Source organism: Cibotium barometz, chromosome 18 (genome assembly GCF_041138505.1).
Source record: "Cibotium barometz isolate CiBa-2024 chromosome 18, ASM4113850v1, whole genome shotgun sequence".
NCBI lineage: Eukaryota > Viridiplantae > Streptophyta > Polypodiopsida > Cyatheales > Cibotiaceae > Cibotium > Cibotium barometz.
In genome coordinates, this window is record NC_141063.1 from 26,723,122 (window position 1) to 26,795,210 (window position 72,089).

Sequence of the window (72,089 nt, forward strand, 5' to 3'; positions counted from 1 at the left end):
CGCTAGGTCACCTGCGAAGGATCCTAGAGGGTGCTGACCATACGGTGCTCGGGCTCTGGGTCGCCCAGGATACCCACGCGTGCGTCGAGGAAGATATTGGAACAAGGAGTAAGAGTTGTTTTCTGGAACCGGGCATGGATCTGGTTGACTGACCTTGCTGGTCCTCAACGGATGAGTCCATGGCTCTTTTATATGGATCTGTTGGTTGATCTTGCTGATCTTCAACGAGAGTCCATCTTGATAAGTGATTATATTGTTGAGTATTATGGGCTAGGAACTATTGAAACGGCCCCTGTGTGGACAGGTGGTGAGCGTTCTAGTTGCCAATGATGCCATAGATACTCTGATGAAGGAATGATGGGAAATTATGAATCAACCAGATAAATTGGAAGATTGTGATCAGTGGTACTATGGTTTCATTAAAGGATTGTTTTAAAGTTAGCTGAAGCTAAGAAAAAGGCAATTTCATATTGGGTGTGTAAGTGGTGTGGCTAGTTTTATGTTTGCATGAACTTCCGGCTAGGGGGCCTTGGAACTCTTTTCCTTGGTACCCGGGACAAAACCTAACCAAATTTCAAATTGGATCCCATCACTACAGTGGTTGGGCGGTTGGCTAACCCATGGGATCGGATGGGGTTAGGCTGGACTGATGGATCCGTAAATCGAGATTTTAATTTCTGTTATTACGATAGATAAAGTAAATCCCGGATAGTAATTGTTCTATGGATAGGAATCAACGGCTGTGCCTCTTGATGGGGAAAAAAGCGTTGATCACAATGATCCAAGTGCAAGTTTCTTCCTTGATCCGACCGAGTATCTTTATAGGTGCAGTCGGATCAGCATGATCGGTAAGGATCTTGACTACGTTAGAGTACAAAGTTATCTGGTGGAATCGCCCGTGCTTTCCGGGGAAAGGGAGTTTTTCCGGTTTCGATTTTGGACAAACCGACGGATTAGTCTCTTATCCGGATATCCGTGGGCGAGGCCCCGAATGTGGGACCCCTGTCCCGTGCGAGAAGTGCTACTTCCGCTGCTAGTACCCGAATCCGTTGCTCGGTGGGAACAGGGGGATCTCACAGTTGGTATCAGAGCATTTGGTTAATAAAGATCAACTGAGAAACCAAATATGTCAAAAATTTATCAAGAAGCACAAAAAAAGGTTGTAATTGTGTGATATAATTCATACAATTTGATATTCAAACTGAAATTCATAATTTGATAATTGGGTCTTCAGATGGAAGTACCGCAATTATATAGAATCCTTGACTTGCTTGAGGCCTAGACATGATGGTATTTACCTTATAATTCCAAGGGCCGTGACTATCCGTATATACCGAGAGTATAACTGCAGCTCTTTACTGACAGTATATACGAGTAAATCTAAGACTTGAAATTATAAGCGTTAATGCTATCCAGATGATGAATTCGAATGTGGTTGATATGATTTTTAATTCTGTTTGGGAACTGATGAAATTGATTTGGATTCTGATTGAAAATGATGATTTCTGAAATTTGGTTGAAATGTAATAAACTGAACGAAACCACAATGAGGATGAATGGGACGAGTCCCTGTGATGATATTCATAACTGGAATGATGATAGTGATTTCACCAAATCACTATGAGATTAGTGGATTGTGCTGTCAAAGTGCTACTGTTAACACTTGACTCGGTATATCAAGTTAAGGGATGACAAATTGAAAACTTGCTTGACTGAAATTCCCGTGGAGGAATGTTCAGAAAAAGAAAAATTTTCGATCTGATGGACCATTATCGTGTTAAAGATATGAATGATATGATCTGAAATGAATTGTTATTTAATGATGAGTTCTATATAAGGGATACTTATCCCCGTATTCTGTTGGGTTGACCAGAATATAAGGAACCCTAGAATAAATTGGATCTTAAGAAAAAGAGTTATCCTCTACTTGGCGAGATGAGGACATCTCGCACTTTTTTAAGTGGGGTAGAATGTAAGATTCCTCCCCAGCCTTAGAGGTATACAGGAGTAAGAATCTCCCTTTCTGATCTTATAATTATTCTCTCTTTAAAATAAAAGAAAGATTCTATTTAAAAAAGGAAGAACCTTTTTCCTGAATACTTCTCAAGAGTCCCACCTGTTTTAAGGATTCAGAACAACGAGTTCAGAAGTGAGAATCGATGTTTTGGATATCAAGGTTTTGGTCTTCATTCGAGTACGGCACAAAAGAAGTTCTTTATCTATTGGGGAGTTTAAGAAGTTATCCCCCAGATATTGTGAGCCTTATCTGACTTCAAAGAAAGTAAGTGACTTAGCTTACGAGCTTCTTTTATCTCCTCATCTCAAAGTTCTTAATGCCCTCTATAGAAAATTGTGCCAAACCCAAATCATGGAAAGACGGTAAAACTTCAGTGGCAAGCTACCGTTGGCTTCTAAGTTACGCTAGCTCCTTCCTTTATATAAGTCGTAACTTTTACTTGTCGCTCACAGTAATCTTACTCCCATCGATCTCCTTTCTTCCTAATCTCCTTCATGGCTTGGCAACAAGAATTAGTTTTATCCATAATGATTCCTCACCTTCAAGACGCAAGTGAGTCTGTGAAGAAGGATTTTATAGAACAGTATGAGCGCTCACTTTTCCCTCACTTGGGAACTTCTGTAGCGCAGACAAAATGGCGGACCTATCAAGACATAACTAGGGTAACACCCTGGGGTCAGCAGCACTTTCGTAACAATGTCCGCTTGGCCATGGTTATTGAAGCTTTGGGTTTGGGTCCGCGATACTACTGCGTCATGAGATCAAGGCATCCTGGGTTTTCTGAGCGGGTCTTCTTACTGGCGTGTTTTCTTCCTCATGAGAAGATATGCCTTTACCCCGTTTTTGGCTTGCCTCTCAGAGGTCCTTTTGTTAGAACACCTCATACCACTGAGATAGGCGCAGCAATAACCCACAGAATCATTCCCATAGATGAGTTACCTTATACTTGTGCAGCTTGTGAGGACTGCTTTTGTGACCATATGATGGACCGGCTTATGGAAGTGTAAAGAGTTCCTCTATCTTTACTGTATAAGTTCCGAGAATGAATAAAGTTTAAATCTTGTTCGTATTTTGAATCTTGCTCTCTTTAAGACTTATCTTGGTGGTTAATCTTGATTAAAATTTTTCTCTAAGTCTCATATTCGTGAATCTTGCGAAATTATCACAAGTTGCGAGATGAGGACATCTCGCGTTTTTTTTAAGTGGGGTAGAATGTAAGATTCCTCCCCCAACCCCCTTTTTGATGTCTAGTATCTTCCCCTGTAATCAACCCTCTTCAGAAATATAAAGACCTTGTTTCTATCTGTTTTAGCCTAGAGAGAGAAAAATATTCTAGAGAGAGAATATTCAGATTTTGAATATTTTTGGATAGAAAAATATCTCTTATAATTCAGATGAGTTCCCCTGAAATAGAAATTCAAAAAGAATTTTCCAATGTGCAATTGGAATTAATTGGAAATAGATATAAAGAACCTTAGTCTAAGGGTCTAGATTTTCAGAAATCTTTAGACTATGGTCCAATTAAGGTTCCTATGGGCCAATAGCATCAATCCATGTGTAGGGAAGAGATAAATCCAAATTTGTAAAAAAGAAGATACCCAAAAATGAGTAAATGCTCACATAAGGTGAAGAGTTGAAAATGTACAAGGTTTATTAGTAAAAAACTATGAGCAATATTAAAAATATGAGATATTTTGGGTATCCAAAAATGAGTAAATGCTCACATAAGATGAAGAGTTGAAAATGTACAAGGTTTATTAGTAAAAAACTATGAGCAATATTAAAATGATGCCATTATGACACATATGTAAGGAAGGGGAATTCTTTAAAGGAGGTGCATATTTCACATAAGATGAAGAGTTGAAAATGTACAAGGTTTATTAGTAAAAAACTATGAGCAATATTAAAATGATTCCATTATGACACATATGTAAGGAAGGGGAATTCTTTAAAGGAGGTGCATATTTCACATAAGATGAAGAGTTGAAAATGTACAAGGTTTATTAGTAAAAAAAAAACTATGAGCAATATTAAAATGATTCCATTATGACACATATGTAAGGAAGGGGAGTTCTTTAAAGGAGGTGCATATTTCACATGCTTGAATGAGTTTTAAACTCATAAAAATTGAGATATTTCATCTCTCCTCTCTCCTCATTTAAGTCTAGTTCCAAAAAGTTAGCTTAACTGACCTAAAAATGGTCAAATATTGACCAAACTGATTTAGAAAATTCTAGAATCAGTTTGTTTGGTTAGGAGCTCAATTTTTCCTATAAATAGAAGCCTCCCCCTTGTTGAAAAATAGTTAGTGTTTATGCATCGTTACTCTACTCCACCTAAGCCAAGAACTGTGAATTCATTTAATAATTCACTAGTTTTTGGAGCTTCCCTCTTTCTTCAATCCCCATTAGTGGCTCCATCAACATACTTAACCAATTGATTGGTTGGGGGCCTCTACCGTGAACAAAGAATCAAGCAAGTTGTAAGGTAATTAGTGAATATTGATCTTTCTATAATTTCTCAATGTTTCTCTCTTCTCAACCCCTCTCAAGCTTGAGAAGTTTAATTGGTATGGTTTTTTTTAAATACTATTGAAGTTTGAATAGTAGTGAAGAGTTACATAAGTTAATAAATGCTATTGAAGTTAATTTTCATTTATGTTTAAATTCTAATGATTTTTATGTAAATTCTCTCTCTCACTCAAGAAATGGTCATACTCATGACCCGTTCTCAATCCAAATCAAGCTTTTCATAAAGCTTTTCCTTAACCCAAGATTAAGCTATGCTTGAGGCCAATTTAATGGCTTTTTTCTATGCTTTTAGTTTATACATATTGATGATTCAATCCACTATAGATTAATGATCCAATTAGAGATCATTTTAATTATTTCCTTAATGATAAGCTTTATCCCTTAGAAAAATTTGAGATTTATCAGTCATAGCAGCGGAGCTATGGCAAAATTTTTATAAAAATTATGCATAAAATAATTTCATTCAAAGCATAAAAAGAGGACTTCCTACCATATTCTAGGAATTATCATCCTAGATTAATTGAAAGAATTTCATTATAATCATGGAGAAATTGAATTTTAATATCATGCATAAAGGATAATTTTTTTATATCAAAAGTGTTACTTTTATCATTTTTAATTTTCATGCATAGAAGTATGCATAAAGGAAAAAATTTTATATCAAAAGTGTTACTTTTATCATTTTTTAATTTTTCATGCATAGAAGTATGCATAAAGAAAAAATTTTATATCAAAAGTGATACTTTTATCATTTTTAATTTTCATGCATAGAAGTATGCATAAAGGATAATTTTTTTATATTAAAAGTGTTATTTTTATCATTTTTAATTTTCATGCATAGAAGGATGCATAAAGGAAAATTTTTTATATCAAAAGTGTTACTTTTATCATTTTCATGCATAGAAGTATGCATAAAGGATAATTTTTTTATATCAAAAGTGTTACTTTTATCATATTGGATTTCATGCATAGAGGTATGCATAAAAGTTGAATATTTTATTATAAAAGTGTTACTTTTAGCATAATTGAATTTCATGCATAGAGGTATGCATAAAAGATATGGGAAGTGATAAGATATGATAAGATGCATGTGGATGTGGATGTGGATGTATGAATGTGGATGTACGGATGTGAATGTGGATGTGGATGTGAATGTGAATGTGGATGTGGATGTATGAATGTGGATGTATGGATGTGGATGTGGATGTATGAATGTGGATGTATGGATGTGAATGTGGATGTGGATGTGGATGTATGAATGTGGATGTATGGATGTATGAATGTGGATGTATGGATGTGAATGAGGATGTAGATGTGGATGCATGGATGTAAATGTGGATGTGGATGTGGATGTATGGATGTATGCATGTAGATGTGGATGCATGAATGTGGATGTATGGATGTGAATGAGGATATAGATGTGGATGTATGGATGTGAATGTGCATGTAGATATGGATGTATATATGTGAATGTGCATGTAGATATGGATGTATATATGTGAATGGAAATGTGGATGTGGATGTATGTATGCATGTGGATGTGGATATGGATGTGTATGTATGAATGTGGATATGGGATGTGGATGTATAAATGAGGATGTGAAAATGGAGATAAGCATGTAGATGTGGATGCATGAATGTGGATGTATGGATGTGAATGAGGATATAGATGTGGATGTATGGATGTGAATGTGCATGTAGATATGGATGTATATATGTGAATGGGAATGTGGATGTGGATGTATGTATGCATGTGGATGTGGATATGGATGTGTATGTATGAATGTGGATATGGGATGTGGATGTATAAATGAGGATGTGAAAATGGAGATAAGCATGTAGATGTGGATGTATGGATGTGAATGTGGATGTGGATGTGGATGTATGAATGTGGATGTATGGATGTGAATGAGGATGTGGATGTGGATGCATGGATGTAAATGTGGATGTGTATGTATGGATGTAGGCATGTAGATGTGGATGCATGAATGTGGATGTATGGATGTGAATGAGGATATAGATGTGGATGTATGGATGTGAATGTGCATGTAGATATGGATGTATAGATGTGAATGAGAATGTGGATGTGGATGTGGATGTATGTATGTATGTATGTGGATGTGGATGTATGAATGAGGACGTGATAATGAATGTATGCATGTGGATGTGGATATGGATGTGTATGTATGAATGCGGATATGGATGTGGATATGGATGAGTATGTATGAATGTGGATATGGGATGTGGATGTATAAATGAGGATGTGAAAATGGAGATAAGCATGTAGATGTGGATGTATGGATGTGAATGTGGATGTGGATGTGGATGTATGGATGTGGATATGGATGTGAATATATGATATGTGATGTGAAGGAATCTGAAGTGAAGAGATGGAAAATGATATGATTGGATGAGTACACATATAAATGAAATGTGGAATAAGTAATGTGGATTGCATGAGGGATAATGTGGAAAAATGAGAGTTAATATAGAAATTGTATTTGTAAACTGTTTGTAAATGCTGTTTGTAAATGGCTGTTTTATGTCAAGAATGCTGGGAAAGCATTTTGACCGTCTGTGATTAAGGTCGTGGAGACCTAACTGATAAAGTTGCAACTGCTGACGGAGAGTCAATGGAGGACGTCTCGCGTAGCAAGGTCGGCCGAGGTCTTGACCAGCCTCGGTTCGATTAAAATGGTGAGCTTCCGGTACGGTGGATGAGGGACCAAGGAAGCGGCCTATGAGTGAAGCGCTAGGTCACCTGCGAAGGATCCTAGAGGGTGCTGACCATACGGTGCTCGGGCTCTGGGTCGCCCAGGATACCCACGCGTGCGTCGAGGAAGATATTGGAACAAGGAGTAAGAGTTGTTTTCTGGAACCGGGCATGGATCTGGTTGACTGACCTTGCTGGTCCTCAACGGATGAGTCCATGGCTCTTTTATATGGATCTGTTGGTTGATCTTGCTGATCTTCAACGAGAGTCCATCTTGATAAGTGATTATATTGTTGAGTATTATGGGCTAGGAACTATTGAAACGGCCCCTGTGTGGACAGGTGGTGAGCGTTCTAGTTGCCAATGATGCCATAGATACTCTGATGAAGGAATGATGGGAAATTATGAATCAACCAGATAAATTGGAAGATTGTGATCAGTGGTACTATGGTTTCATTAAAGGATTGTTTTAAAGTTAGCTGAAGCTAAGAAAAAGGCAATTTCATATTGGGTGTGTAAGTGGTGTGGCTAGTTTTATGTTTGCATGAACTTCCGGCTAGGGGGCCTTGGAACTCTTTTCCTTGGTACCCGGGACAAAACCTAACCAAATTTCAAATTGGATCCCATCACTACAGTGGTTGGGCGGTTGGCTAACCCATGGGATCGGATGGGGTTAGGCTGGACTGATGGATCCGTAAATCGAGATTTTAATTTCTGTTATTACGATAGATAAAGTAAATCCCGGATAGTAATTGTTCTATGGATAGGAATCAACGGCTGTGCCTCTTGATGGGGAAAAAAGCGTTGATCACAATGATCCAAGTGCAAGTTTCTTCCTTGATCCGACCGAGTATCTTTATAGGTGCAGTCGGATCAGCATGATCGGTAAGGATCTTGACTACGTTAGAGTACAAAGTTATCTGGTGGAATCGCCCGTGCTTTCCGGGGAAAGGGAGTTTTTCCGGTTTCGATTTTGGACAAACCGACGGATTAGTCTCTTATCCGGATATCCGTGGGCGAGGCCCCGAATGTGGGACCCCTGTCCCGTGCGAGAAGTGCTACTTCCGCTGCTAGTACCCGAATCCGTTGCTCGGTGGGAACAGGGGGATCTCACAGTTGGTATCAGAGCATTTGGTTAATAAAGATCAACTGAGAAACCAAATATGTCAAAAATTTATCAAGAAGCACAAAAAAAGGTTGTAATTGTGTGATATAATTCATACAATTTGATATTCAAACTGAAATTCATAATTTGGTAATTGGGTCTTCAGATGGAAGTACCGCAATTATATAGAATCCTTGACTTGCTTGAGGCCTAGACATGATGGTATTTACCTTATAATTCCAAGGGCCGTGACTATCCGTATATACCGAGAGTATAACTGCAGCTCTTTACTGACAGTATATACGAGTAAATCTAAGACTTGAAATTATAAGCGTTAATGCTATCCAGATGATGAATTCGAATGTGGTTGATATGATTTTTAATTCTGTTTGGGAACTGATGAAATTGATTTGGATTCTGATTGAAAATGATGATTTCTGAAATTTGGTTGAAATGTAATAAACTGAACGAAACCACAATGAGGATGAATGGGACGAGTCCCTGTGATGATATTCATAACTGGAATGATGATAGTGATTTCACCAAATCACTATGAGATTAGTGGATTGTGCTGTCAAAGTGCTACTGTTAACACTTGACTCGGTATATCAAGTTAAGGGATGACAAATTGAAAACTTGCTTGACTGAAATTCCCGTGGAGGAATGTTCAGAAAAAGAAAAATTTTCGATCTGATGGACCATTATCGTGTTAAAGATATGAATGATATGATCTGAAATGAATTGTTATTTAATGATGAGTTCTATATAAGGGATACTTATCCCCGTATTCTGTTGGGTTGACCAGAATATAAGGAACCCTAGAATAAATTGGATCTTAAGAAAAAGAGTTATCCTCTACTTGGCGAGATGAGGACATCTCGCACTTTTTTAAGTGGGGTAGAATGTAAGATTCCTCCCCAGCCTTAGAGGTATACAGGAGTAAGAATCTCCCTTTCTGATCTTATAATTATTCTCTCTTTAAAATAAAAGAAAGATTCTATTTAAAAAAGGAAGAACCTTTTTCCTGAATACTTCTCAAGAGTCCCACCTGTTTTAAGGATTCAGAACAACGAGTTCAGAAGTGAGAATCGATGTTTTGGATATCAAGGTTTTGGTCTTCATTCGAGTACGGCACAAAAGAAGTTCTTTATCTATTGGGGAGTTTAAGAAGTTATCCCCCAGATATTGTGAGCCTTATCTGACTTCAAAGAAAGTAAGTGACTTAGCTTACGAGCTTCTTTTATCTCCTCATCTCAAAGTTCTTAATGCCCTCTATAGAAAATTGTGCCAAACCCAAATCATGGAAAGACGGTAAAACTTCAGTGGCAAGCTACCGTTGGCTTCTAAGTTACGCTAGCTCCTTCCTTTATATAAGTCGTAACTTTTACTTGTCGCTCACAGTAATCTTACTCCCATCGATCTCCTTTCTTCCTAATCTCCTTCATGGCTTGGCAACAAGAATTAGTTTTATCCATAATGATTCCTCACCTTCAAGACGCAAGTGAGTCTGTGAAGAAGGATTTTATAGAACAGTATGAGCGCTCACTTTTCCCTCACTTGGGAACTTCTGTAGCGCAGACAAAATGGCGGACCTATCAAGACATAACTAGGGTAACACCCTGGGGTCAGCAGCACTTTCGTAACAATGTCCGCTTGGCCATGGTTATTGAAGCTTTGGGTTTGGGTCCGCGATACTACTGCGTCATGAGATCAAGGCATCCTGGGTTTTCTGAGCGGGTCTTCTTACTGGCGTGTTTTCTTCCTCATGAGAAGATATGCCTTTACCCCGTTTTTGGCTTGCCTCTCAGAGGTCCTTTTGTTAGAACACCTCATACCACTGAGATAGGCGCAGCAATAACCCACAGAATCATTCCCATAGATGAGTTACCTTATACTTGTGCAGCTTGTGAGGACTGCTTTTGTGACCATATGATGGACCGGCTTATGGAAGTGTAAAGAGTTCCTCTATCTTTACTGTATAAGTTCCGAGAATGAATAAAGTTTAAATCTTGTTCGTATTTTGAATCTTGCTCTCTTTAAGACTTATCTTGGTGGTTAATCTTGATTAAAATTTTTCTCTAAGTCTCATATTCGTGAATCTTGCGAAATTATCACAAGTTGCGAGATGAGGACATCTCGCGTTTTTTTTAAGTGGGGTAGAATGTAAGATTCCTCCCCCAACCCCCTTTTTGATGTCTAGTATCTTCCCCTGTAATCAACCCTCTTCAGAAATATAAAGACCTTGTTTCTATCTGTTTTAGCCTAGAGAGAGAAAAATATTCTAGAGAGAGAATATTCAGATTTTGAATATTTTTGGATAGAAAAATATCTCTTATAATTCAGATGAGTTCCCCTGAAATAGAAATTCAAAAAGAATTTTCCAATGTGCAATTGGAATTAATTGGAAATAGATATAAAGAACCTTAGTCTAAGGGTCTAGATTTTCAGAAATCTTTAGACTATGGTCCAATTAAGGTTCCTATGGGCCAATAGCATCAATCCATGTGTAGGGAAGAGATAAATCCAAATTTGTAAAAAAGAAGATACCCAAAAATGAGTAAATGCTCACATAAGGTGAAGAGTTGAAAATGTACAAGGTTTATTAGTAAAAAACTATGAGCAATATTAAAAATATGAGATATTTTGGGTATCCAAAAATGAGTAAATGCTCACATAAGATGAAGAGTTGAAAATGTACAAGGTTTATTAGTAAAAAACTATGAGCAATATTAAAATGATGCCATTATGACACATATGTAAGGAAGGGGAATTCTTTAAAGGAGGTGCATATTTCACATAAGATGAAGAGTTGAAAATGTACAAGGTTTATTAGTAAAAAACTATGAGCAATATTAAAATGATTCCATTATGACACATATGTAAGGAAGGGGAATTCTTTAAAGGAGGTGCATATTTCACATAAGATGAAGAGTTGAAAATGTACAAGGTTTATTAGTAAAAAAAAAACTATGAGCAATATTAAAATGATTCCATTATGACACATATGTAAGGAAGGGGAGTTCTTTAAAGGAGGTGCATATTTCACATGCTTGAATGAGTTTTAAACTCATAAAAATTGAGATATTTCATCTCTCCTCTCTCCTCATTTAAGTCTAGTTCCAAAAAGTTAGCTTAACTGACCTAAAAATGGTCAAATATTGACCAAACTGATTTAGAAAATTCTAGAATCAGTTTGTTTGGTTAGGAGCTCAATTTTTCCTATAAATAGAAGCCTCCCCCTTGTTGAAAAATAGTTAGTGTTTATGCATCGTTACTCTACTCCACCTAAGCCAAGAACTGTGAATTCATTTAATAATTCACTAGTTTTTGGAGCTTCCCTCTTTCTTCAATCCCCATTAGTGGCTCCATCAACATACTTAACCAATTGATTGGTTGGGGGCCTCTACCGTGAACAAAGAATCAAGCAAGTTGTAAGGTAATTAGTGAATATTGATCTTTCTATAATTTCTCAATGTTTCTCTCTTCTCAACCCCTCTCAAGCTTGAGAAGTTTAATTGGTATGGTTTTTTTTAAATACTATTGAAGTTTGAATAGTAGTGAAGAGTTACATAAGTTAATAAATGCTATTGAAGTTAATTTTCATTTATGTTTAAATTCTAATGATTTTTATGTAAATTCTCTCTCTCACTCAAGAAATGGTCATACTCATGACCCGTTCTCAATCCAAATCAAGCTTTTCATAAAGCTTTTCCTTAACCCAAGATTAAGCTATGCTTGAGGCCAATTTAATGGCTTTTTTCTATGCTTTTAGTTTATACATATTGATGATTCAATCCACTATAGATTAATGATCCAATTAGAGATCATTTTAATTATTTCCTTAATGATAAGCTTTATCCCTTAGAAAAATTTGAGATTTATCAGTCATAGCAGCGGAGCTATGGCAAAATTTTTATAAAAATTATGCATAAAATAATTTCATTCAAAGCATAAAAAGAGGACTTCCTACCATATTCTAGGAATTATCATCCTAGATTAATTGAAAGAATTTCATTATAATCATGGAGAAATTGAATTTTAATATCATGCATAAAGGATAATTTTTTTATATCAAAAGTGTTACTTTTATCATTTTTAATTTTCATGCATAGAAGTATGCATAAAGGAAAAAATTTTATATCAAAAGTGTTACTTTTATCATTTTTTAATTTTTCATGCATAGAAGTATGCATAAAGAAAAAATTTTATATCAAAAGTGATACTTTTATCATTTTTAATTTTCATGCATAGAAGTATGCATAAAGGATAATTTTTTTATATTAAAAGTGTTATTTTTATCATTTTTAATTTTCATGCATAGAAGGATGCATAAAGGAATATTTTTTATATCAAAAGTGTTACTTTTATCATTTTCATGCATAGAAGTATGCATAAAGGATAATTTTTTTATATCAAAAGTGTTACTTTTATCATATTGGATTTCATGCATAGAGGTATGCAGAAAAGTTGAATATTTTATTATAAAAGTGTTACTTTTAGCATAATTGAATTTCATGCATAGAGGTATGCATAAAAGATATGGGAAGTGATAAGATATGATAAGATGCATGTGGATGTGGATGTGGATGTATGAATGTGGATGTACGGATGTGAATGTGGATGTGGATGTGAATGTGGATGTGGATGTGGATGTATGAATGTGGATGTATGGATGTGGATGTGGATGTATGAATGTGGATGTATGGATGTGAATGTGGATGTGGATGTGGATGTATGAATGTGGATGTATGGATGTATGAATGTGGATGTATGGATGTGAATGAGGATGTAGATGTGGATGCATGGATGTAAATGTGGATGTGGATGTGGATGTATGGATGTATGCATGTAGATGTGGATGCATGAATGTGGATGTATGGATGTGAATGAGGATATAGATGTGGATGTATGGATGTGAATGTGCATGTAGATATGGATGTATATATGTGAATGTGCATGTAGATATGGATGTATATATGTGAATGGGAATGTGGATGTGGATGTATGTATGCATGTGGATGTGGATATGGATGTGTATGTATGAATGTGGATATGGGATGTGGATGTATAAATGAGGATGTGAAAATGGAGATAAGCATGTAGATGTGGATGCATGAATGTGGATGTATGGATGTGAATGAGGATATAGATGTAGATGTATGGATGTGAATGTGCATGTAGATATGGATGTATATATGTGAATGGGAATGTGGATGTGGATGTATGTATGCATGTGGATGTGGATATGGATGTGTATGTATGAATGTGGATATGGGATGTGGATGTATAAATGAGGATGTGAAAATGGAGATAAGCATGTAGATGTGGATGTATGGATGTGAATGTGGATGTGGATGTGGATGTATGAATGTGGATGTATGGATGTGAATGAGGATGTGGATGTGGATGCATGGATGTAAATGTGGATGTGTATGTATGGATGTAGGCATGTAGATGTGGATGCATGAATGTGGATGTATGGATGTGAATGAGGATATAGATGTGGATGTATGGATGTGAATGTGCATGTAGATATGGATGTATAGATGTGAATGAGAATGTGGATGTGGATGTGGATGTATGTATGTATGTATGTGGATGTGGATGTATGAATGAGGACGTGATAATGAATGTATGCATGTGGATGTGGATATGGATGTGTATGTATGAATGCGGATATGGATGTGGATATGGATGAGTATGTATGAATGTGGATATGGGATGTGGATGTATAAATGAGGATGTGAAAATGGAGATAAGCATGTAGATGTGGATGTATGGATGTGAATGTGGATGTGGATGTGGATGTATGGATGTGGATATGGATGTGAATATATGATATGTGATGTGAAGGAATCTGAAGTGAAGAGATGGAAAATGATATGATTGGATGAGTACACATATAAATGAAATGTGGAATAAGTAATGTGGATTGCATGAGGGATAATGTGGAAAAATGAGAGTTAATATAGAAATTGTATTTGTAAACTGTTTGTAAATGCTGTTTGTAAATGGCTGTTTTATGTCAAGAATGCTGGGAAAGCATTTTGACCGTCTGTGATTAAGGTCGTGGAGACCTAACTGATAAAGTTGCAACTGCTGACGGAGAGTCAATGGAGGACGTCTCGCGTAGCAAGGTCGGCCGAGGTCTTGACCAGCCTCGGTTCGATTAAAATGGTGAGCTTCCGGTACGGTGGATGAGGGACCAAGGAAGCGGCCTATGAGTGAAGCGCTAGGTCACCTACGAAGGATCCTAGAGGGTGCTGACCATACGGTGCTCGGGCTCTGGGTCGCCCAGGATACCCACGCGTGCGTCGAGGAAGATATTGGAACAAGGAGTAAGAGTTGTTTTCTGGAACCGGGCATGGATCTGGTTGACTGACCTTGCTGGTCCTCAACGGATGAGTCCATGGCTCTTTTATATGGATCTGTTGGTTGATCTTGCTGATCTTCAACGAGAGTCCATCTTGATAAGTGATTATATTGTTGAGTATTATGGGCTAGGAACTATTGAAACGGCCCCTGTGTGGACAGGTGGTGAGCGTTCTAGTTGCCAATGATGCCATAGATACTCTGATGAAGGAATGATGGGAAATTATGAATCAACCAGATAAATTGGAAGATTGTGATCAGTGGTACTATGGTTTCATTAAAGGATTGTTTTAAAGTTAGCTGAAGCTAAGAAAAAGGCAATTTCATATTGGGTGTGTAAGTGGTGTGGCTAGTTTTATGTTTGCATGAACTTCCGGCTAGGGGGCCTTGGAACTCTTTTCCTTGGTACCCGGGACAAAACCTAACCAAATTTCAAATTGGATCCCATCACTACAGTGGTTGGGCGGTTGGCTAACCCATGGGATCGGATGGGGTTAGGCTGGACTGATGGATCCGTAAATCGAGATTTTAATTTCTGTTATTACGATAGATAAAGTAAATCCCGGATAGTAATTGTTCTATGGATAGGAATCAACGGCTGTGCCTCTTGATGGGGAAAAAAGCGTTGATCACAATGATCCAAGTGCAAGTTTCTTCCTTGATCCGACCGAGTATCTTTATAGGTGCAGTCGGATCAGCATGATCGGTAAGGATCTTGACTACGTTAGAGTACAAAGTTATCTGGTGGAATCGCCCGTGCTTTCCGGGGAAAGGGAGTTTTTCCGGTTTCGATTTTGGACAAACCGACGGATTAGTCTCTTATCCGGATATCCGTGGGCGAGGCCCCGAATGTGGGACCCCTGTCCCGTGCGAGAAGTGCTACTTCCGCTGCTAGTACCCGAATCCGTTGCTCGGTGGGAACAGGGGGATCTCACATAAAGTAACATAATAATCGCCAATACAAAATCTAAAAATCAGAGAGAGAATCACCAACCAAAAGATCTAGCCAATCTAGGGCTTTTCTCCAACGCCTATCCACACCCAACCTCCACACTGGATGTTGTGGCTATACCGAGTGTTCCTTGTCTAAGGATGACTGGCCCGAATCTCAAAATCTCTCTCTCTCTCTCTCTCTCTCTCTCTCTCTCTCTCTCTCTCTCTCTCTCTTCTCTCTCTCTCTCTCTCTCTCTCGCTATCCTACATAGAAATCACCTCAAGGTTCTAGAAGAAGCCAAAAACAACAACCCACGATCGAATTAGTAGATTATCATGCACGAAAACGATAAAGATAGAGATCCCTTCTAAAAATATGATCTTGAATCGAATGAGAGATGATACGGCCTTTAAAAAAAATAAAACACTAGAAAGCGGTGTTGGATTCATTTCGCAAATATCGACCACCCCATGTGGAATCTCTTATAACCCAAAAAGCTTGAAAAACATCCAAATATGATTGAACTAAAATAACAAAATCATCAAATAGTTATATAAATAGATCAATGTGTACATACGTTTGTACATACGTTATAATGACATATATTTAACTTGTACCATCATCAAATCCATCTTGCATTAAATCCATGCATGCCAATTTGTCTATCTCTAAATCCATCATTTTGATGGCTCCTATATCAATACAAAGTCATATTCCACTACTTGAATAAGATGTAGAGGTATTATGATCATGGTCCTCATGTGGTCATCATATTGATTGTTAGTTGCATCCTCCATGGATTATCCACCATGCATTTCTTCTTCAACATCTTGATCTTGAAATAAATGTTTAGATCTAGGAGAGAATTGTATTACATACCACCAATTAGGATCTCTTTGGTCTAGATGAAACACAACCTAAAATAAAGAACCATAAAATATTTACAAGAAAATATATACAATTCCTTCTATCTATATATACAATTCCTTCCTTCTATCTATAGATTCATCAAGTATAAACCTATTCACAATGTTGTGGTAGAACATATATGTCTCTTGAATCTTGCCATAATTTAGTTGAGTCAATTGCAAAAAATCGGCTTGGATTCTTCTTGACGGCTGCTTGAGTACCTCTATATACCACATTGAACCACTTAACATCAAAGATGAACACTCTCAAAATTCTAAATCCAATCTCCAAGATGTCTTGAATTGTTCCACAATATTCAAGTTTCTCTACTATACTATTATTATCTCTTCTACTAGTTTGACTTTTTTGGTCAAAACTTTCCACCATTACACCACAATCTCAGATCCATGGAGCAGAAGCAGGTGTTTACATCAAATCACCTACAATGTTGGTTGATGTGGATGACTACATCCACATCCACATCCACAAAGAGGAAGAGGAGGTTAAAGTTGGTGGCCTATGCTGGCAAGCTTCACTGACAAAGATGGTAGCACACTTGAGTGCCCATGGATGTGGATGACTACATCCACATCCACAAAGAGGAAGAGGAGGCTGAATTTGGTGGCATAGGCTAGCAGGCTTCACCGACAAAGATGGTAGCACACTTGAGTGCGCATGGATGAGATTCTCCATCGGCATACGCTTATGGATACTTCCATCTGATTTGTGGAAATCATCTTCCCACCATCTCCTTGGTCTACCATCAGTTTTATGGTTTTCTACATGATCATATTTTATGAATTGAGATGAATTGAGAAGCCAACAATTTAGTTGGTCAAACCTCAAAACCTAAAGGGCTCAAGTTATGCTTGTAGCCATCTATAACAAAACACTCCTCTTTTATACTCTGATGTTCTCCCACGATTAATATATTTCAAGTTTCATTTCGCCATTATCCCTCTACAATCCTCTTCCAAGTTTCAACATAGACATGGATACAAGAAGGAAACAACGCACAGATAGAATTATAGAAGAGACAACATTATTCATATATTCTAGAAAATATACATGTTTGTAGCTGTGTATATATATATACATGGGCTAATTTCAGGGGTGATGGTGGCAAGGTGTCTGTGATAAATGTGAACGAGAACGTGAATGTGTCTACAATTGGGTTGGCCTTATAAAAATACTCTCTTCTGCTCTTGACATTTCTTCCCATAGTCTTTCTTCTGCTTGCTTATCGGCCTCGTTTTTTTGTCTTCAAGCCTCCAGCTCAACCTATCTCCTGGATTCCACCCATTCATCCACCTATGTGTTGTAGCCCTAAATTTCTCTTGTTTGCCTTATCATTATATGAGAGCATTACATTGTTATTTCTGCGTTTTTAAATGGGTTGATACTCACTTTCAAGATCAATGTGGAGATGATACTTCCTCTTATTATCTTCTTGATTGAGCTCGTTTCCTGTAGAGTTGTTTAGAGTGTGACTCTCCATTCTTTACGTGTAGGGAAGCAAAAGCTTTTTTGGAGACTTTTGTCTATTGAATGCCAATTCAACCGCCATAATCATTTAAGAGCAATAACTTAGTGAAGAGGATTTCATAATCATGACCTTAAATAAACTTGCATCCTTTGCATAAATAATGGAATGGTACTTTTTGGAATAAAATATAGATTTTGATACTCGTTGTTTTTGTAGTTCTTTATATTTTTTAGTGAGAGAAATTAGCAAATAGTGAATTTCTTAGGATGCCCTCCAAATGACCACACCAAAATCATTGTCCTAATGGGAGCATGCATAGCTCTATGTTTTCTCATTAGAGGTGTTGATAGGTATAAACACCCCCTAGCATTACTAGCATTAGCTTAGGCTAATGAGTTGTGGGATTTGGTCATTAAAAGATGTCATATCAAGAAGTGGTTACAACATGGGGAGTTAGGATCTTGTGGAGGTTATGGAAGCCCAATAGTCATATGGGTATCCCAAAAATCACGTGGTTGAATGGCTATATAAAGCCCCTCTTGTATGCAAATTGGAGGGGAATATACTATCATGTTTTTCTTGTGTCTTTATCTTGTTCTTGATCCATGTTTCGTACTCCATGCTTATGTGTACACTCCATGTCTATGTGTGTTTTCTATCATGTTAGCAAGCCTATACTAACACTTTGGCATGCTCGGTGCTAGATTCCTAGACTCTGTTTCCCACACCTTGATCTTGCTTGTAGCTTTCCACTTTTACTCCCATAACTCTCATTCTAAGGAGAAATATGTAGAAAGAAGTAGTAGAGAAGATGCAATCCCAACCCATTCTTTCAAAAACTAGTAAATCTTGTAAGAGGCGTAACTCTTCATAGAAGCATCAGACCGATAACGTTAAGCTGAAAACTATGCCTCCATTTCTTGCTATTTTTGCTGCAAGCACAGTCAAAAGCACACAATTTTGTAAATTTTGGCAAATCTAGGCAGCATTGTAGAGGTCATAACTCTTCATAGAAGCATCAAATTACTATACTGTAAAAATAAAAGTTATAGATCTCAACCTAATCTAAAACTTCTCTTCAGCAATCAAGTTAAAATTATGCATATTTTTGTGCTACAGTCTCTATAAGTAACAAAGGTCATTATACAATGCAATTGTGTTTTTATTTATGAATTTTTCTAATGCTTTTTGATGGGCACTTTCTTCCCTCCCACTTGACCTCTCAAGATGATTCAAGTATTATATCTTCTCATTCATTCTATTTGTGGTGAAACTATTAGAACTTTAGAGCAAAAGTATGTTTTGTTTGATAACCTCATTCATTCTATTTGTGGTGAAACTATTAGAACTTTAGAGCAAAAGTATGTTTTGTTTGATAACCTTGTGCAGGACATTCCTCAATGTTATGAGGGCAATGAGGTTGCTTACTTGCAAGTTGAGGATCCTAATGATAAGGGTCTAAAATTGATTACATGTGATGGATTTGTATGTAATGTCATGCTTTTTATCAAGTTAATGCATGTCAAGGAGGTCTGTCATGTAGGATATATTCTTATGGTTACTTTATGATACACATGATGATGTGTTAATGGCATTGATGTACATGTTTTCTTGAGGTTATGCCACAATGAGATGATGTGGCTCATGTAGATTTTGTTACATACAAATGGTGCTTTCTAAAGGCTCCTAAGTTTTTCACATGCTTTCCTCACAACATTAAAATTAAAGTTTAAGTTAAAAGTGAAAGTTAAATGATAAAGTGAGGTTTGGAGCTAAGTTGCTTGTAAATCTAAGAAGGTATGGAGCTAGCTATCTATAAATCCATAAAGAGGAAGAGGAGGCTGAAGTTGGTAGAAAAGCCAAGGATAATCCTTGGATGCATCTAACCTTGTGTAGGACATTCCTCAATCTGAGAGGACGATAAGGTTGGTTACTTTGAGGTTGAGGATCCTAATGATAAGGGTCTAAAATTGATTACATGTGATGGATTTGTATGTAATGTCATGAATTTTATCAGGCTTATGCATTATTAAGAGACTAAGGTTATGTAGAAGGGGAAGAGAAGGGTGTGAGTGTGAATGGACTTAAGGTCCACTAGCTCACCTATTTAAAGGTGGAGCTATGAGGCATTTTGTATGGAGCAAGGCCTAGTTGTATTCATAAACAACTTAATAGCAAGAGTTTGTTCTTGTATTTTGTGTCTCTCCTCTCCACACACTTGATCTAGCATGAGCACCATGTTTTCTCAACATGGTATCTAGAGCTTGGTTGATTAGAACCACTTGCGGTGTAGAATAGGTCAAAAATCTTCACTTTTCCTTATCTCTTCTTGTGTGGAGCTCAACCCTCTCATGGTGGAGGACTTCCAGCAGCGTGTAGAGGTAATATCTCTCTGAGACTTCAACATGGAAGATGTAAAGGACACCCGGGCGCATCAATTCGTACAACAAATTGCTCCATCGCGACATTACTGACTGTGTGCGCCGCCTGCTACTGCGCTGGCCGTACAACCATACGACGGCTGTAGGCTATCATTAAGCATGGTGTTTGACGGCTTTAGTAGCCCATTGAATGAGGAGTCTACAGCTCTAATTTGAGCTTCAACAAGGCACCAACGCGTCGGCTAGAAGCAAAAGACCAAGCGCTTCTTTCACTTTCTTCTTCAAGCTTTCCATTAAAGCTTCAAAGTAATTTTTTCTTGCTCATATCATCACCTCCCTTGCTCTAATCAATCAAGTGGTGTAGTGAATGTTTGTTGCTGGTTTTTCTCTTGATTTTGAAGAGGTTCCATTCACATGAGGTATCCATAAACCTCATGCTCATCAAGCTTCAACATCAACATCAACTTTCAAGCTTTCAAAGTGTTCAAAGTGTGCTTTTAAGCACTAATTATGTTGTTTAATACTAATTAAGCTATTAATCCAACAAAGGGAGGTTATTATAAAGTGTTCTTAAACACTAATAGTGTTATTAAACACTAATGGTGAGTTAATCACCAAAATAAGTGTCACTTGACATTAAAAATGTACTTTTTAGCACTAATTGTGTTTTCTATACACTAATGGTGATATTAATCATCAACCAAAGTATTGCTTAACACTAAGGTGGTCTTAACCATCAAAGGAGGAGGTCATTTACATTAAGGAGGCTCTTCTTCATCAATATTAGAGGCCGGGCACACACCATAAGTGCCACATTACAAGTCTTCATCATCGTCAACCCATTTCTTCCAAGGAGAAATGGTGCAACCATGAACCAATTGTCTTCATCTCATGAGCCAAAGAGGTTGAAGATCTCTAGTTTTTTCATCAACAAACTCAATATTTGAGTGGTTTAAACTTGAACACATGTACACTAACTGTTCATCTTCAATGTTGTTGTGTATTATCCTTGAGGCCATTGTTTGTAAGAGGCATAGGCATGTCCTAAGCCATATGCTCTCATTTCCCAAGCCCAAGGCATGTTATTCTGCTATATATTCAACATTTTCATCATTTAAGATGAGTTGTAAGGTTGAGCATAGCAACCCTAAGTGCTCTACCTTGTTGTTTCATGATTTTAAGCATCTTTTGGCATTGTTTTTGTAAGAGGCGTTGGCAACATTATGAGCCATGCCCTCTCCTTCTTGAGCCAAGGATGATGAACCTTATTGGTTTGAGAATTTACCTCAACCAACTACTCATTTTCATTAAGCTTGTAACTTCAGACCCTAATGGGTATCATGTAACGAACATGCACAAAAGTTGTAATTGTGGAGTAGACACTGCCCTTAACCAATCCATAAGGCAAGTGGTAAGACCCTCCCTTTCCCTTTCCCATTTAAATCTACCTCATTGACATGGAGGAGATATGGTATTCAAGGAAGCATCAAGCATGTTGTAGGAACATCTATAAGCAAACCACTTAAGCAATGGTGGCAGCCTTGTTTTGATCATTGTGTGAGAATGGTCAAGGTGGAAAGCATGTAGTGGAAGTAATGGCATGTATGTCTAAAGCATGTCATCTACAAGAAGTCAAGCAAACACAAAGAGTGGGGTGCACCATCATTGAGGTGTACATCTTCATCGACAACAAATAAAGACTTAGATGGCAACATTGTATTAGCCTCTAAGGCTTTAGGAACATATTTGTAAACCCTAGATAACCACATCTATATTCCAAACCTTAAACGCCTAATGTTATAAAGGCATCCTATGTCCAATACCACCTATTCCATTCTTTCATAGTTGGTATTGAGGGGGGTATTAAGAGACTAAGGTTATGTAGAAGGGGAAGAGAAGGATGTGAGTGTGAATGGACTTAAGGTCCACTAGCTCACCTATTTAAAGGTGGAGCTATGAGGCATTTTGTATGGAGCAAGGCCTAGTTGTATTCATAAACAACTTAATAAGCAAGAGTTTGTTCTTGTATTTTGTGAGTCTCTCCTCTCCACACACTTGATCTAGCATGAGCACCACATTTTCTCAACATGCATGTCAAGGAAGTCTCATGTAGGATATATTCTTATGGTTACTTTATGATGCACATGATGATGCTTTAATGGCATTGATGCACATGTTTTCTTGAGGTTGTGCCAGAATGAGATGATGTGGCTCATGTATATTTTGTTACATAAAAATGGTGCTTTCTAAAAGCTCCTAAGTTTTTCACATGCTTTGCTCACAACATTAAAATAAAAGTTTAAGTTAAAAGTGAAAGTTAAATGATAAAATGAGGTTTGGAGCTAAGCTTCTTGTAAATCTAAGAAGGTATGGAGCTAGCTGCCTATAAATCCAGTAAGGTCTGGAGCTAGAGGAGAGGCCCAAAGACATCCCTATCGAGTTACCTATAAATCCAGTGAGGTTTGGAGCTAAGCCCAAGAAGATATGGAGCTAGCTTCTTGTAAATCTAGTAAAATATACAAACCCAAAGAGGTGTTGACTCACATAATAAGTGTTTGAAAATTTGAGGATCCCATTGACGTGGATCCAAAGATGATTTGTGATTATGTTACTACACATGGTAATATGATTTGTTGATTGATAATACTCATGATGCCAAGATTCCTCACATAAGGACCATGTGTTGTGTAATGATGATACCCATGACGTTATGATATCTTAAATGATGCTACTCATAGTAGTGATGCCTTGTTTGAAGTTATGCCATAGGCAGATGGTCTTTCTGTGATGACACCACCTAGTTCAACTTTTGGGCTTTGACTTCTCTCATGAGAGGTCACTTCCACATGTTCTAGATAGAGATCTTCTCTAACTCATCTATGCCAACTACATGGAGTCCATGGAATGTATCCTTCACCTTTTCGGGTGGGAAACTCAAGGTGGACAACCTAATGGACATAGATGGTGAGTAATTGGACAATTCCAAATACATCATTTGTTGTATGTTGCCTTGAAATATTTTTTTTACCAACCAAAAAATGTATTAATTGAAGCATTTAAAAGAATATTGTATGAGGGCCAGAGGAGAGGCCCAGAGAGGTCTCTACCGAGTCGCCTCTGTAAGTCCAAGCATACGGAATGAGGGCTGGAGGAGAGGACAAGAAAGGTCCCTATCGAGTCACCTATAAGTCCAAGAATAAGGCATAAGGGCCAGAGCAGAGGCCCAATGAGGTCCCTACTGAGTCTCTTGTAAGTCCAAGAGGCATGAGCGCCAGAGGAGAGACCCAAACAGGTCTCTATTGAGTTGCCTATATAAGTCTAAGAAAAAACAAAAATAAAACCAAAATAAAAATGTTAAAATCATAAGAAAATTATAGAGGAAAATGATGTAATGATTTCTAGAACGCAGTTACTTATTGGGTGTTATAATTCTAGGACCCAAGGGAGGACTCACTTTGTGGATACCCAAAGCGGAAGCAAAATTCCCAGACTCTTGGAGAAGGACTTTCAGAGATGAAGCTGAATTCTCAGACGCATGGAGCAGAAGCAGGTGTTTACATCAAATCACCTACAATGTTGGTTGATGTGGATGACTACATCCACATCCACATCCACAAAGAGGAAGAGGAGGTTAAAGTTGGTGGCCTATGCTGGCAAGCTTCACCGACAAAGATGGTAGCACACTTGAGTGCCCATGGATGTGGATGACTACATCCACATCCACAAAGAGGAAGAGGAGGCTGAATTTGGTGGCATAGGCTGGCTGGCTTCACCGACAAAGATGGTAGCACACTTGAGTGCGCATGGATGAGATTCTCCATCGGCATATGCTTGTGGATACTTCATTTGATTTGTGGAAATCATCTTCCCACCATCTCCTTGGTCTACCATCAGTTTTATGGTTTTCTACATGATCATATTTTATGAATTGAGATGGCTTGCATTATACCTTTTAGCAACCACTTATTCACACATTTTCATGATGTACTTAGCATTGATAGGAGATAGTACAACACCAATTAAATAAAATGGAATAGAGGTGTTGATAGGTGTGAACACCCCCTAGCATTTTAGCATTAGCTTGGGTGTGAATACCCCCTAACATTACTAGCATTAGCTTAGGCTAATGAGTTGTGGGATTTGGTCATTAAAATATGTCATATCAAGAAGTGGTTACAAGAGAGATAGTGGGGAGTTAGGATCTTATGGAGGTTATGAGAACCCAATAGTCATATGGGTATACCAAGAGTCACATGGTTAGGTGGCTATATAACGCCCCTCAAGTATGAAAATTGGAGGGGGAATACACTATGATGTTTATTTGTGTATCTTCCATGTCTCTTACTTCATCCTTATGTGTACATGTGTACTCCATGGCTTTGTGTGCAGAAGCATGTGTTTTCCATCATGCTAGCAAGCCTATGATGATAAGGGCATACATAGAGCTATGCGTAGCTCTATGCTTTCTCATTAGAAGCATGCAACATACGCATAAATATAAAATAAACATTGAACAAAAAAATCATAAATTCATAAAATAAAAGCATTGGGTGTAAGGTTAGATCTTACCTCAAGAGCTAGATAAAGAGTGGGGATAACTTAAAGAGTCTTTACATTAACATAAAACAAACACATAAAAAAGGATTTAGTCTAGTTTTTCACCAAACGTAGAGATGCTTTATTTTAATGACAAGTGGCAAAGACTTTCCAACAATTCAATGGCCAAAATGAAGAGAAAACTGAAATTTTATTGGTTTACGTAATATTACAGAGGAAGCTCAAAAGGCATAAAAGTTTTTTTAATATATTGAAAATTATTTTCTTCATTTTTTAGTCATGATTGTGTGAAAGCACCATAAGTGGGAAGAAGAACTATTGCATACTTGTTTTCCATTGAGGTATAGGTGAGACCAGCATAAAGTAGACAAAACATAGAGGAAAAAAATAGATGAATTCATATCAAACATGGTTATTGAGAAATCAATGGATATGTAGAGAACAAAGCATAGGGGAACAAATATATGAATGCATAACAAGCATGTTTATTGACAAATCAATGAGTGAGTAGAGTAAAAGGAAATGCCACATTTGTTTACATGTATGTATAACTAATGAGGTGAAGGATTAGGGAACTATGAAATGAAGAGAAGTTGGAGAGGTCACAAAAGTCAATAACTTCCCAATCATGCAAGGTCACACAAGGTTAAAGGAGCTCATTCTTTACTAGAAAAAGATGCATATTCGAGTAGGCCATGAAATCTTCTATATATAAGTGAACAAATATTTGTGTGCTAGTATCTCAAATGGCTCTTCAATTTGAGATTCTAGGTTATAAAAAATAATGTTTGCACTAATCTCTTAAAGGGTTCTTCAATTAGAGATTCTAATAAGTTAGATTAACCACATTGATAGCCTAATTAAGGGACACTCCCAATAGTTGAATTTTACATCAAACAAGGCATGAAGTTTTGCTATGTACACTAGCCTTGAGTGCACGTTAATTTTTAACAAAACAAAAAGATAAACATGTGGATTCAATCATCAGTGGTTAGCTCAAAAAGGTCTCTTACTAGTGTGAATGGCTGATGGGCACCTAAATCTCTTGAAGAGGACTCTCTCTCTCAGTCTCTCTCTCTTCCTCGAGCCTACTTTAGCTTGTCACACAAAACTTGCATATAAAGCACTTATTTTTGTCATTTCTGTAATCTTGCTTTGCATAGACATTTTACCTCTCTTTTTCCATCTCTTGTACATCAACACCTCTTTTTGAAGGAAGAAAATAATGAAGGTAAAGGGACTCTTTGTCTCAACCAAGTAACAAAAGTACCTCAAGCGAGAAAAAACCATTTATAAGTTTTAGCTTGAGGAAAATGTAAAGGCTTCAATGAAGAGACAAATACAGCTCTTGCAATAATTTGTTTTATGGGCATCTACCATGGTGCTGGAATCCACCTTACTAGATTTACTTGGTACTAAGAATGAGCTATGTCATGGTTCATGTGGCACAGGCAATGAATACAAAATTATTGGTGTCTAGCCTCAACATTGGATACTTTGTACTTCTGTGATTATGGTGAAAAATTACACACATTCCATATCTCTTCATGGGACTAGGTGTGGGTGTCCTACTTGTGGTGCTAGAGCTAGGACTGGCCTTAAGATTTCCCTTGGGTTGGGCTTGTCACTACTGGCCTTACGATTTCCCTTGGGTTGGGCTTGTCACTGCTGGCCTTACGATTTCCCTTGGGTTGGCCTTGTCACTACTAGCCTAAACATGGTTCAACAAATTTCCTATCAACTCATTCATGCTCATATCCTTAACAAGGACTCTAGTTGGTGTTGGTTTGGAACCCTTAGCTAATGATGCATCCCCTCAATACAAGAGATCATCCCAGTGATGTTTATTACTAATAATTTTAAGGAGACAATGTTTTTAAGGCATTTGATGTTACAGAAGTGTCAGTAGATAGTTTTTACATCGGTACACTATAAGAGATCTACCCAATACTAACATTTTCTATAGGTTTTTTCAAGGAGATAACTTTTTTCAAGTATGTGCTCGTACAGGCATCAATATTATCGTTGGTAATTACATCAATATTTGCTTTGATATGTGGGTCAATATTTGTATTAGAATTTACTTATTGCATTTTATCAAAAATATTACTGAATGTACATTGATTTCACATCCTTTATAAGGTCCATAGCTCCAAAGAGTCAATATCTACAGTGATTTTGTATCTCCTATATCTTCAAACACATGATTTTGTATCTCCTATATCTTCAAACACATGATTAAAAGGGAATTTATCTCACCATCCATAAAAGGATGTGAGCATGTACTATCGATAAATTCACTAGATGATGATGAGTCCTGTTCTATCAATTGTTTCTCAATAACATCATCGTCCACAACATTTACATTATGACAATATCTTTGATTACCCTCCTAAGCATTGGGGAAATTATCACCTTCTTCCATTTCTTCCTCAATATCTTTCAATATCTTTGTCTTCAAATATGTGTGCTTTGAGGTGCAACTTGTATTACATATCACCATTTCAATTTCAATGAAGTTGGTTAGTTGGAACATTACCTGTTCCATATTATAATATCTACTGTGTTTTTTCCATTCTATGATAACAAAAAGATAATATATAAAAGAAAAATAATAATTATTTTCTTAAAAATATTGCCTGTTCATAATGTTTGCTCACAATGTTATGGTAGTACAAATGTATCATGACTAAACTTTATTAAGTTGGTAGCAAAGAATCTACTTTTATCTCTTCTGGTTGTTGCATTAGGACAATTGTAGACCACTTTAAATCAATGAACGCCAAGAATATATCTGTTAAATTACATAAAATTTATATTTATGGTACCATTGAATGTCAAGAGGAGAAGGAGGAGGGCTGAGTGGCGGCTCGGTGGCAAGCTCACAAAGAGCTCTTGCATATTAAATTGAATCCCAACACACACACACAAAAAAAAAGGGCTCTCTTTATCAAATCAGATTAAAGTCAAGCACATATAAGCAAATGAAAATCACACAAACATTAGAATCCAGTAAGTACTCAGCGCATTATATTTCATTGTTTTGCGACCACATATTCCACTTTGGTCTTGAGAAAAATTCTCATGTTAGGGACCACATTTCCCTAGTTTTATCCACAATCCCTTGTGCTTGGTTAAGTTCAAGCCCTTTCCTCTCATTGAGCTCCTATATCCCCAGAGAGAAGCTAGCGTGGCTGAGTCCCTCAAGTCATCCCATTTCTTGATGCCTTTAGCAATCAGGCTTGCCTGCCCTCCACCTTGATAGATCATACCCGGTTGTGCCACAGAGGTTCATTAGGTGAGGCGGTGTATCCCCACGACCTCATTAGTCCCAGCTTCCACTTCAGCTCATCAATCCCTTCACACCATTTTCTAACATAAACATATACAAAAGTTGTGGGTAACATAAACATATACAAATACCACATAAACATGAGGTTGAACCAAAATGGCAAGGAGAACAAGGCTCTAACATAAACATATACAAATACCACATAAACATATATAACATGAGGCTGAACCAAAATGGCAAGGAGAACGAGGCTCTAGAGCAAGGAGGACGAGGATCTAGTCATGATCATCCTCACTATCCCTATCACGATCTTTCTCCTGTCAATGCAATCTCATCCCCTCCTCTAGTCTCCCAAGCCCTACTAGCAGTCTACTGAGCTACCTCCTCTGTGTTCTCCTCACCGTGCAATTCCTACCTTTTACACAAATTAGTCAATGTTTGAATAATGTAATTAGAACTAAAATGCTGCTTAATTGAAATTACTTACAAAAGGAGCCGATGGAGGTAGCTGGGTCTTCAGATGCCTATAGCCCAAGTACATGGCCGTCTCTCTCTATCTCCTCGGGGTTGGGCTCCTGACCTAGTCCTTCAACTATTATTTTTTAAAAATTTATAGATTGATAACAACATCTAGTGCATACTTAAATGCACATAGAGGACCAAATGTAAACATTTTATTACCTTACAAAAGTGGCAAAATGAAGCCTTTCTTGCCCATCCGCCTATGCAACCTAGCTCGTGATGCCTCATATATATAGTTGAGAATATAAACACCCAACATAAAAAACATGTATATATAAATTTAGGATTTAAGACAATGTCTAGTAAGTAGCTAGAGAGTGACTATTACATAAATTTTTCATAGCTTAAATAGAATAAACACATTTGAGATCGGCTTAGACTTGCTTTAAGATGACTAGAGACCTTTGAAGGGAACCCAATATGGTCTAATTGTGGGAAATAATAATATAGTCAATTATAGCACAACAAAACTTAGTTTCCCAAACCCACTAAGCCTTAGAAGGCTAAACTCATTTGGATCCACCTCAAGTGAGGAGGTTTTGGAAGAAACTAACCAAATAAGTATAGATACGAGCATAGGAACTTGCGGAACACCTGGAAATAAGACCCTCCCACGATTCTTTGAGCTCCGAATTCATCATCTGGCTCTATAAATAGAAACATAAGCTTCATGAAAATGGCATGAAACTACCCTACTTTTGGACGAAGCTCCAATGAAGGAACGACAGAGCAAGACTAAGAACCTCAAGGTTTTCCTCCTCGAGAAGTAGTCAACATGTTAGATGTCACAATGTTTTTAACATTTTGGTATCGATCCTGAGCTGGGTTTATCCCAAGCTAACCACAACCAACAAGAGCCCAACAACTGCAGTTAGACAATCATGACATGTCTCTTTTATTATGTACCGTTAGTAGGGAGAAGTGTTCTTCACAATAATCGTGATATGTCTCTTTTGTTGTGTACTATTATTAGGGACAAGTGTTCCTCAAAACAGCCAAACAATAAGCACACATGGTGCAAGAAGTCCCTCCTTCTCAAGGAGTTCATTATAGATGCTTCTTCACCACATGAAACCAAGTTCTAGTTTTTCACCATTCGGACGAGGAATAGGGAACATGGGGAAGGGTAAAGTGCCAATGTCCAAGACTACTTCAAACCAAAGGGAACCACAAGGGCATTCACATAAGGTCTCCTCAGCCATAGTAAGCCTGCAGCCTCAAAGACAAAGAACCGTAGAGGACGAGTGCCATTGGAAACCACATGATCCCATCAGATAAGAAATCCTAAACTCTGAAAACAGAGGATTCTCTCTTATGTTCCACCACCATGTAGATATGCAGAAGAAGACATGCTTGGGAAGGCGTTAGAAGTGGGAAGCAAATGGAATAAGCTAATGGAAGGGGAAAACCTACATTCAAACCTATTCAAGCAAGCACCTATCTAGCATGCAAGAATCTAATAAAGTACATGCAAACAAAGTGCTCAATAGTATTCTATTGTTGCAAGAGAATGCTTAGTGCCAAAATAACTTATATATAAGTAACTAGTTTTCACACTAGGCCGACCAAACTTTAAAATAGCCCGACCACTATTATTAGTCTTAAGCAAGTATGTACACATGAGGTCCTTAGACTTTCCCTATTTGACATTAAGCTCAAGGTAAGTCCATTTTATATGTTACAATGGTGTCTTATAAAGATAAGTGCTCGTTCAAGTGGGTAAGATGCCAAAGCATCTTAGTATGGTAGGTTGGGTGGGTGGAACCATGCTAACCTACGAATTAGTTTAACATTCTTCAAGAGTATATGAGAGTGAGTGTGTCTGTGAGTGGATGTATAGAGTTAATTTATATTTATGGGTGTGTCTTATAATAAAATTTCTAACACCCTTAACCACCTCTCACATAATTTCACCCTATCCCAAACTATAGTGACAATTGCCTAAGTCTCTGTTATGTTTTCCCATCATAGTGGCATGACACTCCTTGACGATGGCACCCACCACAAAGGATAATTTTCGTAGCTACTTGTCATTGTGCAAGATGGATAACACTTGGGAAAGGTGGAACTCCTTGTATTGTGCTAAACCCTCTTTTTGCATGAGAGTGTTGCACCAGCATTCTTAGGGTTCTCCTATTTCATCAACCCTTCGGGTTCTCTTAGGATTCTACTATTTCATGCATTGAGAGTGTTGCACCAACATTCTTGGGGTTCTCCGATTTCATCAACCCTTGCTCTCTTAAAATCTTGCATACCTCCTCCGCCTAGGTGCACATTAGAAAAAGAGCATAGAATTGTCATACTTTGAATTAGTTTATATCAATCAACAATATTTCTAACGTGTATCTTCTTTTTGTGCAAGCGTTGCTTAAAAGCAATCTCCATCATTGATCAATCAAGGTGTGTGACCATTTCTTGCATGGACATCACTTGCGAGCATTGATAAAAATTTTAAAAGGTGCAACTTAAAACGACATTATTGATTTTGTGAATCAACTCAAGGTAATGTAGCATGCATAGTAATAAGATCCATACTACACGGCATTATAGTATTGTCTCATCACGTTCCAAGATTCACATGAAACATTGTAGAATGCATACCATACTACATTGCATTATAGTATTGTCCGGCAAAGAGGTATGAAACGAGTGCGTCTGTACGACATGCCGCATGACCTTGCGCATGTTCGTATGCGCTCCAAGGTGGGAGCGGCAGCCCAGGTTGGCTGCTGTCATCACAAGAAGAAGGTGGCCATCAAGCCATCAAGAAGAGAGGCAACACCAAGAGAATCCATGGAACCCAGAGAACAAGAGAATCGATGGGCGCCCACAGTGTGAAAGCGTCCGAAGCCTATGCGAGGAGGGGCATCTGGACAGGGCGCTGGATCTCATGGACCAGCATGGCTCTATGCTCTCTGAGGGTATGTATTGGTCTCTCTTGAAGCTCTGCAACAAGAAAAAAGCATTACAGCATGCCAAACATGTGCATGCTCACATGACCATTCATAGCTTGCTGCCCGTCACCCCTCTAAATGAGTACTTAGTGCTTACATTGGTGAAATGTGGTGACCTAGAAGCTGGTCTCCAAGTTTTTGACATGCTGCCACATCGGACCGTTTTCTCGTGGACTGCTGTAATATCTGGGTTTACGCATAGCGGAAAAGGTGAAGTAGCCCTACAATTGTATCAGTGTATGTTAGAGGAAGGTGTACAGCCAAATGAATACACATATGTCTGCCTTTTGAAAGCTTGTGGAAGCATACCCAACCTGGAATTGGGCAAGGCATTACATGCTCATGCCTGGAGGGATGGCCTTCATACACATGTTGTCATCGGTAGCACCCTTGTCAGTATGTATGGCAAATGTGGCAGCATTACTGAAGCAGAGAAGGTGTTCTTTGGATTGCCACAACATGATGTTGTGTTATGGACTACAATGCTCTCAGCATATGTTGAGCATGGCCAAGAACAGAAGGCCATACATCTATATAAACGAATGCAAGAGGAAGGTGTTAATCCTAATGAATGGACGTTCGTAGTTGCCCTTCAAGGATGTTGCAACCTTGCAGAGAAGGAGGAAGCTCTGGAATCAGTGAATATGATGCCTCTGGATATTGGCCGGATGCTACATGCTGATGCATGGTGGAAGGGCCTTGGCTCACAAGTCTTTGTCGGTAACAGCCTTATAAGAATGTATGGCAAGTGTGGGAGCACCCTTGAAGCAGAAAATGTGTTCAAAGTGTTGTCCAATCACAATGTTGTGTCATGGACTGCAATGCTATCACTATACGTTGAGCAAGGTGAAGTAGAGAAGGCTTTAAAGCTGTACAGACAAATGCAAGAGGATGGTGCAACTCCAGATGAGCGGACCTTTCTGATTATCCTTAAAGCATGCTGCACATTTGCAGCAATGAAAGAAGTTGTCCTTGAGCAGGCGCGATCATTGAGGGTGATATCTTTCGAAATTGGCCAGGCATTACATGCTGATGCTCGGAGGAAGGGTTTACATTCAGACGTCTTTATTGGTAACACCCTTGTGCATCTCTATGCCAAGTGTGGGAAATTTGTTGAAGCAGAAGATGTGTTCCCTGGGTTGTCCCAACATGATGTCATATCGTGGACTGTGATGCTCTCAGCATACATTGAGCAGGGCCAGGCACAAAAGGCTTTGCAGTTGTACCAACAAATGCAAGAGGAAGGTGCGAGTCCAGATGAGTGGACCTTTGTGAATGCCCTTCAAGCATGTTGCAAACTGGCAGAGAAGGAAGAATTTCATGTCGAGGAAGGTCAGTCAATCAGACAGATGCCTCTTGAAATAGGTAAAGCATTACATAACGACGCCCTGGAAAAGGGTTTCGATTGCGACATGTACTTTTGTAGCATACTGGTGAGCATGTATGGCAAGTGCGGAAGCATTTCAGAGGCAGAGCATGCTTTCTATGGCTTGTTCCATCATGACATGGTATCATATATTGCTATGTTGTCAGCATATGTTGAACAGCACCAGGGGGAGAAGGCTTTACAGCTGTACAGACAAATGCAAGAGAAAAATGTGACTATAGATGATACCACTCATGGTCACATCTTGCAAACCTGTAGTGACACTGGAAGTGTGGAGATCTGTAGGCTTATACATCATAGTGTTCTGTGGATGAGAAATGATCTGAGTATTTTACTGGCGACTCGCCTCATTTATGCATATGGGAGTTGTGCAAGTGCAGCAGATGCACAAGAAGTATTCAATTCCCTGTCCACACCTGATGTAGTGTCATGGAATGCCTTGATGGCTGGTTATGTCCGGGGTGGAAATTCTACAGAAACCCTTATAAAGTTCGAGGAAATGCAGATGGCAGATGTCAGCCCAAATACTGTCACATTTTTTTCTCTGCTCTCTGCTTGCTGTCAGACCGGTCTTGTGGATAAGGGTGTGAATTATTTTGAATCTATGGGCAGGGATCATAGCTTAAATCCATGTATTCAGCATTATGGAAGTATGGTAGACCTCCTTGGACGCACAGGAGACTTCACAAGAGTAGAAGACATGTTGTCAAGAATGCCAATGGAACCTGATCTGGCTATGTGGTTGGGTTTGCTGGGTGCTTGTCGAGTCTATGGCAATGTAGAGTTGGGCAAACAGTCATTCGATCACATAGTGCGTTTACAGCCCAAGCAGGCTGCTGCATATGTCCTGATGTCAAACATTTACATTGATGCTGGGATGCAGGACTGTGCAAAGGAAGTGGATAACTTTAGGCAGAAAGCAAGTGCATGGAAGAAGCCTGGAGAGAGCTGGATTGTACTCGATAAGAAAGTACACTCTTTTGTGGTAGGAGACAGCAAGAAGCTACAAGAAGAGAACTTGGATGATGTGTTACAGCAGATTAGCGTAGTGCTGAGACAAAGAGGATACATTCCTCATACAGAATATTATTCGAGTTGATTCTGAAGATCTGCAAGATGGTTTAGTTTACCACTGAATGAGAAGGTTCATAGGTAGAAGGAAGTACATAGTCACAACCCCATCATGAAAGACAGAAGGAACTTATGCCTTGTGGGCATGCCCTCATAAAAGAAAAGTGTTCCCAACTCCTTGAACCACACAACTGAACCCCATCGAATAAAGGGTCACTTTCTTCTTATCCTGGAACAAGTTCAAACAATCTCAAGCCATAGTCTATGGGTCTCTCCCCGTATTCCTAGATGCAATGCCAGATAATCTTATGGCCTATCACATCTGAGACATGAAGTAGTGCATTCCTAGATGCAGTGCCGGCGGATAATCTTATGGCCCATCACATCTGGGACATGTAGTACTTGGTCAAGGAATCCCCATGGGGGCCTCTACGGGCACACTGCACGCTGGCTCTCAGTTTCCTGTGCTGTTTGCATTGGCCAATTGCCAGCTGGACTACTCCTGGGGCTGCTGCTGCCTCTGACTACTACCTGGCTAGGTGGGTCCTCCTGCTGCTGAGATCTGCTTTTGGCCTACCAATAGTTTTTCTTACACATGCCTCATACAAGGGCATGCCTATGCAAATGACTTCGCTACAAGCATGCCAGTGGCATCTGTTTTGCCATGCAGAATACCACATGGATGCTCTTAGTCTAGAGCCTCTTTGTTCATGTTGGTGGTGGGGAGCAAGGCAAGGAGACGGAGAGTTTATGTAACTATCAAAGAGGAAGACATGCATCCAAATTAGTAGGCCTTTATGTCAACCCTCTATCTATTGCAAGCTTGTCGAGAAGCTTGAAGCCTTGGGGAAAGGTAAAGAAGTGACTCAAGCAAATCACATGCTGGTCCACAATTTGTTGGTAGAGGAGACAAAGTTTGAGAATTGGGCATTACAATGACAAATATTGCAAAACAACTATTGCAAGCTTGTCGAGAAGCTTGAAGCCTTGGGGAAAGGTAAAGAAGTGACTCAAGCAAATCACATGCTGGTCCACAATTTGTTGGTGGAGGAGACAAAAGTTTGAGATTTGGGCATTTACAACGACAAATATTACAAAACAATGTCAGAACATACCTGTTTTTGAGGAATCGAGGTTGGTAGAAACTTTATTGTTGCCTTCTTAACTAGATTTTGTGTTATATGTTAACTGATTTGGGTTGCTCATGCACTCTATTGGTTGTATCTTTCAGTTTAATGACTACATAAATCAGATTTGGTGGCTCAAAATTCTCTTTGTAGACCCGGCCTGTCTCTGAATTGGCCTCTTCCACCTGCGTGTTGTTGTTGTTGTGAATTTTGTTGCCATATATATAGGCAGTGATGTGTGTGAACACACTTAGGACCGCCGGGGTACTTTTTCCCTCTTTAGGAGGTTTTTTCCCCCGGCTTGTATATACGCCCATCATTCTAGGGCTAACTTATCTTTTGTACATTGACACAATCTAATACATTGTGTGTTGTGTGCATTCTTGCTTCTTCTTCTCTAAGCTTTGTGTGCTTTCCTGCAACGCTAATTCCAACAATTGGTATGAGAGCAGGCATCGGCTCCCAGGGCTACGCCGCCGGCATCCTTCGACTCACGTCCTTCGATTGAGGTGAGCTTTCACGAGCGCTTGCAAGTCCCTATACTCTACAAATATGTCCGTAGAGCTTTGTGTTCTCAGAAATCCCATCTGAGGTCGTTTCGGGCTCCGTTTTTGCATTGCAAGTTCTACACAGGTGTTTTCGTCATTTTCTGCAGAAATTTCGACAGTGCAGTTTTCTGCAAAACAGGCATACGTACTCTATTGTGGACCGTGCTACATAGTACGATATGTTTTCTGTTCACTCTTTGCTTCATTACAGGTAGCTTTTGCATCAGTTTCAGTCATCAGTGGCCATGGCTGATAACAGCAATGATGTATTTCGCATGTTATCTGCTGCTGATGACAAATTGGATGGAGACAACAACTACCCACTTTGGGCATACATGATGCAGCATGTTTTGGTTGCAAAAGGAGTGTGGAACATTGTGCAAGGTATGGATGTATGTCCAGGTTCTGTGGATGTAAGATCTGTTGAGGATGTTGCAGGTTCTAGCAGCTCTACTATTGCTACTGTTTTACCCACTGTTGAACAAGCTCGTTGGGATGGTAAAGATGTGCAGGCTCATGCCTTGATTGCACTTTCTGTCAAACGTAACATCACCCCACATATTCGTTCAGCTAAAACAGCAAAACAGGCCTGGGATATTCTAGTTGGTTTGTATGCAGGTCGTAACGAGGCAAAAATCTTTTACCTGCGTAAAGAGCTAGAATTGAAGATTATGCAGGAAGAAGATGACATGAATGTTTTTCTTGCTGAGATTAAAGATCTCAAAGAACAGTTGATTTCTGTAGGTGAGATTATTCTTCATCATTCTCTTGTGCAGACTGTTCTTGATGCTTTACCTGAGACATATCAGACTTTTGCTTCCATGTGGAGACTTCTTATTGAGGACAGACCTGATGCTGTCAAGTATGATACTCTAGTCAACAAGCTCTTACAAGAAGCGCAGTCCAGGCAAAACAGGGCCAGGCAGCGTGCAGTTGATCAAGCATTTATTGCTGCCCAGCAGCAGAGAAGAAGTGGTAAGGCAGCCCCTTCCACTATTTCTTCTCCGATTAATAGGTCTGCAACTTCTTCTCCTTCCACAGGTAGCAACAATAAGTCTGAGAAGGCTCTTGATAAAGGCAAGAAAAAGATCAGGTGCAACTATTGTAAGGCAAATAATCATGTCATTAAGAATTGTCCTAAGCTAAAGGCTAAAGAGGCAAAGAAGAAAGAGTCAAATGCAGCCACAATAGCGGACAAATGTAGATTCTGCAAATGTTGTGCAGGATACAGAATGGGCGTTTAGCGTGTATTGCCAGTATGATCTATCTGTACATGATGCATGTTTGGCAATTTCTGTTGACTCTAATGTATGGTATTTTGACAGTGGTGCTATAAAGCACATTACCTCGCATCGTGATATGTTCACTTGTCTTGAGGCTGTCTCTAATGGGAATACTGTCACATGTGCCAATAATACTTCTTACCCAGTGAAGGGCGTTGGTAAAATTATGCTTACTGCTGCAAATGACAGCGCTTTCACACTTTCAAATGCTTTGTATGTACCAGAGATAAAGAAGAATCTATTGTCTGTCTCTGCGCTTGCTAGACTTGGACTTGTAGTCAAATTTGTGGATGACAGATGTATTGTTCATGATTTGACTTCTGGTGATACGATTATTGCATCTGGCACCTTGTTTCGTGGGCTGTATAGGCTCAATTCTTATGACAAGTGTGTGGAAGATTCAGCAAATGCAGTTTCTGATGAAAAGGCAGTTTCAGATGCAAAACTATGGCATGCTCGTTTTGGTCATCTGAACTTTGCTAGTTTGCTGCGTTTGCAGAAATTTGATATGGTTGCTTCATTGCCCCCTCTTGAGGCACCATTGAAACATGTTTGTGAAGGTTGTATTTTGGGCAAAATGCAGCGTTCTGCGTTTCCAAAGGATGGTTCTGTGCGGGCCACTCACAAATTGCAACTTGTACATAGTGATGTATGTGGGCCTATGCAAACTCCGTAAACACTTGTACTTCGTGACTTTCATTGATGATTACTCAAGGCATGCATGGGTATATCCACTGAAGGCAAAGTCCGAAGTGTTTTTGTGCTTCAAACAGTTTTTTCTTATGGTTGAAAATGTATCCAATTGTACTGTGGGCACCCTTCATTCTGATCGAGGGGGAGAGTACTTGTCTAAAGAGTTTGATGCATTTCTGGCTAGTCGTGGGATAAAACACCAATGTACAGTGCCATATATCCCTCAGCAAAATGGTGTTGCTGAGAGGAAAAACAGGTCACTTATGGAGATGGCACGATGTATGGTCAAGAGCCAAGCTTTGCCACATGCGTTTTGGCTTGAGGCTGTCATGTGTGCTGCATATGTACTCAACAGGTGTCCCACTAAGGCCTTGCAGTCTATTACTCCATACGAAGCTTGGCATGGCAGGAAGCCTTCTATTGGTCACTTGCATGTCTTTGGTTGCTTGGCCTATGCTTTAGTGCCTGTGCAACAACGCAGAAAATTGGATGATAAGGCTGTCAAATGCATTTTTGTTGGTTACAGTGCTGAAAGCAAAGGTTACAGATTGTATCATCCGCAGTCAAAGCGTATCTTGATTAGTCGAGATGTTGTTTTTGTGGAAGATGCTGTGCAGCCCTTGTTATCATGTACCAAAGAGACAAGTGTGAGCTCACGGGATGTATTTGATACTTTGTTGCCTCTGTTTACAGGTGGGAATTCAAATGTAAGTCCTAATGAGGTAGATATTCAGCCTATGCAGATTTCAAACGACATCATAGATCAGCCTATTTCTGATGCAGATTTACAGGATGTAATTTCTGAGGATAGGGCTGAAAATGAGCAGGCTAGAGGTATGCCTAAATGGCTGGTGCAAACCTTGCGTGATAGTAAAATTGATGTACCTATATCTAGTCGTACTCGTTCAAGTTTTCAGCATGCCTCTTATGCATCAGATTGTTATGCTTTGGCTGTGTCTAGTATGTGTGAAAAGGAAGAACCTCTTTCATTTGATGAGGCACAAAAATCAAAAAATTGGTTAGTTGCAATGCAAAGTGAATATGATGCTATAATCAAGAATGGTACATGGTCTTTGTGTGATTTGCTTATTGGTAAAAAGGCCATTGGATGTAAGTGGGTTTTTAAGTTGAAACGAAAGCCAGATGGCAGTGTTGATCGCTATAAGGCTAGACTTGTTGCAAAGGGTTATGCTCAAGAAAAGGGCATTGATTTTGATGAGACCTTTGCTCCCACTTGTCGTATGACTACCATTCGTAGCATTTGTGCATTGGCAGCTCATAATGGTTGGAATGTACATCAGTTGTGGACATAAAGACTGCGTTCTTGAATGGAGATTTGCATGAGGAGATGTATGTATCGCAGCCTCGTGGTTTTGTTCAAAGAGGGCAGGAAAACAAAGTGTGCAGGTTGAAAAAGGCTTTATATGGTTTAAAGCAAGCTCCACGAGCTTGGTATGAAAAGATACATGCATATTTGACTGCATATGGTTTTCAGAATAGTCCAACAGAAAGCACTTTGTATGCTAAACGTGTGGATGATGTACATCTAATCATTGCTCTCTATGTCGATGACATGCTGCTCACAGGACCAAATGAGAGTCATATTGCTGATTTTAAGGCTGATTTGAATGCCTCTTTTGAGATGTCAGATTTGGGGCATTTGCATCATTATTTGGGGATACAGTTTAAGAAGTGTGATGGAGGTATTGCTTTGTGTCAAACAAAGTATATTGAGACATTGTTGCGGAGATTTGGTCTTGAAGACTGCAAGCCTATTGTTACTCCAATGGAGACAGGTTTGAAGTTGAGTCTTCATGATGCTGGAGATCACTTTGATGTCACACTCTATCAGACAGCTGTTGGTTGCCTCATTTATGTATGCATTACGAGGCCGGACATTCAGTTTGCAGTCTCACAGGTGAGCAGGTTTATGCATAGCCCAGGGTCTCAGCATTGGAAGGCAGTTAAATGTATCTTTCGCTACTTGAGTGGCACCATACATCTTGGGTTGTTTTATCCCAAGGGAAGATCGTTGCCGCCAGATTTGCATGCTTAAATTTCGGACTCAGATTGGGCTGGTTGCTATGACACAAGAGTGTCCACAAGTGGTTTTTGTTTCATGCTCGATAGCTCATGCATATCTTGGTTGAGCAAGAAGCAACCTACTGTGGCCACTTCGAATTGTGAAGCTGAGTACAGGGCAGCTTTCACAGCTACGGTTGAGTGTGTGTGGCTCAGACGGCTTATGGCTGACTTGGGTGTTGGATAGGAGTCTGCCACCTCTATCTTCACTGACAGTCAGAGCGCATTGGCAGTTGCGAGAAACCCAGTTTTTCATGCTCGCACAGAGCACATTGAGGTGCATTATCACTATGTCAGGGGAGAGACTCTCAGCAGGAGAGATCAGCTTGGCCTATGTGCCAACACAGGACAACCTCGCCGATCTTTTCACAAAGGCGCTTCCTCGTGAGAAGTTCGAAGCTTTCCGCAAAGCTTTGGGCTTGCTTTCTTTTGTGGATTGATCTACTTCGGGCATGGCACTCCTCTATACATGAGTGCCAGCTCTCGTTCACACCATCACTCCCAGGGGGGATTTGTTGCCATATATATAGGCAGTGATGTGTGTGAACACACTTAGGACCGCCGGGGTACTTTTTTCCTCTTTAGGAGGTTTTTTCCCCCGGCTTATATATACGCCCATCATTCTAGGGCTAACTTATCTTTTGTACATTGACATAATCTAATACATTGTGTGTTGTGTGCATTCTTGCTTCTTCCAACAAATTCTGGGACTGTTGTTGTTGTTGCTGCTACTGGCCATAATTCTTATTACCTAGCGTTTTTTCATTGAGAAACGTTTTTTTGCTTCTCAGCAAAATTTTTGCAGGATTAATTCCCCTGACATTTCCCTTCTCAAAATGTTGCAGAAACATTGCAAAAAAGTATTTTTGTGTTCCCGATGTGTTTTAGTGTAAGGTTCAAGGGATTTCAAATAGGAAATACCTAAGCAATGGTTAATAGGCATTAAAGTTAAAGTAAAAAGGAAAGTAAATGGTGCACAATGGAAGCCCAAGGAATGCAGAGGAGGGTGTCCCCTTCTAGGGTTAGTTAAAGAGACATTGGTGAATGAAAAGGAAATTTTTAGCCAATGAAAGGTCAAGGGGCTGAAGTTGGAAGTTCATGCACCACTCAGGCCTATATAGCCATGAGTTTAGGGCCTATTTGAGATATGGTTGGGTGGATAATCAAAGTAATAGTTTTACTTACAAGTCTCTCAAGATTATAATGCAAGGAAAATTACAATGATGATTCTTCAAAAGGTGTTGAGGAATTTTCCTATCATGCCATGCATTCAATACATGTTTCGGGCGGTGAAAGTCTATTGCCAAACTCATGACATGGCATGCACACAATCATTCCACAGTTGGCACAATTAAGGTCCCTGTAGATTCACCGACGTGTGAGCTAGCATGGAAAAACATTTAGTGGTAAAAATTAAAGGATGAGCCACATCACTTATGACTTGGATTGGGTATGGATGGATTCAATCCATTGGGTCTCAAATCGGTATTATGGACCAAATGGCTACTAGTGGTAGTAGTTCTCCCTCCTTGGAGGTTAATAAACAAGGGTCATGTGATGTTGGCTCTTCTCATGCTCGGCAAAGCATAAGTTTAAGAACATGGATATGTACCTTAAACCTTGACTGAGGAGCTTGAGACATTATGGATGGATTCAAATCAAATCGGTATTATGGACTAAATGGCTACTAGTGGTAGTAGTGAACTCTAATCTCCCTCCTTGGAGGTTAATAAACAAGGGTCATGTGATGTTGGCTCTTCTCATGCTCGGCAAAGCATAAGTTTAAGAACATGGATATGTACCTTCAACCTTTGACTGAGGAGCTTGAGACACTATGGCATGGCATCCAATTGCATGATGTGTCCCGACCACTTATACAACATAGCATGAAGGTGAAGGTAATTTTAATGTGGATAATGCATGACTCTCGAGGATATGGATAGTGCTTTGCAATGTTTTCCATGTTCAATCACCTTCCTATGATTTGAATTATCAAATATAAGTTGGCTCTAAATAAAACTTATTTATGCATTGTGCCTAAACATCCGATCACAATGCTTGCCTGATTTGTGGACCCTCTCTTGTTACATCATGGTCTATACATCTCAAGATATTCATGTACAAAGACCATTAGCAATTTTTTCTAGTTAATCATGAGAATTTTTTCCATTTACAAAAGGAGTCCCTCCCACATCCTCTAATAATAGTAGGTGATTGGGAAGTATTGTGGAGAGAATCGTCCCATACGCCACCACCGAAAATAACAAGGTACTTAATCTTCTTTCATCTTTTATATTGGAAAAAGCTAAGAATCAATCATCTTATAGATCCTATGCACATCATTAAAAATGTAATATCAAATATTTGAGACCATATAATTGCAAAGAGATATTCTTTAGCAATTCAAGAGGACTTCATATTGATTGAATGCCTCCCCATCACTTGGCCAATAGTTTAAGAGAATGGATAGGTAATTATACCTAAAGCACCTTGGATCCTTACCGAGAATGAGAAGAGAGTGAAGGATAAAATTTCCTTCTTTCGTACCCCTACAAGTGTAATACATTCTTTAAAGGGGACATTCACAAAAACAAAGAAGAAAGGAGCAACTCAGTTGTATGGTCTAAAAATGCATAATTAGCATAAGATGTTTCGGGTATGTTCAATTAACTTATTAAAGCTTCATGATGGTCTTTCATTGTAGTTACATAACATTGATTGAAATGTATTGTGCTACATAGTTCATTCTTCCCGTATGGAGTAGCGGGTGTGAAGACTAAAAAGTGCATGAGGCCATCTACGAAATGGGGACAGTCGTGAGAGAGGAATGAAAAAGTAAAACTCTAACATGGCTTTATTTTATTGTTGCACCAATTTTTAAGACATTTCATGCTAATTAAATGGACTTAACTCCATCTTAGGTACATAGGTTCCAATGAGATCCATCTATACACTATAGATTCAAATTGAGTAATGGTAGTTGAGGCAGTGCGCATGATTGCATGCTTGAGGAAAACCTCACAAGAATTATCCTCACTGGTCAATTACATCTTGTGGTAAACTTATATGAAGTATTGTTGCACCAATTTTTAAGACATTTCATGCTAATTAAATGGACTTAACTCCATCTTAGTAGGTACATAGGTTCCAATGAGATCCATCCATACACTATAGATTTAAATTGAGTAATGGTAGTTGAGGCAGTGTGCATGATTGCATGCTTGAGGAAAACCTCACAAGAATTATCCTCACTAGTCAATTATATCTTTTGGTACAGTTAATATATGAAGTATAAATGTGCAGTGTTGTGCATGCTCGGTGGATGTTCTTCCTTGAGCATTACATGAAGACCTAAGAAGGATTTTGTAAGGAAAGGAGCTAGGCTAGAAGGAAGCATCGTGGAGGGTTGGTTAGTGCAAGAAGCATGTCAGTATCCACATTTTAGAGTATCTCTCTCGAGTGGATCCTAAAATGCCACAATTGTTGAGTAATGAGGATGATGAGCACATGATGTCCCATGTACCACTCACAAAGCAAAGAAAGAGTACATTAATGTTGAAGAAAGAAGGTGAATACATTTTGTATTGTCAATAGTGAAGTTATGAAGAGGTGGGTGGAATTTATAAAGAGGTGAGAAAAAATCGATATGAGGAGAGAAGAGTATTTAGGATACATTCAAAAGGCTTGCCATTTTCTCCTTAAGATTGCACCATTTAGTAGCTTTATGAAGAAATAGAGAATCCAAAAAGCATGGAGAGATGGTGACATAAGAAGAATGCGAGTATGGCAAGAGGATGCAAGCCTCTTTTAAGTGTCTCTACTTTCTCTTTTTTATTCAAGTAAAATCTCATGATATGGTTATTCAATATCATAAATATATTTCATTTGGTATTTATGATAGTATAAGGTATACAATGCCATGTGGTCCAAGGGAAGGCATTTTCATAGTCAATGTTGTAAAGAATTGGTAGAACACCATATAGCCTCTATAGATACTTATGCCACATTTCCTCTATTTTGTCAATGTTCACAAAACTGAAAAATAAAGGATTACTGACACATATTTGAAGAACAAGAAACTTTGGATATCAGTAATATTAGATTATAACATCAAACTGAAGTATGGCCTTCACTCTTATTATATATGATTCTCAACAACAATAACTAAGTTATTAACAAACAAGGACATCCAAAATGTGGCTTCCTTCTCACATAATTCAATGTGATAAATTGTCTCTATTTCTCTCCAACTAGTCAACACTCTCTCTATTTCTATTTCTTTTGAACTAGTCAACACTCTCTCTATTATTATTTCTCTCAAACTAGTGAACACTCTCTCTAACTCTCCCAATCTCTCTTACTCGCTCTATTTCTCTCGAACTAGTCAATGCTCTTTGTGACTCTCATTGTCTCTTACTCTCTCTAATGGTCTGTATTTCTCTCAAGCGAGTCAACACTCTCTCTAACTCTCTCTATTTCTCTCGAGTCAACACTCTCTCTAACTCTAACACACACACTCTCTCTCTCTCTCTCTTTCTCTCTCTCTCTTTCAAACCCCCACTGTCTCTTTCTAATGCTTACTCTCTCTTTATAACTTGTGGACTAGTCGGTGTAGTCCAACTGCTGTAGAATCTCTAGCAAAGATATGTCTGTGCCAGCTACCAAACTCGCCAGTGATGTAAATGTCGAACGGTCATACAGGCACCTCGTCAGTGTGAGATCATGTTAAGATTGACATCTCAATATTATCTATGCATAGAGCTTTATCTATGTATTAAGCTTAAGCCAAGCTAATCCTAAACCTCGGCACCCAAGGATGCAATAATATGTAGATGAAAAGAATAAATGATTAGAGGGCTTACCTCTTTTTGGTGAAGTTGAAGGAGATGATTAGAGAACCTACAAAACAAAGATTAAACAAAGTAATTAGTAATAAAAAATCCTAAAAGCTTAATGCATAGATACAAAACCCTAAAATCTTAATTGATAGATACAAAACCCTAAAGAATACAAGCAAAAGAAAGATTACCTCTATATTGTTAATTGTGATTATCAAGAAGATCATTAGTTTAAACACATGGAATTATCAAACAACAATGCACTCATATGATATTGTATATGAATAATTTTGCAAAGATAGAAGATGAGATAATTAAATGTATGTGTTGATTTTTAGTATAATAATTCAATCACTTTGAATGTAAATTTAAATTCCAAGCAAAAGTGTACATAGCTTGTGTCACACTCCGCTTGATTTTAATGATCAGGATGATCCTTTAGCACCATGTGTGTGTGCGTCAAGAATGCTTCTTCTTGTTATGGATCTTTGTCTTCAAATATTGGTAATATCCTTTTTGGCAATGGATTTACCAAGCCTATTTTTAGGGAGAAGTTTGAAGCTTTCCCACAAGCTTTGAACTTATTACCTCTACCACGATATTTGATTACATTTCAGCTATTGTTATCATCTCTGTTGTTCTCTCAGCTCGTGTGCGTGTTTTGTCTATGAGTCTGTGTGAAAAGCATCTTCTTTCACATCTAACATATTAGCGGATTAGAGAGTTAGAGAAAGGTAAAGCCAGTGAGCTAGAGAGAAAAAATGAGTGTTAGAGAGAGAGAGAGAGGGTTAGAAAGAGAAAAAAAAGAGAGCTAGAGAGAGTGAGTTAGAGAGATATAGCGAAAGATAAAAAGAGTGAGAGAAAGAGTGAGTACTAGAGAGAGAGAGAGTTAGTGGGTTAGATTAGAGGGTTGGAGAGTTAGAGAGAGAGAGAGAGAGAGAGAGAGAGAGAGAGAGAGGATTGGAAAGAGAAAGAAATACATTTAGAGAGAGTAAAGAAAGCTAAAGAGAGCGATTTAGTGAAAGAGAGAGGGTTAGACAGTTAGAGAGAGGGGGGTTAGAGAGAAACAAAGAGAGTTAGAGAGGCGTAAACATAGTAGGAGAAAAAGAGAGAGAGAGTGTGTGCATGTGTGTTAGAGAGACTTGGAGAGAGAGTTGGCTAGTTCTAGGAGTTAGAGAGAGTAAGTGAGAGAGACAACTAGAAAGGGTTAGAGAAAGGTAAAGAAAGTGAGTTAGAGAGGGAGAGTAAGTGTTAGAGTGTGAGATCCCTCTGCCCCCTTAGCGCACCGGACTCCCAGTATTTGATAAACGGAAGCAGCCCCCTCATGCGTGGGGCAGGGTTTCTCACTCGGGGCCTCGCCCCCACGAATGTCCAGGCACGAGACTAGGCTGGTGGTCACTCCAAAAACCAAAACCGAGAAAATTTTCCATGCCCGGAAAGCGGGGACGATTCCACCTTTTTGAATTTTCTTAACGAATTTTTCTAACGAGATCAAATCTAAACTATCCTTCACCTGAATAAACCAGATAGAAGGAAACTATCACCGATATAATTTGATCATCTGAGCCATTCAACGCTTTTTTCCTAATCAAGATCAGGCACAGCCGCGTTGATCCGCTCAATTGAGAAATTTATCAGGGAATTAACTAGCTACTCGAATCCTAGCATATTCCTAAGATTTTTCAGTTTGATTATTAAAACTCCACTGATTCCATCCGGCCCATGGGTTAGCCCCACCACCCTGCCACACTGGAATCGGTAGATCCAAACAAGTAGTCACCCACCCATAATTGAAATGCCTTTCTTAACTTTAGCTTTAGAAAATAGATATGCACACACTCCTCTTTAAAACTTTAATATAAAAATAATCCATTGACAAAACAGATATGGTCACAGATTTCATAATTCAAAATTTCCATTCAATCCCTTGTTTCACAAAAACAGTACCACTCTGGACTCTCCGTTGGGACCAGTTGGTCAGCAAACAACGAGATCTAGTAACAGATTACAATAATCATTTTCGTCAACATACATATATATATCTTCCTCGACATACGTATGGGTGTCCTAAGCACCGCGAGCCCGTGCATCGCCTAGTCAGAACCCTCCAGGATCCTCCTTAGGTGTCCTAGTACTTCACTCAGGGACCGCTTCGTCGGCCCTCGCCCATCGTACCGGAAGCACATCATTTTTCACCATACCCAGGCTGGTCAAGACCTGGGCAGGTTTTTGCCATGTGAGCTGTCCCACTCCCCGCCAGCTCTGTTGCAACCAAACTTCCCTTAGATAAACACATATGCCAAATGTTCCCTCCAGTATTCTGGCATAAGACAGTCCTTTAGAAAACATGGTTTCTATGTAAGTTTTCAGTTTTGATTTTGTTTGAAAACCATTAATAATCTTAAATCCGTATCTCAATACTTCTAGATCCAGGTCTGAATTCCAAACAGAATTCCTCGAATTCTGTTAACTTGATCCTCATATTAAAATCAAAAGTCTTAACTTAGTTTCAGATTCGGTGAGAGATTTGAGTACATTTTTCCTGAATTGGGCACATCGTCTCATTGATTGAAATTGACGAAGGAATTAGGTCTTGGTTAATAGTCTGAATCAGAGTTTGGGTCTGGAAAGGTTCTTCCTAAACTATCTTTCTCAAAAGGTAATATTTCAATTTCTCTTTTTCTAAATTTCGTTCGTTGAATATTTGCTTACAGATTTCTAAAACATGAATTTCTTATGAGGAATAAAATAATCATTTATCTCGATCTCCGACATCGATAGTTTAATTGAATTTTCTCATTACCATCTTAGTGAATATGAAACGGTAGCATTTCTTCTCACAGATTATCTACTTATTCATTTTTCTATTTTTTGTAAAAATTAAACAGAGGATTAAGAGAACCCTTATTTAAATATAATCATTCTATATGTATCTATTTATGCATAAAATCCATCATAAAAATCATTTATGATGAATATCACTCTTTTAACATGGAAGAATTTTTTATGCATATGTTTATGCATAAAAATCATTTATAAAGAAAATCACACTTTTAATATAAAACAAAATATCTTTTATGCATATGTTTATGCATAAAAATCATTTATGATGAAAATCATACTTTTAATATAAAAAAATATATCTTTTATGCACCCATTTATGCATAAAAATCATTTATAATAAAAATCACACTTTTAATATTAAAAAATATCTTTTATGCACCCATTTATGCATAAAAATTATTTATGATGAAAATCACACTTTTAATATAAAAAAATATCTTTTATGCACCCATTTATGCATAAAATTTATTTTTGATAAAAATCACACTTTTAATTTAAAAAAATATCTTGTATGCACCCATTTATGCATAAAAATCATTTATGATGAAAATCATACTTTTAATAAAAAAATATCTTTTATGCACCCATTTATGTATAAAAATCATTTATGATGAAAATAACACTTTTAGTATAAAAAATATCTTTTATGCATATGTTTATGCATAAAAATCATTTATGATGAAAATCACACTTTTAATATCAAAAAATATCTTTTATGCATATGTTTATGCATAAAAATCATTTATGATAAAAATCACACTTTTAATATAAAAAATATCTTTTATGCATAAAAAAATCATTTATGATAAAAATCATACTTTTAATATAAAAAATATCTTTTATGCATAAAAATCATTTATGATAAAAATCACACTTTTAATATAAAAAATATCTTTTATGCATATGTTTATGCATAAAAATCATTTATGATGAAAATCATTCTTTTAATATAAAAGAATTTCTTTTATGCATCCATTTATGTATAAAAATCAATAATGATAAAAGTAACACTTTTATAATAAAAATATTCTTTTATGCATACTTTTATGCATAGAAATCAATAATGATAAAAGTAACACTTTTATAATAAAAATATATTCTTTTATGCATAAAAATCAATAATGATAAAAGTAACACTTTTATAATAATAATAAAATATTCTTTTATGCATAAAAATCAATATGATGAAAGTAACTCTTTTATAATAAAAAATATACTTTTATGCATTATTTTATGCATAAAAATCCATAATGAAGAAAGTATGACTTTCATAAAAAAAATTATCAATATGTATCTTTCTATACATAGAATTTAATTCTATTGAAAATCATTCTTTTATAAAAATTAATCAGTATGCATCTTTCTATGCATGAATGAAAATGACACTTTTAGAATACTCTAACGATGGGGATTACTCTTTTTGATTAATAAAAGATAAAATTTATTTCATAATTTTTTAAAAAATTTACCATAACCTCCTTTGTATGGCTAATCATTTTTTAAATTTTTAACTCTTTCAAATTAATTAGAAGTTCACCAAGAGTATTTAAATCATTCTAATGTAAATATTTTCTACTTATTTAAGAGAAACATTATGAAAAACTTGATTTTATCCAATAATCAATCATCTAGGATAAAGAATGGTTGGATTTACTAAAGAAGAGAGGGGAATGCCTTTTTTCAATGAGGCATAACATCATTTTCAATTTAGAGAAGACAAAAATCATAAAAAACCATAAAAATCATAAAATGAATAGAAAAGAGAAGAATCTCCAACTTATGAAGGAATTTGAGAGCTTTCCTTTGGCTTGATGGTTTGAGGGTTCTACTCTTGTTTAGAAACAAGAGTGGCCACCAGTCTTTTTAGAAGAGGGAAGGTCAAAAAACTAATGAATTAGTAAATTCACAGTTTTCTTGCTCTTGGGAGAAGCAGGGTAATAGTGCAAAAACACTATTGAGCTTCGAAAAAGGGAAAGGCTTCTATTTATAGGAAAAAGTGAGCTTCTAACCAAGCCAACTGATTCTAGAATTTTCCAGATCAGTTTGGTCAATTTTTGACCATTTTTTGGTCAGTTTAGTCCACTTTTTGGATCTAGTTGAAACAGGAGAGAGGAGAGATAAAAATATCTCATTATTTGGGAGTTTAAAACTCTCCCACACATGTGAAATAGGCGCCTTCTTCATGAGGAAATTTTTCCCTTACTGAGGTGTCAAAAATGCATCATTTCATCTAAATATCTCTCTTTTTTATCTATTCACCTTGTCCTTAGTTAACTCTTCATCTTATGTGAGTATTTACTCATTTTTGGGGGATTTTTCTTTTATTCTTCTATTTATCTCCTTTCTACATTTGGATGAATCTTATTGGTCCATAGGAACCTTAATTTAAAAAATTTCAAAAATTTGGACCCCTAGAATAGTGCCTCTTGAACAGATTATACATAATTTCTAATGCACCTTCTAAAAATCTTTCTGAACTTCTGTTTCAGGGGAACTTATTTTAATAAGATGAGATATTGCTCTATCCAAAATATTTAAAAAGATTTGATTACAGGGGAAGATGTTGGACATCTTGAGAGGCTGGGGAGGAATCTTACATAGAGAGAGAGAGAGAGAGAGAGAGAGAGAGGGACAGAGTTGGTGAGTTTGAGATAAATACAGAGAATTAGGGAGAGTAAGAGAGATTGAGATAATTAAAGAGAGAGAGAGAGAGAGAGAGAGAGAGAGAGAGAGAGAGAGAGAGTTAGAAAGATAGAATTAGAGAAAGAGAGTAAGTGTTAAAGAGAGAGTTAGAGAAAGGTAAAGTGAGTAATCTAAAGAGAGTTTTAAATAGAGTTAGAGAAAGGCAAAGAGAGTGAGTTATAGAGAGAGAGTGATTGTTAGAGAGAAAAAGAAAGAGAGAGAGAGAGAGAGAATTAGAGTGAGAGTGTGTACTAGAGGGAGTGAGTTGGAGAAAGGTAAAGAGAGTTAGGGAAAGGCAACGAGAGTGAGTTATAGAAAGAGTATAACTGTTAAAAGAGAGAGAGAGAGAGTTAGAGAGAGAGAGTATCTATGACGACAGAGAGAGCTAGCCAATTTGAGAGAAATAGAGAGATAAAGTGTTAAATACAAAGTTAGAGAGAGTAAGAAAGATAGAGTGTTAAAGACAAAGTTGACCATTTTGAGAGAAACAAACAGAGTTAGAGAGAGAGAGTGTTAAAGACAGAGTTGGCCAGTTCAAGATAAATAGAGAGAGTTAGAGAGAGAAAGAGAGATTGAGAGAGTTAGAGAGAGTAAGCTTGAGATTGAGGGTTAGCGAGAGAGAGAGAGAGAGAGAGAGAGAGAGAGAGAGAGAGAGAGAGTTGGCTAATTCAAGACAAATAGAGTGTAAGAGAGTTGAAGAGAGGGGGAGAAAGAGAGAGTGAGTGAGTGAGAGTGAGGTAGAAAGATAGTTAGAGAGAGAGAGACATAAAGAGTTAGAGGACAAAGTGAGAGAGTGAGGTAGAGAGAGAGAAAGAGATAGACGAGAAAATGAGTGACAGTGAGGTAGAGAGAGAGTTACAGAGTTAGAGAGAGTGAGAGAGAGAGAGGGTTAGAGAGTGACTTAGAGAAAGGTAAAGATAGTTGATTGGAGAGAGAGAAAGTTAGAGAAAACTAGTTAGAGCATACAATGCGAGTTCTAGAGAAATAGGGTTAGTGATGGTAAGATGCCAACTTGAATTCTATAATACCTTAGTTTGGGAGCTGCCACATGGTAGCTCCTCCTTTCATTTCTTCTTCTACACTATACTACTACTCTTTTATACCATACTACTACTGATCTACATACATGACATATCTTCTTCTATACTATACTAGTACTCTTTTATACCATACTATGTATATATATATAGGCTATACTACTACTCCTTTATACCATACTCTAATACTATACATATATGTATATATATACACACACACACACACATATATATATATATATACATATACATATATATATATATATATATAAACATACATATATATGCAGAGTTAGAGAGAGACAAAGTAAAAGGAGAGGTACAATTATACAGTCTCAAGACACATCATTGGGATAAGATATTACATGTATTGAAATATTAATTTTTTCATTTTCTCCTTATGATACATAATGTGTAGGTTGATATAATAACTTTCATTTTTTTCTATACATAGTTTATTCTTGCAATAGCTATAGTTGGCTTGGATATAAGAAGGTGAGATCGAAGAGACTATTTACAAAATGGAATCTTGGTGAGGTAAGAATCCTCTCTTGAATTTATGATCTAAGTTATATTTAATATTTAGTATTCTCATGAAATCACAAGTTATGTATAATAAATAGTACACATCATTTTTATGTATGTAGGTATATTTCCTTAAAGGAGATACAGCCTACATCCATTGAGATGGCTCATCTCAATGATATTGAGGCAGTGTGTATGATTATTGAACCTTAATCTAGAATAAGCTATATTAATAGATTAGGTGGAATATCCAATTCGGTGTGTAAGCTCATGGGAAAGCCTTGACGGTTGTGAAACGTGATCATATTTGATATAGGAAAGGGTAGTTAAAAGTTAGATGATGATATATATCCAGGCGGTGCCTGATGAGTACTTGATATAGTACTCATGTTTGCTCTTATGTTCTATTTCAATTTGTCTTTCTTATTAATGTAGAAGATGCAGTGTATCACTTTCAAGTTTAAGAGTTTCCTATTCTCTCAATTTGGGCTTAAAAGTTAGATGATGATATATATCTAGGCGGTGCCTGATGAGTACTTGATATAGTACTCATGTTTGCTCTTATGTTCTATTTCAATTTGTCTTTCTTATTAATGTAGAAGATGCAGTGTATCACTTTCAAGTTTAAGAGTTTCCTATTCTCTCAATTTGGGCTCTATTGTGTTCATGATGCATTTGTGTTCTACATATCAGATTCTTCTTTATTTACTTCTTTTGTAATGCAAGAATGATGTCCTATCTGAAGTTATCTAGTATTGGTGTGTTCTTGTGATGAATACGTGGTATATGTTGCAAGTCTATACATTATTGTCATAAGTTTGTTTGATTATTAGATTAGCATGGTTGTTCTAGTTTCATTGTGCAAGTATAGGGCATTATTTGCCTATGGACACATTGGTGATCCTCTGGGTTTAGAATGCCTAGAAAGGTTATGGGAAGGGAAATAGATTTATGCATGTGCAAGAGTTATGGTAGAAATTATTGTTTGTTGCATGTTTATGTTTCATGAGTGCATTGTGAATGCCTATTTGGGAGGATTGAAAGAATGCAACTGTGTACTATACACGGTGGTAGGCTAGGCAATTAGAGGACAAATCTACAAGATCCGACATGAGTGTAGATCCATTTAATTACGAAGGTGAAGGCAATTTAGGACAACAATCTAGAGAGGGACATCTTGCAACATACTTACTTCTCTGTAATGCAAGAATGATGTCCTGTGTTTGAAGTTATCCAGTATTGGTGTGTTCATCTGATGAATACATGGTGTATGTTGCAAGTCTATACATTTCTATGATAAGTTTGTCTCATTATCAAATTAGCATGGTTGTTCTAGTTTCATTGTGCAAGTACAAGGCATTATTCACATATGGACACATTGGCAATCCTGCGGGTTTCGAATGCCTAGAAAGGTTATGGGAAGGGAAATAGATTTAGGCATGTGTAGGAGTTATGGCAACAATTATTGTTTGTTGCATGTTTATGTTTCATGAGTGCATTGTGAATGTCTATTTGGGAGGATTGAAAGAAGGCAACGATGTACTATAAATGGTCGTAGGCTAGGAAATTAGAGGACTAGTCTCCAAGATCAAACATCAGTGTAGATCCACTTAATTATTAAAGTGAAGGAAATTTAGGAGAGAAATCTGAAGAGGGACATCCGTAGACTATCCTAGACAATGTGGGAGAATTACATGAAGATGTGGGCGCAAGTGGTTCTAGAGGAGATAAATTTGAAGAAACTATACCTTGATTTTGCATGGGGTTGTAGGATCAGATAAATAATCCATAATTAACTGTAACGAGGCACCTAAATCAATGGGTAGGAACATTAGCCTTGATATCTTTACAACCTCCACCCAAGTGACGGTTACAGTTTGAACGTTTTAACAAGTCTAAGAGAAGATCAAAGAAACAAGCCTACATTCAGGAAAAGATGGCTTCTCTCAATAGCCAGTACCACCTAGCTCAAAGGTCCGATCACGAAAAATTTAGGGAAGTCCAAACAAGGCCTTGATTGCCATGTGCCTCTATTTGAGACCGATCGATAGGAATAACTTCCATGCCTGGAAGTTTAGAATGACCAACTTCCTAATGGGTAAAGGATCTTGGGATTATGTAGATGTAGCATGGTATGTTTTCTATGTAGCACAATGAGTATGCTACATACATCGTTTTTCCTAGATATATAGCATGGTAGGCTTCCGATATAGAACAATTAGTGTGCTATATAGCTAATTTGTCTTAGATATATCATGGTACATTATTTATATAGCACAATGAATATGTTAAAGATCACTCATGATCCTATTTAGCACAATGAGTATGTTATGCAGTTCTGACGATGCTATATAGCAATGTGATATATAGTAGAGAATGTGGTATATAGCACAATACATGCTATATCTAAGAAAGATTATGTGTCATAGCAAGGCTCCTTTTTATGTAGCACACCTTGTGCTATATAGCACAATACATACTATATCTAAGAAAGATTGCCATAGCAAGGCTCCTTTTATGTAGCACACCTTGTGCTATATAGCACAACACACGCTATATGTAAGGTTGGAGAGCTTACCAATTGTTGGTGGTAGGCTTCCATTGAAATTATTGTAAGCAAGATTGAGCATCCTCAAAGCTGAGAGATCCCCAATGGTACACCAGGAATGCTTCCACTTAGTTTTTCTCTCCCCATAAAGATAGCTTGTTAAGAAGCTTGAGATGTCCACTGAAGGTACAATTCTAGTAAGAAGCTTTTGACAATATCAGAGCCTTGTAGTTGTTGATGCCTTTAGGTATCCTACTTGTGAATTGATTATGACCTAGATTAAGGTACTATAACTTAGACAAAACTATTATTTGCGATGCAATACCACCGTCAAGGTTGTTAAGTGGCAAAGACAACCAAGACTTGAGGTTACTAAGCCTAGCTATGGTGTCTAGTGCTGCTTGCAACAAGGTGAATGCAATATGAGTTGGCCCCTTTTCTACATGCAAACCTACTAGGGTAATACATAAATATGGCATCCAGTTACAAACCTGATACTACATAGATCATTTGACATCATTACAGAGGGAGACTCAGAGTACGAACTGACACTTCTTCATGTGTAGGACAATGCACACTTGAGCTCGGACACATAGAGTGAAACCCTGGCTGACTTGTCCCAGAATGGGCTCACATGGGACCCATCCTGGCCCCTTGGAAGTGTCAATCCCTGGTGAATAATGAGATAATGGACTAAATTCCTGGTTGGACTTTTTAAATGTTGAATATTCCTCATGACCAAGTTAAAGGGCATTCAATGCACCTTTTTGCCATCTTTTCACACTGGAGAAAACCTATCTAGCTCTACGCATGAACAAGGGGGTGTCTAGGCTATTAGGCAACCATGCACAAATATTGCGGGACTGCCCCACACTCAGCCAACTAGCTGGGCAGGTCCCTAGGCCCTGTCGACTGCCTAGCCAGGGCCCCTAGGGCTAGCCAACAACTTGCCTAGCCCATGCAAGGGTTGGTGGGCATAGCTTGGGGCCTTCTTGGACCCTTGGGGTGGCTCTAAGGTGCCCTATGCCCACAACAAGAGCCTTAGGCTCTACTCTATGGTAGCCCTATGGGCTAGCCCCTTTTCTACATGCACTATAAATGATATAGTTTGCAAACCAGATACACACATCATATGATTTCATTCCAGAGGGAGTCTCACAGTACAGAGACTAGCACTGCTTCATGCGTAGAGGACAATGCACACCTAACCTCGGATGCATAGAGTAGAACTCTAGTTGACTCCATCCTAGACTGGGCTCACATGGGACTAGTTTATCACTCTAGGTCCTACACCTTCTTGTTTAGATATGTCTACATGGCATCCAAGTGTGGGATGCACGTGACACCCTGCAGCACTAGGGTACAAAGTGACACAATGGCATGATCATCAGTGCAGAATTTGTAAAGAAGTAGAAACTTTTTTAGAAATATTTGTCATAGGTCGTGACCCCATTGTGAGCCCTTAGTCCAAGGATCGTCAGGCATGAGCTACATAGGTCAATCTCTAAGCCTTAGAGGTCAATCAAGTGTCAGTCCTCTTAACCCACTTAGAGAAATCATTATACATGTGCATGTAGATGTCAGCCATAGCAATAGATGCATGATTACGCATTTTTAGACTCGTTTCATATAGAAGAGGCTAGCCCTAAGGCCAGCCCCAACAAGCAGCCCTAATGTGGGCTGGCCTTGGAAAGGGTATCCAAACCCTTTCCATACACCTATAGTAGTTGGTGAGCCCTTTTGTGGTCTTAGGTGGACAGTCGGCCAAGCCTAATTGGCCAACCCGTTGGTGGGCTATCGGCTAGGCCTACAAGTCGGCCAGACCAGGCAACCAGACAACCAACCAACTAGCCCTACAGCCAAACCATCATCCCGACAGAGAGAAATAGGTCGACAAGTGTAAATCAACCAATTGGGCATTTAATGCCAGTTGTGGGAAAATTCCAACAAGCCAACAGCCTCCTCAAGTAGCAGACTAGCACATTGAGGCCATATAAATTGTTGGTCAGTGTATTCCCTACTTTTGATCTTTTATCTTTCTCAGTGTAGTTCCCTATGATAAGAAATACTGAAGGAAAGGGTATTTAATCATTTTATTATGATTTCTAGCCATTGTACTTGTTTTACCAACCCTTGTACCTATTGTACCTGCTATACCAGCCACTGTATCGATTGTACCATAATTGTTCCTATTGTACCAGTCCTTGTACTTATTGTACCTACTGTACCAAGCATTGTAACAACTATACCAGCAACCATACATGATGTACCAGTCCTTGTACTTGATGTACCTACTATACTAGCTGCTGTAATGACTGTACCAACCCTTGTACTTGTACTAACAATTGTACCTCTTGTACAAACCATTATACTTGTCGTATACTATAACTGAATGGAGAGTTTTACTTGTTGTACCAGCTTTATTAAATGAAGACTCATGGTTTTTAGGAAATAGTACCCACACAGAGGTATATGGTTTATATTATTGGCTCAACATTTCTACAATTATGTGCCAGCAGAGCAGCAACTGAATTTTATGGTTACTCATTTGACATCGACTTGGGAGGATGACAACCCTCTCTACTCTTCACCACCCCTCAAGTATTGTATCACCCTCATCACCAGAGCCTTCACAACTCGGGATATATCACATGCACACCAAGTTGGTCTACATGTGGCATGACATTCTGGCATTCATGAGCATTAAGCAAGCATGTGATTAGCATATAGAGCATCCTGGTCACGGCCAAAGAAACATCCACAACACTAAAGCATTTCAAGCAGCACATGTAAAAGGCATCATAAGCATCATAATCACTTTAGCAACCTAGACATCCTAGTCAGCCAGAGCCTGTGGTGGCTTAGGTGACTGTTTGGCCACCAGCAATCGACCAACACTATAGTCAACCAATAGTTGTGGGCATAATATAGCAGCCAACAAGGTCATTAAAGTAGACAAATAAACATTTACTTCAGCTGACAACACTTTGCACATCCTGACACAGTAAACTCACATATAAAAGCATGGCACATCATTCAATCCAGGCATCTCTATCATTTTGTTGGTCTTCAGCCCAAGACCCTACGAAGGGTCAAGTTCAAAAGTCTAGCATCTACAAGTCAACATGTAGAGACCATCCAGTCAGAGTGATCATCATCATCATCATAGATTTTTACAGATCTTAATTGTAACTATCTCATTTTGCATTGCATTTGCATTCAAATCATTATCTATTTCTTAAGTACTTCGAAGTGCAATTTAGTTAAGGTAGCGTTAGAGGATAACAACCCTTAGTTCATGTTCATCCCTTAAGTAATTCAATAAAGCCCTCACGATAGTCTCTTCCACTTAGTTATATTCAGTCTCTTTCGCTTAGTTAAATCCAATTCAATCATTTAGTAAATCCCTCATGAGACAGTCACTTCCGCTCAGTTAAATCCAATTCTCAAGATCTTGCAGGCCATCCTCCTTAGGGTTTTTCCCTTAGGTATGCATCAGTAACCCATTCATTTGCATTCTTTGATAGGATATAGGGTCGCACATGGCTTGCATCAGTACTACATTAGTCATCCTAGTAGTCCAATATAGATAGTCAGTCTAAGTATCTTGCATCTGCAAGTCATAAAAGATTTACCCCCATGAGTTTTCTGGGGAATCATCAAGGGGTTCTCTTTCACATAAGAAGATGGAAGTGGCTCCAACATAGCCTTAGGAGGTATAGAGTTCCATGAATGTTGGAGATGGTGTGTGAAAGGATTCCATAGATATGTTAATGGTGTTTAAGTTTTTGAAGCGGATTTTCAAGTTCCACAGTCTAGTAGAGGGGAATGTCACATGCACACAATCCTCTATGTTCCTCACCTAAAGGCTTTGAAAGCATGTGACACATTAATTGTGATTTTTGAAATCTTTGAAAGCATGTGACACATTGAAACTAGGAGAATTATTGGAGAAGTAGGATTATACCTGAGTTTCAAGGAAAAGACTCGAGAAAAATGTCAATGTAAAAGAGTGGTTCATCGTTGTCCTTTCTAGCTTCTTGTATTTCCTCTTCTGTTAGGTCCCAACCTAGGTGGAACAGGGAAAGTTGATGTTGTGAGAGGTGCACAAGGTCCAAAATAAACATGAGATGAGGAAATATAATAATGATAAATGATGATGTGTAAAGAGTCCAAGGTGGCCAAGACATTGTGGCAGACAACCTAGGATAAGAGCCGATGTCAAAAAAATAAAAAGAGAAGGTGTATGGTCGAAGTGAAGAGACAGCACAAAGTTTTCAAAAGGGGGTGGAGCAAAGAAGGTAGAGAATCAAAAAAGGGGGGGAGTGGAAGATGAGAAGGACAAAATAGGGGAGAAGAGAGCACGGAGATAGGTGGACTAGAAAGGGAGAAACTATTGTGAGAAGAGAAAATAAAAAGCTACACCAAAGGAAGCAGTTGTAGACGGGGGGGGTACTAGTTTTGAAAGGTTAGAGAGCCTGCGAGGCAATCCTGTAAGATCCCTGACCCCACTGCGCAACGAATTCTAGGGTGCTAGCAGCGGAAGTAGCACTTCTTGCGCGGGGCAGGGTCCCATACTCAGGGCCTCGCCCATGGATATCCGGACAAGAGACTAATCCATCGGTTTTTCCAAAACCGAACCCGAAAAAACTTCCTTTGCCAGAAAGCACGGGTGATTCCACTAGGATAACTTTTTCCTAATGTAGTCAAAAGCCTTAACTAACTGAACTGATCTGACCAAACTCGTAAGTTCCATGGTCAGATCAAGGGATAGATTGCACTTGGATCATAGAGACCAACGCTTTTTTCCTCATCGTGAGAGGCACAGCCGTTGATCCTTTTTCCATAGAACAATTTTTCTCCAGGATTTACTTCATCTAACGAACTAAACAGAAATCGAGTCTCGATTTACGGATCCATCAATCCAGCCTATCCATCAGTCCAGCCTAACCCCACCCAGTCCCATGGGTTAGCCAACCGCCCAACCACTGTAGAGATGGGATCCAATTAGGAATTTGGTTAGGTTTTGTCCCGGGTACCAGGGAAAAGAGTTCCCAGGCCCCCTAGCCGGAAGTTCATGCAAACATAAAACTAGTCATACCACTTACACACCCAATATGAAATTGCCTTTTTTTCTCAGTATGAGCTAATTTTAAAACATGAAACCAAAGTATCACTGATCACAATCCTCCAAAATATCCAGTTGAATTTTTATTTCCAATCATTCCTTCATCGGAGTATCTATGGCATTATTGGTAACCAGAACACTCACCACCTGTCCACTCAGGGGCCTTTTCAATAGTTCCTAGCTCATAGCTCGGGGGGTCACTATATGTAAAATATCCCTATCGCGTGCGTTCAAGGCCTATATTTTAAATCCCTTATTTGTGAATTTTTAATCTATATAATATCCCCTTTTCTTTATGAATCTGTAAATTTTTCTGAAAAAATTTTAAATCATACCCTTATGTAAATATATTTCTGTAAGTTTCATAAATTAAAATTATGCTTCTGTTGAACGCACGTGATATTCACATTTTTTTGTGAGTGACCCCCCGAGGCTCATAATACCCGGTAATCACTTATAAAAATCAAGATGGAATCTTCTTGTTCCAATATCTTCCATGACGCATGTGTGGGTATCTTCGACGACCCAGAGCCCGAGCACCGTATGGTCAGCACCCTCTAGTATCCTTCGCAGGTCACCTAGCGCTTCACTCATAGGCCGCTTCCTTGGTCCCTCATCCACCGTACCGGAAGCTCACCATTTAAATCGAACTGAGGCTGGTCAAGACCTCGGTCGACCTTGCTACGCGAGACGTCCTCCATTGACTCTCCGTCACAGCAGTTGCAACTTTATCAGTTAGGTCTCCATGACCTTAATCATCACAAGACGGTCAAAATGCCTCCCCAGCATTCTTGACATAAAACAATCATTTACAAACAGTTTCTATAATGAACTCTCATCTTTCCACATTATCCCTCATCAATCCACATTACTTATTCCATTCATATGTGTACTCATTCTTATCCAATCACATCATTTTCCATCTCATCACGTCAGATTCATTCACATCACATATCATTTATTCACATCACAATTCACATGCCATCACATCTCATCCATTCACTCATATCGACGACGACTCATTATTTGACATACACATTCGCATTCATTATTCCACATACACATCCACATTCGTACTTCCACATTCATACATCCACTTCCACATCCGCATTCACATCTACATCCATACATCCACATCCATATCTACATCCACATTTATATTCATACATCCACATCCACACATCCACATCCATACATCCACATTCACATCTACATCCATACATCCATTTCCACATCCACATTCATACATCGACATCCACATCTACATCCACATTCATACATCCACATTCTCATTCGTACATCCACATCCACATTCATATTCATTCTCATTCGTACATCCACATCCACATTCATATTCATACATCCACATCCACACATCCACATCCATACATCCACATTCACATCTACATCCATACATCCACATCCACATCTACATCCACATTCATACATCCACATCTACATCCACATCCATACATCTATTTCCACATTCACATCCACATCCATACATCCATTCACATCCACATCCATACATCCATTTTCACATCCACATTCATACATCCACATCCACATCTACATCCACATTCATACATCCACATTCACATTCGTACATCCACATCCACATTCGTATTCATACATCCACATCCACACATCCACATCCATACATCCACATTCACATCTACATCCACATCTACATCCACATCCACATCCATACATCCATTTCCACATTCACATCCACATCCATACATCCATTTCCACATCCACATCCACATCTACATCCACATTCATACATCCACATTCACATTCGTACATCCACATCCACATTCATATTCATACATCCACATCCACACATCCACATCCATACATCCACATTCACATCTACATCCATACATCCACATCCACATTCATATTCGTACATCCACATCCATACATCTATTTATGCATAAATTCCATTTTAAGGAGAATAACGCTTTCGAAATAAAAATCAATCTTTTATGCATCTTCCTATGCATAAATTCATTTTAAATGAGAATGACACTTTTGAGTTAAAATTCAATCTTTTATGCATCTTCCTATGCATAAATTCATTTTAAATGAGAATGACACTTTTGAGTTAAAATTCAATCTTTTATGCTTCTTCTTAAGCCTAAAATCAGAATTGATGAAAATAACTCTTTTGAACTAAAAATAGACTTCTTTGTGCATCTTTTTATCCATAAAATCAAAATTGATGTGTGAGATCCCTGTTCCCATTGTGCAACGGAATTCGGGGTACTAGCAGCGGAAGTAGCACTTCTTGCGCTAGGCAAGGTCCCACACTTAGGGCCTCGTCCTCCCACGGACAAGAGACTAATCCGTCAGTTTTTTCAAAACCGAACCCGAAAAAACTCCCCTTATCCGGAAAGCACGGGCGATTCCTCCAGGATAACTTTTTACTCTAACGTAGTCAAGACCATTATTGATCAAACTGATCCGACTGTACCTATAAAGATACTTGGTTAGATCAAGGAAGAAACTTGCACTTGGATCATTGGGATCAACGCTTTTTTTCCCATCAAGAGGCACAGCAAATGATTCCTATCCATAGAACAATTACTATCCGGGATTTACTTCATCTATCGTAATAACAGAAATTGAGTCTCGATTTACGGATCCATCAGTCCAGCCTAACCCCATCCGATCCCATGGGTTAGCCAACCGTCCAACCACTGTAGTGATGGGATACAATTTAGAATTTGATTTTTTTGTCCCGGGTACCAGGGAAAAGAGTTCCCAGGCCCCCTAGCCGGATGTTCATGCAGAATAAAACTAGTCACACCACTTACACACCCAATATAAAATTGTCTTTTTTAAACAGATTCAACCAGTTTTAAAACAATCCTTTAATGAAACCATAGTATCACTGATCACAATCCTTTAATGAAACCATAGTATCACTGATCACAATCTTCCAATTTATCCGGTTGATTCTTAATTTCCCATCATTCCTTCATCAGAGTATCTATGGCATCATTGGCAACCAGAACGCTCACCACCTCTCCACTCAGGGGTCTTTTCAATAGTTCCTAGCCCATAATACTTGGCAATATAATCACTTATAAAAATCAAGATGGACTCTTGTTGAAGATCAGCAAGATCAACCAACAGATCCATATAAAGAGCCATGGACTCATCCATTGAAGACCAACAAGGTCAATCAACCAGATCCATGCTCGGTTTCAAAAAACAACTCTTACTCCTTGTTCTAATATCTTCCTTGACGCACGTGTGGGTATCCTAGGCGACCCAGAGCTCGAGCACCGTATGGTCAGCACCTTCTAGGATCCTTCGCAGGTGACCTAGCGCTTCACTCATAGGCCGCTTCCTTGGTCCCTCATCCACCGTACTGGAAGCTCACCATTTTAATCGAACGGAGGCTGGTCAAGACCTCGGCCGACTTTGCTATGCGAGACGTCCTCCATTGACTCTCCTTCAGCAGTCGCAACTTTATCAGTTAGATCTCCCACGACTTAATCACAAGACGGTCAAAATGCTTCCCCAGCATTCTTGACATAAAACAGCCATTTACAAACAGCATTTACAAACAGTTTACAAATACAGTTTCTATAACACTATATTCGTGAGTTTGGGAATTTTCCAACTCCCATTTTTTGAATACTAAAAAGGTGGGACCTGGATAACATGCCTATAAGTTTTTCAAAACCATATCATGTGACCTATTGTTGGAAAGCGCTTGGAAAATGGAATCTAGTGAGCTATAGAGCGCTCAATTTGGAGTAACGGTGTTCAAGTTATGATTAATCCAAAGATTTGACCACATGTCCCAAACTTATGGGAAATTCCCATATTCCCCAATATGGTGTTCTATATTAACTCACATTATCCCTCATCAATCCACATTACTTATTCCATATTCCATTTATATGTGTACTCATCGCATCACATCATTTTCCATCTCATCACTTCAGATTCCTTCACATCACATATCATATTTTCACATCCACATCTACATGCACATTCATGCATCCTCATCCATACAACCACATCTACATGCACATTCACATCCATACATCCACATCTATATGCGTACATTCACATCTACATTCATACATCCACATCCACATTCATACATCTACATCTACATGCATACATCCACATCTCCATGCATACATCCACATCCACATTCACATTCACATCCATACATCTACATCTACATGCATACATCAACCTCCACATTCACATCCACATCCATACATCTACATCTACATGTATACATTCACATCCACATCCATACATCTACATCTACATGCATACATCAACCTCCACATTCACATCCACATCTATACAACTACATCTACATGCATACATCCACATCTCCATGCATACATCCACATCCACATTCACATTCACATCCATACATCTACATCTACATGCATACATCCACCTCCACATTCACTTCCACATCTATAGATCTACATTCCCATTCACTTCCATACATCTGCATCTACATGCATACATCCACCTCCACATTCACATCCACATCTATACATCTACATCTACATGCATACATCCACCTCCACATTCACATCCACATCTATACATCTACATCTACATGCATACATCCACATCTCCATGCATACATCCACATCCACATTCACATTCACATCCATACATCTACATCTACATGCATACATCCACCTCCACATTCACTTCCACATCTATATATCTACATTCCCATTCACATCCATACATCTACATCTACATGCATACATCCACCTCCACATTCACATCCACATCTATACATCTACATCTACATGCATACATCCACCTCCACATTCACATCCACATCTATACATCTACATCTATATGCATACATCAACATCTCCATGCATACATCCACATCCACATTCACATTCACATCCATACATCTACATCCACATGCATACATCCACCTCCACATTCACATCCACATGTATACATCTACATCTACATGCATACATCTACATCTCCATTATTACAATAAAATTCTTTTAATTAATCTAGGATGATAATTCCTAGAATATGGTAGGAAGTCCTCTTTTCATGCTTTGAATGAAATTATTTTATGTATAATTTTTATAAAAAGATTACCATAGCTCCGCTGCTATGAGACTGGTAAATCTCAATTATCTTAAAAGATAAAGCTTATCATTAAGAGAATGATTAGAATGATCCCTAATTGGATCATTAACCCATAATGGATTGAATCATTAACATTCATGAAATACATAAACTAAAAGCATAGGGAAAGCCATTAATTTGGTCTTAAGCATAGATTAATCTTGGATTAAGGAAAAGCTTTATGAAAAGCTTCATTTGGATTGAGAATAGGTCTCATGAGTATGACCATTTCTTGAGTGAGAGAGAGATATTACATAAAAACCATTAGAATTAAGCATAAATGGAAATTTATGTAATTCTTTACTAACATTCATTAATTACTTCTATAGCATTATCATTCATCAATTAACTTCAATAGCATTCATCAATTTATGTAATTCTTTACTACCATTAACTTCAATAGCATTCAAAAACCATTCCAATTAAGCTTCTCAAGCTTGAGAGGGATTGAGAAGAGAGAAACATTGAGAAATTATAGAAAAGATCAAAATTTACCACTTACTTTACAAATTGCTTGATTCTTTGTTCACGGTAGAGGCCCCCAACCAATCAATTGGTTTAGTATGTTGATGGAGCCAACAATGGGAATTGAAGAAAGAGGGAAGCTCCAATTTCTTACAAATTGTAGAGAATTTTAGAGAATAGTAAATATTAGCATTATTTCAGCATAGTTCTAGAATAGTAAAATTCTCCTCCTTTTTTCAAAGGACTCATGTTCTATTTATAGGAGAGGGAGGCTCTAACCAAGGCTAACTGATTTCTAGAATTTTTCAGATTCAGTTTGGTTGAATTTGGACTAGATTTGGACTTAGTTTGGTTCCTTTTTTATTCGGTTTGGTTCCTTTTTTATTTGGTTTGGTTCAAGAGAGAGGAGAGATAAAAATATCACATTACTTTTGAGTTTAAAACTCATTCAAGCATGTGAAATATGCATCTCCTTTAATATACTCCCCTTCCTTACATATGTGTCAAAATGGAATGATTATACCCAAAATATCTCATATTTTTAATATTGCTCATAGTTTTTTACTAATAAACCTTGTACATTTTCAACTCTTCATCTTATGTGAGCATTTTACTCATTTTTGGATACCCAAAATATCTCATATTTTTAATATTGCTCATAGTTTTTTACTAATAAACTTTGTACATAGTCAACTCTTCATCTTATGTGAGTATTGAAGGGACTCCCCTTCCATACATATGTGTCAAAATGAAATCATTATACCCAAATATCTCATACTATGAAAATTACTCATAGTTTCTTACTAATAAACTTTGTACATAGTCAACTCTTCATCTTATGTGAGCATTTACTCATTTTTGGGTATCTTCTTTTACAAAATTGGATTTATCTTCTTCCCACACATGGATTGATCCTATTGGCTCACAGGAACCTTAATTGGACCATAATCCAAAGATTTATGAAAATCTAGATCCTTAGACTAAGGTTCTTTATACCCATTTCCAATTAATTCCAATTGCACATTTCCCATTTCCAATTAATTCCAATTGCACATTAGAAAGTTTTTTTTGAATTTCTGTTTCAGGAGAATTCATTTTAATAAGATGAGATATTTTTCTATCTAAAAATATTCAAATTTTGAATATTCTCTCTCTAGAATATTTTCTCTCTCTAGGTTAAAACAGTTAGAAACAAGGTCTTTTATATTTCTATAGAGGGATTGATTACAGGGGAAGATGCTGGACATTTTGAGGGGTTGGGGAGGAATCTTACATTCTCTCCCACTTGAAAAATGCAAGATGCCCTCATCTCGTAAACTGGGGGTAATTTCGCAAGATGCAGTGAGAGAAAATTTAATTAAGGTTAACCACCAAGAGAAGTCTCAAAGAGAGAAAGACTCAAGACAAGAACAAAGATTTCAACTTTATTCACTCTTGGAACATATACAGTAAAGATAGAAGAACTTTTTACAATTCCATAAGCCCGTCCATCATAAGGTCACAAAAGCAGCACTCACAAGCTGCACACGTATAAGGTAACGCATCTATAGGAATAATTCGGCCGGTTATTGCAGCACCTATCTCATTGGTATGAGGTGATCTAACAAAAGGACCTCTAAGAGGCAAGCCAAAAACAGGATAAAGGCATATCTTCTGGTGAGGAAGAAAGCACGCTAGTAAGAAGACCCGCTCAGAAAATCCACCATGCCTTGATCTCATCACGCAGTAGTATCGGGGACCCAAACCCAAAGCTTCAATAACCATAGCCAAGCGGACATTATTACGAAAGTGCTGTCACCCCCACAGTGTTACCCTAGTTATATCTCGACAGGTCCGCCATTTGGTCTGAGCTACAGAAGTTTCCAAGTGAGGGAAAAGTGAGCGCTCATACAGTTCTATAAAATCCTTCTTCACAGAATCGCTTGCGTCTTGAAGGTGAGAAATCATCATGGATAAAACCAATTCCTGCTGCCAAGCCATGAAGGAGATTTAAGAAAGAAAGGGGATCGATGGAAGAACTTGGGGAATATGGGAATTTCCCACAAGTTTGGGACACGCAGTCAAAAGTTTGGATTAACCATAACTTGAACACCACTAATCCAAAATGAGCGCTTTATAGCTCTTTAGATTCCATTTTTCAAGCGCTTTCCAACGATAGGTCATATGATAGGGTTTTGAGAAACAAACATGTTATCCATGTCCCCTTTTTTAAGTATTCAAAAATGGAAATTGGAAAATTCCCAAATTCACTAATATGGTGTTGAAGTAAGATTACAGTGAGCAACAAGTAAAAGTTATGACTTATATAAAGGAAGAAGCTAGCGTAACCTAGAAGCCAACGGTATCTTGCCACTGGGTTTTACCGTCTTTCCATGATTTGGGTTTGACACATATTTCTATAGAAGGTTTACATGAAATACATTATGAACTTTGAGATGAGGAGGTAAAAGAAGCTCGTAGGCTAAGTCACTTACTTTCTTTGAATTCAGATAAGGCTCACAATATCTGGGGGATAACTTCTTATACTCCCCAAGAGATAAAGAACTTCTTTTGGGCCGTACTCGAATGAAGACCAAAACCTTGGTATCCAAAACACCGATTTTCACTTCTGAACTCATTGTTCTAAATCCTTAAAACAGGTGGGACTCCTGAGAAGTATTCTAGGGAAAGGGTCTTCCTTTTTTAAACAGAATCTTTCTTTTATTTTAGAGAGGGAATAATTATAAGATCAGAAAGGGAGATTCTTACTCCTGTATACCTCGAAGGCTAGGGAGGAATGTTACATTCTACCCCCTTAAAAAAAGTGCGAGATGTCCTCATCTCGCAAGGTAGAGGACAACTCTTTTTCTTAAGATCCAATTTTATTCTGGGGTTCCTTATATTGTGGTCAACCCAACAGAATGCTGGGATAAATATCCCTTATATAGAACTCATCATTAAATAACAATTCATTCAGATCATATCATTCATATCTTTAACATGATAATGGTCCTTTAGACCGAAAAATTACCTTCTGAACATTCCTCCACGAGAATTTCAGTACGGGAATTTCAGTCAAGCAAGTTCTCAATTTGTCATCCCTTAACTTGATCTACCGGTCAAGTGTTAACAGTAGCAATCTGACAGCACAATCCACTAATCTCATAGTGATTTGCTGAATTCATTATCATCATTCCAGTTATGAATATCATCACAGGGACTCGTCCCATTCATCCTCATTGTGGTTTCGCTCAGGTTATTATATTTTAACTAAATTTCAGAAATCATCATTTTTCAATCAGAATCCGAATCAATTCATCAATTCTCAAACAGAATTAAAAATCATATCAACCACATTCGAAATCATCATCTGGATAGCATTAACGCTTATAATTTCAAGTCTTAGATTTACTCGTATATACTATGAGTAAAGAGCTGCAGTTATACTCTCGGTATATACGAGTAATCACAGCCCTTCGAATTATAAGGTAAATACCATCATGTCGAGGCCTCAAGCAAGTCAGGGATTCTATATAATTGCGGTACTTCCATCTGAAGACCCAATTACCAAATTACGAATTTCAGTTTGAATATCAAATTGTATGACTTATATCACACAATTACAACCTTTTTGTGTTTCTTGATAAATTTTTGACATATTTGTCTTCTCACTTGATCTTTATTAGCCAAATTGCTCTGATACCAACTGTGAGATCCCTGTTCCCACTGCGCAACGGAATTCGGGGTACTAGCAGCGGAAGTAGCACTTCTTGCGTGAGGCAAGGTCCCACACTCGGGGCCTCATCCACCACCACGGATATCCGGATACCACACGTGTGGGTATCCTAGGCAACCCACAGCCCGAGCACCGTATGGTCAGCACCCTCTAGGATCCTTCGTAGGTGACCTAGCGCTTCACTCATAGGCCGCTTTCTTGGTCCCTCATCCACCGTACCGGAAGCTCACCATTTTAATCGAACCGAGGCTGGTCAAGACCTCGGCCGACTTTGCTATGCGAGATGTCCTCCATTGACTCTCCGTCAGCAGTTGCAACTTTATCAGTTAGATCTCCACGACTTAATCACAAGACGGTCAAAATGCTTTCCCAGCATTCTTGACATAAAACAGCCATTTACAAACAGCATTTACAAACAGTTTACAAATACAGTTTCTATATTAACTCTCATTTTTCCACATTATCCCTCATCAATCCACATTACTTATTCCATATTCCATTTATATGTGTACTCATCCCATCACATCATTTTCCATCTCATCACTTCAGATTCCTTCACATCACATATCATATTTTCACATCCACATCTACATGCACATTCATGCATCCTCATCCATACAACCACATCTACATGCACATTCACATCCATAGATCCACATCTATATGCGTACATTCACATCTACATTCATACATCCACATCCACATTCATACATCTACATCTCCATGCATACATCCACATCCACATTCATACATCTACATCTACATGCATACATCCACATTCATACATCCACATCTCCATGCATACATCCACATTCACATCCATACATCTACATCTACATGCATACATCCACCTCCACATCCACATCCACATCTATACATCTACATCTACATGCATACATCCACCTCCACATTCACATCCACATTCACATTCACATCCATACATCTACATCTACATGCATACATCCACATCTCCATGCATACATCCACATCCACATTCACATTCACATCCATACATCTACATCTACATGCATACATCCACCTCCACATTCACATCCACATCTATACATCTACATCTACATGCATACATCCACCTCCACATTCACATCCACATCTATACATCTACATCTACATGCATATATCCACCTCCACATTCACATCCACATCTATACATCTACATCTACATGCATACATCCACATCTCCATGCATACATCCACATCCACATTCACATTCACATCCATACATCTACATCCACATGCATACATCCACCTCCACATTCACATCCACATCTATACATCTACATCTACATGCATACATCTACATCTCCATTATTACAATAAAATTCTTTTAATTAATCTAGGATGATAGTTCCTAGAATATGGTAGGAAGTCCTCTTTTCATGCTTTGAATGAAATTATTTTATGTATAATTTTTATAAAAAATTTACCATAGCTCCGCTGCTATGACTGGTAAATCTCAATTATCTTAAAAGATAAAGCTTATCATTAAGGGAATGATTAGAATGATCCCTTATTGGATCATTAATCCATAATGGATTGAATCATCAACATTCATGAAATACATAAACTAAAAGCATAGGGAAAGCCATTAATTTGGTCTTAAGCATAGATTAATCTTGGATTAAGAAAAAGCTTTATGAAAAGCTTCATTTGGATTGAGAATAGGTCATGAGTATGACCATTTCTTGAGTGAGAGAGAGATATTACATAAAAACCATTAGAATTAAGCATAAATGAAAATTTATGTAATTCTTTACTAACATTCATTAATTACTTCTATAGCATTATCATTCATCAATTAACTTCAATAGCATTCATCAATTTATGTAATTCTTTACTACCATTCATCAATTAACTTCAATAGCATTCAAAAACCATTCCAATTAAGCTTCTCAAGCTTGAGAGGGGTTGAGAAGAGAGAAACATCGAGAAATTATAGAAAAGATCAAAATTCACCACTTACTTTACAAATTGCTTGATTCTTTGTTCACGGTAGAGGCCCCCAACCAATCAATTGGTTTAGTATGTTGATGGAGCCACCAATGGGGATTGAAGAAAGAGGGAAGCTCCAATTTCTTACAAATTGGAGAGAATTTTAGAGAATAGTAAATATTAGCATTATTTCAGCATAGTTCTAGAATAGTAAAATTCTCCTCCTTTTTTCAAAGGACTCATGTTCTATTTATAGGAGAGGGAGGCTCTAACCAAGGCTAACTGATTTCTAGAATTTTCCAGATTCAGTTTGGTTGAATTTGGACTAGATTTGGACTTAGTTTGGTTCCCTTTTTATTCGGTTTGGTTCCTTTTTGATTTGGTTTGGTTCAAGAGAGAGGAGAGATAAAAATATCACATTATTTTTGAGTTTAAAACTCATTCAAGCATGTGAAATATGCACCTCCTTTAATGGACTCCCCTTCCTTACATATGTGTCAAAATGGAATGATCTTCCCTTGTAATCAATCCCTCTTTAGAAATATAAAAGACCTTGTTTCTAACTGTTTTAACCTAGAGAGAGAAAATATTCTAGAGAGAGAATATTCAAAATTTGAATATTTTTAGATAGAAAAATATCTCATCTTATTAAAATGAATTCCCCTGAAACAGAAATTCAAAAAAAACTTTCTAATGTGCAATTGGAATTAATTGGAAATGGAAAATGTGCAATTGGAATTAATTGGAAATGGGTATAAAGAACCTTAGTCTAAGGATCTAGATTTTCATAAATCTTTGGATTATGGTCCAATTAAGGTTCCTGTGAGCCAATAGGATCAATCCATGTGTGGGAAGAAGATAAATCCAATTTTGTAAAAGAAGATACCCAAAAATGAGTAAATGCTCACATAAGATGAAGAGTTGACTATGTACAAAGTTTATTAGTAAGAAACTATGAGTAATTTTAATAGTATGAGATATTTGGGTATAATTATTTCATTTTGACACATATGTAAGTAAGGGGAGTCCCTTCAATACTCACATAAGATGAAGAGTTGATTATGTACAAAGTTTATTAGTAAAAAACTATGAGCAATATTAAAAATATGAGATATTTTGGGTATCCAAAAATGAGTAAATGCTCACATAAGATGAAGAGTTGAAAATGTACAAGGTTTATTAGTAAAAAACTATGAGCAATATTAAAAATATGAGATATTTTGGAAAAAATTTTGC

At 37.9% G+C, this 72,089-nt stretch overlaps 1 protein-coding gene across 1 annotated transcript; it reads left to right on the plus strand.

Moving 5' to 3' along the window:
• The first annotated feature begins 31,394 nt into the window (after positions 1-31,394).
• Positions 31,395-35,586, plus strand: LOC147629136 (putative pentatricopeptide repeat-containing protein At3g01580). The gene is made up of 2 exons (XM_086812386.1): positions 31,395-35,365; positions 35,463-35,586. The coding sequence occupies exon 1, from the start codon at positions 31,491-31,493 to the stop codon at positions 34,257-34,259; it is 2,769 nt and encodes a 922-aa protein (XP_086668512.1). The 5' UTR covers positions 31,395-31,490; the 3' UTR covers positions 34,260-35,365; positions 35,463-35,586.
• The last annotated feature ends 36,503 nt before the right edge of the window (positions 35,587-72,089 follow it).

Bases quoted from the DNA above. Each gene is read 5' to 3' on its own strand.
- LOC147629136 (XM_086812386.1), top strand. From the start codon at position 31,491: ATGACCTTGCGCATGTTCGTATGCGCTCCAAGGTGGGAGCGGCAGCCC.